The 72,089-nt window shown below is 37.6% G+C and overlaps 2 protein-coding genes and 1 pseudogene across 2 annotated transcripts; 2 read left to right on the forward strand and 1 right to left on the reverse strand.

Annotated features, from left to right (window-relative positions):
- The first annotated feature begins 25,379 nt into the window (after positions 1–25,379).
- Positions 25,380–27,278, forward strand: LOC122026285 (galactan beta-1,4-galactosyltransferase GALS1-like). The gene is made up of 2 exons (XM_042584952.1): positions 25,380–26,657; positions 26,733–27,278. The coding sequence occupies exons 1-2, from the start codon at positions 25,444–25,446 to the stop codon at positions 27,073–27,075; spliced, it is 1,557 nt and encodes a 518-aa protein (XP_042440886.1). The 5' UTR covers positions 25,380–25,443; the 3' UTR covers positions 27,076–27,278.
- A 3,455-nt stretch (positions 27,279–30,733) lies between these two features.
- LOC122027256 lies at positions 30,734–58,499 on the reverse strand. The gene is made up of 4 exons (XM_042586182.1): positions 58,026–58,499; positions 35,430–35,798; positions 30,869–35,320; positions 30,734–30,789 (listed from the first exon to the last, which is right to left on the reverse strand). Exons 1-3 carry the CDS (start codon positions 58,236–58,238, stop codon positions 30,911–30,913), a joined length of 4,992 nt encoding a protein of 1,663 aa, XP_042442116.1. The 5' UTR covers positions 58,239–58,499; the 3' UTR covers positions 30,734–30,789; positions 30,869–30,910.
- Positions 50,985–52,875, forward strand: LOC122027258 (annotated as a pseudogene).
- Positions 58,500–72,089: the final 13,590 nt, after the last annotated feature.

The raw sequence follows: 72,089 nt of genomic DNA on the forward strand, positions 1-72,089 counted from the left end.
AGAATGATAAGCAAATGAAAAAAAAATAGACTAGTCGAAATTTGATGTACACGTACCTATTCCCGTGTGAATGGGCATCTTTTTATGAGCACGGATTCTCTGGACTACAAAGTGTGGTCTAGAGGATGGACCAACTCATTTATAGATGGAGTTTTATGAACCCCATCTATTATATAGATGGGATCCATAAAATCTCACGAATCATCCTTAATTCAGAAACGGATCAGAGGTTGTGATCCAGAGGATCAGGACTGCCTTTTTATACTTAGGAGAGTGAAGGAAAATTCACATTGGGCACTCTGCGTACTTCTCACACGTCAGCCCACATCTTCAGATCGTGTCCACCTCACGTTTTGCATGTCTATCCATGTATTGAGACAGTGTCTACGCCACATCTTCTACTCGTCCGTCCATCTGGTCGAGTCCCCCATCGAACTCAACTCAAGTCAGACTACGATCACGTGGATCCACCTTTTGGTCTGTTGGCCAGACCGAGCTCATACTTGAATCGGATTGGTTAGTCTTGAGCTTGGTCGTGAGTCGGGCTGATTTGACTTAAGTTCGGCTGTGAGTCAGACTGATTTGACTTCATCTTGACTGTGTGTTAGGTTGACCTTGCGCTGTGTTGATCGAGTCCTAGGTCTGTCACGTGGCCCTTGTTGCCTCAGCCACATCAAACTTAAAATTGAATTGGTAAAGAAGAATCAATTTATTTGAACAAAGGTTTCAATCCAGAAAACACAATATTTTTTGAACCCATTAATATACATATACACATAAAAGAAATTAAAAATAATTAATAATTTTTAGATAAAATAAACTCCCCTCTAATTCAATATACTAGGGAAGATAATTAGTCATGATTGTGGCCAAAGTTATTACGCTCATTTTTGGCATTCCTCATAGTCCATCCTCCTATTATGCACTATAAAAAAAAATTGCTACAAATTTGACAACGAATTTTTAAAACAATCATCGGCGACGATTTCATTGCAGAAAACTCATCCCTAAATATTTGCAACAAAAAATGAATTTTATTACAAATTTTGCGACGAAAATAAAATTCATCACAAAATTCATTCCAAATATCGTAAAATTTAGAAACACGGATCTGTGATGAATGTTTTTTTCCGTCGTAGATTTTGCAACGAATTTTTATATTCGTTGCTGATTTTTTCATCAAAAAAAGAATTCGTCGCAAAATTTATGACGAATTATATTTTCCTCGCAAAGTTAGTTGGAAGATAACAAAAAAATTTAGAAACTCATATCTGCAATAAATTTTTATTTTTGTGATGAATTTTTAGATTATCGTGGAATTTGTCACATAACCTGCGACGAATATAAAAATTTATTACAAATTCTGTGACAACTTGCTAGATTCGTAGCAGAATCCGCGACGAATCTAGAAATTCATTGCAAAAATCTGTGACGAATCTGATAATTCATTGCAAATTCTGCAACGAATATCCAGATTTGTTGCAGATTTTGCGACAAATTATCGGATTTGTCACATATTTGTGATAAACTTTACCGAAAAATACTACTAGATTCTGCAATGAATTTTAAGATTAGTCACAGATTTTTGCAACGAATCTAGAAATTCATTGCAAAAATCTGTGACGAATCTTAAAATTCATTGCAGAATCTAGTAGTATTTTCAGTAAACTTTATCACAAATCTGTGGCGAATTTTAAAATTCATTGCAAAAATATGTGACGAATCTTAAAATTCATTGCAGAATCTAGTAGTATTTTCAGTAAACTTTATCACAAATCTGTGGCGAATTTTAAAATTCATTGTAGATTCTGCAACGAATCTAGAAATTCATTACAAAATCTGCGACGAATTTGAAACTTCATCGTGGAATCTAATAGTATTTTATCGGTACATTATGATAGTTTTGCGATGAAAATAATTTCATTGGAAATGTTATCGCAAATCAGCGATGAATTTTAAAATTTGTCGCTGATTCTGTGACAAATTTTCATATTCGTCGTAGAATCTACGATAAATTTTAAAATTCGTCGCAAAATCTAGTAGTATTTTTTCATTACATTATTATGGTTTTGTCACGAAAATAATTTTGTCACAAATTTTATCGCAAATCTGCGATAAATTTTCAGATTCATCACAGATTCTGCAATGAATTTGAATATTCGTCGTAGAATCTGCGACGAATATGAAAATTCATTGCAAAATCTAGCACTATTTTTTCAATACATTATGATAGATTTGCGATGAAAGTATTTTCGTAACAAAATTTGTTGTAAAAACGTAATAAAACTATCCAGAATTATATAATTTCTGTATTTAACCTGGTTAATACAAAAATACCTATCGAATTACACATCATTACGAGCAATAAAACTATATATAAAACAAATCACAATTTATACATCAAATCCAAACATCACAAAATATCCATAAAATCCAAACATTTTATACATCAAAATGTATAATTTAATATCCTTATAATCCAAACATTTCATACATCAAAATGCATCATTTAATATCCTTACAATCCAAACATATCATACCTCAAAATACAAACATCACAAAAGATCTAATATCCATACAATCCAAACATCATAAGAAGTTCTAAACCATTCATACATCAACAAATTTTCAAACATCACTAAATCTTCTCCATCTTCTTTCAATATCCTTATTTTCCTGCGTCAAAATAAAATTACAAACAATATCAATTATTACAAGAAAGAAATTACTATATATGAACCCAAAAAATAATTTTTACTTACTCTAACATTGATTTTCATTGCGTTGACCATTCATATTTTAAAAAAATTAACAGTATTAATCAAAAAAACATTTATAATCAAATAACTAATGTTCAAACATGCTAATTATGAGATAAATGCTAATTATGAGATAAATAAAATTCATACAAGAAGATCCATCACCACCATCGTCGTCATCATCTCCATCGCCACCAATATCACCAAAATCGGAAGGAACATAACTTAACTAAAGATGTGTCATAATTAAATCTTGATGTTAGCATATAGCTCTAATTTCTTCATCTCTAGCTCTTCTTTCTTCATCTCTTTCTAATAAATATTATGCCCTTTAAATGTGAAACCTCTTCAGTTAAGGAATTGGTTTGAGTCATGACTGTTGTTGGGGTGGAAAAGGATTTATGGGAAACTCTATGATTTTTGCTTAAAGAACTCATTCCCAATTTCCTTCCCCTTTTCTATCCCCCACTATCCTCCATCCATAAATCCTCACTAGCACATGAACTTCTATGTACTATTTCGAGCTCATCATATTTGTCCTGTATTGTAATGATAAAATTAAAATAAATTTATTTTAACAATAATTTAGAAACATATATTTTTAATTAATGCAAAACTTTATTGCTTTTGCTCTAGTCCCTCTCCAAGACTTGTCTTTTTTTTGTAAAAGTTTTGGTGAAAGTTTCTATGAATGAAGGTTCCTCCCCCATATCTTTGATCTAAAAAAACAGGATTAGAAATAATAAAATAGTCACGCATCAAAAAATTATTGAGAGAGTTAAAAAAATTATTAAGAGAGCTAAATATTTACCATTCTACATCTATGCTCATCGATATTAATTGAACCTCCCGCATATATCGCAGATGAGTCTCTAGAATTATAAGATTGATTTAATCTATTCTGTTGACTCCGTTGTTTACTTTCGTTGGTTGCCCAAAAATTATTGATCTTAGTCCAATTATCCTCTATGATACAAAGTGACTTTTTACCCTTTTGTTTAGCATGACTGAGAGTATGGCGAATGTGATCGCCACATTTTTTCTTGAAAATCTTCTTAACTTTCAATTCATAGACAAGGTCCCAATTATATGTCCGCTGAATAGAAAATAAAATAATTGAGTATATTTAATTTTATTTTAGATATAAAATGAATCATTTATACATTAAACTCGCTCCACCATAACCCTTTCATTGATAATGGAGTGCTTGAATAAGACATTGAATCCCCCATCCAATGATTATTCTCGATTAATTTCGTGAATAATACGTACCAAATTTTTGAACCTATGGTGAATGATGAATATTAAATACAATAATAACAAGAAAAGTCTAAAAATATAAGATAAGGGTAACCATATTTTTAAGATCTCTAAACTAGTAATTATAATTGACCATGTCTTGTAACTACCACAATCCAATCTAGTCCAATGGTTAAAATCCAATTATTTAATATATTAAACATATGAAGAGTATCATTGCTAATTAAAGATTGTTCAAAGTTTTTCATAAATGAGAGAATGAATAATGAGCATATACTAATCTAAAGGTCTAGTTGATAAAAAAAAAGGTACCACATCAAACCACTCTTAGAGTTTTTCATTATTGAGAATAAAGATGCCTAGTTGAAATTAAAGTAGCACATCAAAATATTTTCAGTGCCTATCATAAAATGAGAGGATGATTAAAGATAAAATAAAGTAATCTCATGATATAGTCGAAAATAAAGTAACTCAATTATACTATTAGAGCATGGAATAGAATGAAGTACTTAATTGATGCATATCAGGACTCAATTATTAAAATTAAATAAACTTGATAAAAGTTGACAATTGAAGTGATCAAATCAAGTTTTAATCCTACTTTACAATAATACATATAAAAAATAGGATAAAATATTAAAATATTAATTTTATACTTACAAATCTCCACAAGAGACTATAAATTCTCGAACATATTGGACCTTAGAAAATGAGTATCTAGTATGAACTCGATCTGCCAAATGATGCAGTGAAGGTACTGGAGAAGGCGAATGTGATGGTCCTGCATGTACTGGCGAAGGCGAATGTGATGGTCCTATCTGTACTGTCATAGAGGAATGTGATGATCCTACCTGTACTGGCGAAGGTGAATGTGATGGTCCTATAGCCTGATCAAGGATGGGCATAGGTACACTACTAGGTGTTGTCTGGCCATCACTACAAGAAAATATGCAATCAACAACAATTAAAAGACAACGGGTTTGATGGAAAACTGTTATTTTAGAGCCTTTAACAACGATTTTAACAAAAATCGTTGTCTTTTTTCGTTTTTTTTTAACAAAGACAACGGTTTTTGAAAAACCATTGTCTTTAAGAGTTGTTTAGAGGGGCTACGACAATAGATTTTTAAAACCATTGTGTTTAACTATTGTTACAAGGGTTATGACAATAGTTTTTCCAACCATTGTCTTTTTTCTCTTTTTTAGGTTTCAAGACAATAGATATTTTGGTTAAAAAAAACCCTCCCTTCCTTCATCAAAGACCCTCCTTCGTCAAAGACTCGCCTCCATCACCCCCGACGCTTCTCCGACAACTCAACGGTGAGGCGTTCGACTCCCGCAACTTGACAGTGAGGCGTTCGAACCTTCACTATGACTCCTCTCACGTTCTTCGACTTCTTGGCCCCGGCACTGACGAAACTCCTCTCATGATTAGATTGATCTACCTTCACCTTCCTTCGCTTCACCCTAATGGTACTCCTCACTGTGGCGTGCTTTGCTCCTCTAACTCTAAGCCCCTCCGCATCTCCTCTCCCTTGTCGTCGATGCTCACCGTCTCCACCGAGAAAGCGATTACTCACCTCCGGCGAATTCTGCTGCCAGAAGATGTATGTTTCAGGTACCTCTGCATAAATCAATCTTTCGCGAGATTAATAATAATTCTAACTCAATATAACCTAATTAGCCTTTTGTATAATTTCTAAATCAAAAAATTTCAATAAAACTTTTGTGTTCAACTCTAATCATGCATCCATCCGAAGAGTATATGGAATGTTCAGAAATAGGAATGTCTTTCTTTTAAGCAGCTACTCTTGTAGGAATACAAATGTTTTTTAACGTTGATCAAGCGTGTAAATCTTAATGAAGCAACATATATTTTAGGAATTAATCCTTTCAATATTTTAACTGCAAAAAAAGTTGGAGCTTATTTAAATTGCTCCATGTTTTTCTAACTCCTACTTGATTACTTTTGTAGTGATTCTACTATTGCCAACACTCTAGTGGCTTAGAAAAGTCTACTCTCGAGAAATCCTAAAATCATTTATGGCCATTTAATTTCTTTTTAATGGCTCGATGATTTGAACAAGCTAAGTTTATGGATGGAAATAAGTTTTCTCAAGATGAATTGGAAAACATGAAGCTGATGATACAAAGTAATATTTACAAGTATTTTACTGGAAGGACGAGAATACTTTGAAGAGGAGGCTTTGGCTAGGATTGGAAAGACAGTATCTGATGAAGAACACTCTACTGAAGGTACCATGGATTTTTATTCCAGATTTTCTTTGGTAAATTATGTCTTCAAAATGCTTGCATTTTTAACTCATTATACATTCCTTCAAACAATGTGTACTCCACAAGTTCGCATTGATGCTTAAGATTATGTTGAACTTGCTCCTTGTTACTCTTTGATTTGTTGAGGTATGATGTGTATTTTTATTATTAATAATTGTTATTTATGGATACAAATGTTTGATTTACATTGCATTTCTTTTGATACTTTTGAATCACAACTAGTTGACTGTAATAATCATCTAGTTCCTTGTTCTAGGATATTTTCCAGTTGAGCTTGCTGGATTATGGATGCCTCATATTCTTGCCGTCTCTAGTTGTTGCATCAGTTGTCTTTGTTTCTAGATACACCATTGATGCAAAAAGTCATCCTTGGGTAAGAGAACTACTTGAGATAGATCTATGTCATAACTATATTGGGTCAAGAACTAAACTCTCTTTAATTTGTAAAGCAAGAAACTTACTGAGTGCACTGAGTATAATAGAGTTAACCTGAAGGATTGCATCTAACCTCACGGGTGTGACTGGTAAGTACTTCGACAATTGCAACGAGGAGGATACGTGTCACATCTCGAGGATATACTTTTCCACCAAATCGGGTGGTACCCCTTAGTGACAATTCATGAAATAATCGATATCAAATCAATTCACGCCAACATAAAATATCAATATAAAATAATAGCACCAAGTCACAAATGACAATGCGGTATGCATGCATGTACATGCGAAACACCCTAAAATCTAGAATAGAAAGAACTATTACTATTAGCAACGGAAATAATAAAACGAAGCAACTCAACATAAATTCAACTCGAGTGGAACTGGCAGGCAAGACCTCTGAGCGACACACATCCTCTATCTGCTCACCTGAATGATCAAAGAAAACAACGGATAGTAAGTATAAAATACTTAGTGGGTAGAAGAAAATAGTATATGAATAATTACTATCAAGAGATCAAAGGATGCAGTCTCAGGTGAAGTACTTACTATAACAGTAAGAGAGTCAATATGATCAACCACTAGTAGAGCATAAGTAACTATATACTCATCTCTAACCTGTCCAACCAAGTGTGCCCAATAAATCGGGAGTACATATGGTACATCCCAACCTGCATGAACAAATACATGACCAACATATAGCAAGTATATAATGAGCATTGATTACAGGAGAACGCTCTACCACAAATAATCCCATGGGCAATTAAGGTAAACAAGTAGTCACTGTCTACAGGCGAACTCGCTACCACGAATGATCTCGTGGGGAGACAGGATGAGTAAATAGTCACTATTTACGGGCGAACTCGCTACCACGAATAGTCTCGTGGGCAGATAGGGTATATATGTAGTTATCTAGCTATGGACTATACACGAACTCACTACCATGAATGACCTCATGGGCAGTCATATATATCATGATCACTGACGACTCTCTCAACCACGAATGGGAGACAATAGTTGACAGGATATACTAACTAAGGGTCTAGTAGGATACTCAAAACACTACCCTGTGGTATTATCTTACTGATGTATAGGCATGAGCCTATATAGAAAGTAAGTATCTACTAGAATATTCAGTATCCTACATTACGGTATATCCTATTAATATGTGGGCAGAAAATAGACAATCTAGTCCTCAAATTTACTAGTCATCTAGTGTTAATATCACAACTAATTCCATGAAATCACCCCACGTATAATAAACAATGGAGTCAAGATCAAGTAATCCTAGGGGTTGATCCAAAGGGAAAAGTCTAGTGAACTACACTACGCCACTGCTGGGGAGTGATTTTCCATCAAGTATAGGTCAATATAATCTCACTAACATATATGCTCTCGCACTATATATATGCTCTCGCCTCAGCTGGCAGCTTGTATGGCCGGTCGTAAGCAGAAGGAAAGACAACTTGATAAGAAGAGGGAAATTGGTATGTGGATTTTAGCTTTTCTATGTCCTCCCCATCAAACCTAGACTTGGTGGAAGTATACCAAAGTCCAGGGATGGGCACCGAAGGCTGCGAGGAACTAGCCATCGAAAGTGAGGAAATCGGAAAGAATTAACGAACGGATTCGACGAAGGAAAAGAAGAAGGAGCTTACTGAGAATGGTCACCGGAGAAGAAGAGGAGAAGAAACGTCGCAGACGCCACTCGAAGACGAAAAAGCAAGGAATAAAGACGACAGTAAAGCGAAGTAATTTTATAAACCTCGCAGTTGATCGCCTTGAGCCGTCCAATCATGGGTTGTGAAAAACTAGGAGAAGATCCAGCCATAGCATTTGAAAAGGCCCCTGTCACATCACCAACGGTTATCCGCCTGTCACATCAAGCGTGCAGCGGTAGAAAGTAGGACACATGTCGGCAGGTTATAGCGAGGCATTAATGAGGCTTAATTAAAAGGCATGGACGGCGTGCTCAGCCATAATGATCAGAGATTTGCACGGTCTTCTAGAAATTGAGATGACATCAGCCCTTATCGTTGAACACCCAGCCAAGAAAGCACTAAGTATTGGTGTCAACCACCCCGATCGGCACAGATATTCAATTACGGTATAGCCAAACGACCAATCCAACACCAAACTTATGAGGTATCATCCAAGCGGCAGCTACACATCCCCAACAAAGGAATGGCCGGTTTGGCCTCTGACCAGTTACCAGGCCATAGATAGTGTCCAATCGGAGGAGGTCACCCGATACTCTACTTATCCAGTCAGTCAGATTTGTCGCTTTCTACGACTAGACTTGAGGGAAAAGCTTGTAATGCGATGATAAAGGGGGCCCACCAAGTGTGAGTCAAAGGAAGAAGATAGCAGTCGATGTGGAGGTCAAAATCAAGGATGTCAACGCCAGAGAACCAACAGGCTCACTAAATGGTAGCTGAGCGGAGCCCTACATCAAGGGTCGATCGGGCATGAGTAGCCCGACCAGCAATGGGATGAGCCAAGCGAAGGTGCGTGTAGATGACTGGATCGCTATTCCGATCGGCCATGAGTCGCCCGACCGACAATGGGATAAGTCAAGTGAAGGCTTGTGTAGATGACTGAATCGCTATTTCAGTCGGGCGTGAACATACTATCTAGACTCATTGTTGCAGGGAAGAGCAGCCGAACAGAGGAATACTCGACCGAGCAGAGGAGTACTCTACCGAGCAACTATCCTGCTCACCTGATATGCGGGAACGTTAACGTGTATTTGGATATACTTTTGGGAGATAGCGTCACCGACACGTGGCATGGTCTACAGACGGATTGTACAACGAACAAATCGAAGGGCATGCCCATGACCAATTGGAGAACGTGTCCATGACCACGTGTCCAGGACCAATTGGGGAGTGTGTCCGCAACCAATGGGAGAATGTACCCATGCCTCGAAAAGCGCACACGTCACCCACCAGGGCATTATATAAAGGGGGTTTTATACCGGTGGAGGTACACGTAATTCACTTTTTGTGCTTGTGTTACTGTTATTCCATCTTCTTCTTCATACCAGTCATTGACTTGAGCATTAAAGGGCCAACGTCAAGGACCCCTTCCCTGGCCCGACACTGACATTTCTCATGCTTGTATATCGGAGCGGGTCTACATCTAGTCAATGTAGCAGCTGCATCCCCGGCTTTTCATCTCCACGATTTTCGGATAGGATCAGATATGAAACCAGTTCTTATGATTTCCTTTAAATCCTCTGATTTTATAAATCTCCTTGACTATTAATTTTATCCAGCGGTGATTTTTTTACCATAAATGTTTTCAAAAAATGTTAATCACTTTTATAAAATCAATTATCTCAATATATTGGCTAAAATTAATATTTAAGGGTATCTATATGATCAGGAAATTTATAGGAACCCATAGGAATTAGTTTATCTCATTCCGACCTCTATGTACCTCAACTGTCTTTAGATATTTCAAAATAAGTGTGACATATTAAATTACAACTTCTTATAGAAATTTAACTAAGTTTTACGTGCACATAATTGATTTAGCAATTTAAGAAAAAATATAGTTGGTCAAATTATTTTTTAAGGGTATTTTTAAGGTCAGTGGGTTTATAGGTGTTGGTGCGGGTATCACTAATGGTCTAACTCAAGTTTTGATGAATGACAAAGTAGGTTAAGTTAGTTTCATTGTAATCTAACACTATGACCGAGTGTGCAGAAGAAGCCCAACTAGGTCAACGGGCCGACCGAAAAGCTGGCACGAAGCTCAGCTAGGTTGACAGGCCGACCGGATAGTTGGCATGAAGTCCAGACAGGTCGAAGAGCTGACCGGATGTCTGGCACGAAGTCCAGCTATGACGATGGGCTGACCTGATAGCTGGCACGAAGTCCAGACGGGTCGAAGGGCTGACTGAACGTCTGACAGATAAGTTAAGGTAAGTCACTAGAGGGGAGTGACTGTGAGGACGCCTTCCCAGGAAGGGAACATTAGGCGTCGATCCAACTTAAATCTATTTTAGAAATCTAAGTTGAGATCGTGATTAGATTTTGCTCTCGAGGAGACAGAATCTAATTATTGCTTTTATTACTATTATAACTGTACTATACTAACACTTTTTTTTGCAGGGTAGTTTTGCATTTTTCTCGGACTAATGTTTTTTGTAGGTTGCTGGAAAACAAAGGTCCAGGTGCCCGGAAGGGATCCGGGTGCCCGGAATGCAAATTTTATCCTCGTCGGCGCTTCACCACATGGAGTTTCATGGTTGGCTGGGCTACGTCACACTCCAAGCGCCTGGAAGGGATCCGGGCACCCGGAGCCTCATATATAAGGAGGATGCACCCTGGAGCAAGGATAATCTGACAACAAAGCCTTCCAAAGCTTGCTCTGTCATGCTGTGCTCCTGTGACGCTGAAGCTTCTCTGACACCGCGTTATTTTCTTTCGTTCTTAATTATTGCCGGTATTTAATCTTCTTAAGCATTCCTGTACTTTCAATTTGTAAAAACTTATTCGAATTGCTAGTGGATTGCCCAACGAAAGCACTTGACGAGTGCAGGCCTTGGGGTAGGAGTCGACCAAGGCTTTGAACCAAGTAAAAAATTACTTGTGGTAGCATTGTTCCAATTTCGAGTTTTCCGCTGCGTACTTGATCTTCTTTTCGAATATTTAAATTGATATTCACCCCCCCCTCCTCTATCGACTTTCATGATCCAACAAGTGATATCAGAGCAGGTATCGCTCTGATTTGGTGCAACCACCAGTCAGACAGGGGGTGAATTTTTTTTATTTTTTCTGGTTTTTCAGTTTTACGTTGAAAATCCAAACTAGTATCATTACCTTTTTGGATTTTTTTTTTCTCGTAGTAATTAAGCTGAATTGATGCAACACTAATTCAGTTTTAGATTCTTTTTAAGTTTATTCCGCACTGCTAATCCATGACCAAGTCTTGGGATTCCTCGTTTCTTTATCTATTTGTGTTCAGGATAAAAATGAATCAAGTCGAAGGCTTCAGCACAGTGCGTCCCCCCTATTCACGGGGATGACTTCCCCTAATGGAAGAAGCGAATGGAGGTCTACATGAAGACCAACTTCGACCAGTGGTTCAGCGTCACCAGAGGATACAAGGTGCCGATCGACAACTCCGAAAATCCACTAGACCTGGAACAGTGGACTCCGGACATGAGAAAGAAATCCTCGACGGACTACAAAGCTCTCAACACGCTGTAATGTGGGCTAACAAAAGAAGAGCTGAACCGAGTGTGACCGCACCAAAATGCGAAAGAGTTATGGGACAAGTTGATTGAACTACACGAAAGAACAAGTGACGCCAAGGTAACTAAGTGCGACCTTTTGTTAAATAAATTATTTAGTATTAAAATGCAGGAAGGAGAAACAACGAGTCAACTTCATGCGAGGGTCAAAGACATCCTCAACGGACTCCACGCGATAGGCCATCAAATGGAAAATCATGATTTAATCATGTACGCATTAAATGCTTTTCCACGAAATTCATTGTGGGCACCTATCATGGATGTCTACAAATTTCAAAAAAATTATCTAAATTAAAACTAGACAAATTATTCTACGAACTTGAATTACACGAGTAAACTAACGCCGGAACTGAGAAAGGTATTGCCTTGTTTGCAGGTTCCTCCAAGGAAAGGACAAAGACTAAGCCTGAACCTGAAGATGAGTCCGATCAAGATTCTGAAGACGAAGAGTACCTGGTGAACTTGATAAGAAAGATATTCACTAGAAGGAAGAAGAGCTTCAGCAAAAAGGACCTGCAAAATATCAACTCCCCGACTGAACCAAGGAACGTGACCTGCTTCGGGTGCAATAAGAAAGGCCACTATAAGAACGAGTGTCCCAGATTGAAGAGCGACAAGTTAAAGACATCCAAGAAGAAAGGTCTCAAAGCGACCTGAGATGACTCATCCTCAGAAGAATCGGAGGCCGAAGACCAGAAGCACCAGAGTCACCTCGCGTTGATGGCCCGCGAAGCAGAATCGGAGGACGAATTGGAAGACTGGTCCGAATCTGAATCGAGCCACGAGTCCGTACTCGTTTTCGAAGGTCCCGAAAAGGTAAATTTTAATTTGAATAAGAAATTTTTTAAAATAATTGCTTGTTTAAATAAAAAATTAACTATAATAGAAAATGAAAATAAATTGCTCCTTGAGGAAAACCAAAACCTCAAGGAACAAATCACAAATTCTAATCCAACTCAAGACTTAACACTTGAGGAGGAAAATTTAACACTAAAAATAGAAAATAATAAATTAAAAAGTATGTTAGAAAAACTTACAACAAGATCTAAAAATTTAGATCTTATTTTAAATAGTCAAAAAGCAATCTACAATAAAACTGGACTTGGCTACAAGTCAAGTTCAAATAAAACATTTAAATTATTAATAACCCAACATAAACAACAAAATAAAGCTTGGGTTCCGAAAGTGTGCTTAACCACGTAAGTAGGAATTAACCAATATTACATACCCAAAAACAAAATATACCATGTAAAATATGATAAATCAAATAAAAAATCGAAACACAAACCTAGACCAACAAAATCAAAATTGAAAAATTTTAGAACCCATCAAAAATCAGATTATCATCAAGTTAAATATAATTATAAAAGTAACAGAACCTAGAACTAAAACTTAAAAATACAGATCTATAATTCAGAGGGAGGCTCCAGAATAGCTGGCACCTCCAAAATTAATCTACCCGATAGGGTAACCAAAATTAACCTACCCGACAGGTAATTAGGATTAGAGTAAAAAGGGATAAAATTTAACTTGATCTACGGTATGAGTGGAGTTTTGGATGATAGTAGGTTAGGGAAGCTTAGTCTATGCATGTCTAAAAAGATATAACTTCGACCTGGTGCATTTGGCTAAGTGGAACTAACTGAAGCTACCCCTTACGGATCCTAACCAGTTAGACCAAAGTTTTGTATTAAGTTCAGTGGATAGAACTATTTGGAAAACCTCAAAAGCATGGTTACTTTAATGATATCCAAGTGACTCACCATAGCCCAGAAGTTTATCTAAAGAATGTCTATCTGTTGAGCTCAAGGCTAAACCTGAATCTGACACAAAGTTAAAACAACCCTAAAATTGAACTCAACTTCATCTCACAAAAATTATAGGTTTCCCTGATTGAAAACATAAATCGGGTGAAATGACTAAGGACTTCAAACCGAATCGAACCAAATCGATTAAAAATAAAATAAAATAAAATAAAAATAAAAATAAATTAAATTAGATTAAAAATTAAATTAAATTAAATTAAATTAAAAATTAAATTAAATTAAAATAAAAATTAAATTAAATTAGATTAAAAATTAAATTAAATTAGATTAAAAATTAAATTAAATTAGATTAAAAATTAAATTAAATTAAAAACTTATCTTAATTTTTTTTAAAAATCTTTTTAACTTAAACAAAAATTTAAACTTTTTTTTAACTTAAAAATCTTTTTAACTTAAGAAAATTTATCTTAAATTTTTTTAAACTTAAAATTTTTTTTTACTTAAAAATTTTATTTTAAAAAAAATCTTTTTAACTTAATGATTCGGCGGTAAGAACAGGGGACCCCATTTTGAGGAGTCAACTCCACGTGGAAGTCAAAGGGCCAGGTGGTCCATCGGAAAAGGAGGGACCGACCGGACGCTCGAGAGAAGGTCGGGCCGATCGGCCGATCGGCCGACCGGAGAAGGGTGGCTGACCGACCGGATGGCCGACCGGTGTTAACTGACGGCCAAAAGGCGCCCCGATGGGAGTCGGGGTTCTGGCGCACGATTGAACAGGAACGAAGGGCCTAGCGGAAGTCACGCTCGGCCGAAGACATAAGGTAGCATACTACTAACAGTATTCACAAAGCACATGACCGAGAATCTCCCAAGTAAACCACTATATATGTCCGGCCGGACGTAAGGTGGAGGCTGTCCGGCCGGACGCCCCGACATAGAGTAGGGAGAGAAGGACAAGGAACATCTTCTGACAGCTATCATGCTCTATGACTAGACCATACTCCAAATCTGGTGACAAGGTGTTCTGCTGTCCCATCGAAGACGTGCCTAGATTGTAGCAATATGGTATCAGGTAAGCTTTCTGACAAACACATATCGAGGTATGGGCTGAGGACACGTATTTGCCTCGGTAGGTGTGCATGAGCTCCTTCACCGCTCTATATAAGGAGTCTTATACTTCGCCGGAGGTACGCATTCTGGGAGACTGGGAGCCACTTTCTTGTTGTCGAGCATTGCCTGACTTGAGCGTCGGAGGGTCGTCGCCGGGAACCCCTTCCCAGCCCGACTTCTGTGCAGGTTCGCCAGAGGATCATACGACTAGTCGGAGATCCACATCAGTGACTCGGAGAGCGCCACGTGCCCAGCATCCGTTGATTCAGCTTTCGGACAGGATCACTTAATAAAATTTATCTTAAAATTTGTTTAACTTAAAAAATTTGTGTTAAAAAATTTTTTACTTAAAAAATTTATTTTAAAAAAAAAGTATCTTAAATTTTTTTCAACTTAAAATTTATTTTAAAAATCTTTTCATCTTAAAATTTGTGGCAATTTACCAAATCACGCACCTAGACATCTTAATTCACCAAAAGGCGTATGTTACTTTAGTATTTACCAAAGGACGCACTTTTTCAAGTGCACTTTCCTTTTTATCCTTCTGACAAATTAAACTTTTTTTTTGTCGTTTTTCTTTTCTCCCTCTTCTCTTTCCTCTCTCCTCTTTCATCAACGACATTTAATATTTAGTTAATTTTTTGATAACATTTTAATACATTTAGAGAAGCTAAAATAAACTATGAATAGTAAATTTGAACTCCTTGTAATCTTAGAAATCCACAGGAATTGAAATAAGTGCAATCAGAGCTCTTTAGGTCCATCAGTGGGTTTCAGTCAAAACCCACTGATGGACATAGAGAGCTCCAATTGCACCCATTTCAGTTTCTATGGATTCCTGGTGTTGCAAGAAGTTCAAATATGCTATCCATTATTTATTTTAACTTTTAGAATGTGTTAAAATATAAGAAGAAAGAATCAACAAAAAAATTTCATATCAGACCCACGTTGGGCCTGATATGATTCATATCAGGCCTAACGTGGAGCCTTTTTGCTGATTCTTTCTTCTTATATTTTAACATCTTCTAAAATTCAAAATAAATAATGGATAGAATATTTGAACTCCTTGCAACATCAGGAATCCACAGAAATTGAAATGGGTGTAATCGGAGCTCTCTAGGTCCATCAGTGGGTTTTGACCGAAACCCACTAATGGACCTAGAGACCTCATATTACACCCATTTCTTTTCCTGTGGATTTCTGATGTTGCAAGGAGTTCAAATATGTTATCCATTGTTTATTTTGACTTTTAGAATGTGTTAAAATATAAGAATAAAGAATTAGCAAAAAGGCTCCACGTTAGACCTGATATAAATCATTTCAGGCCCACGTTGGGCCTGATATGATTCCATATCAGGCCTAATGTGGGTCTCACTCTATTAGGAATGCTCAACTGTTTTAGAAACTCTTCATTTCATAATTGATGTGTCTATGATTGCTCTAACATTGTGTGGATAGCAAAAATTAGAGAACAAGAAGCAGAATATGTTGAGAAAATGAAAAACAAAATTACTATGGTTCACAAAGCAGCCAAAGAGAAGAGAGCAATGACTGAGGCTATGTGCCATGAAGAGCTATTGAAGTCAGAAGAAAGTGCGGCCAAATATCACGCCACAGGGCAGATGCCAAAGCAAGGTTGTAGCTGCTTCAATTCATGAGAAATGGAGATAGTAACAAGATGTTATCTCATGCATTCTTTCTAGCTTATGATGTGTTACTGCGGACTTCAGCTTGTATCATTGTAAGAAAATAAGAGGGATTTAATTTACAAGTCCAATTCTTCTTGTCTTTGTAATTCTTCATAAATACTGTATTTTGTCTCTGTAATTCATTATGAGTTTTATGTTTGGGTCAGTAGTACATTCTTTCACTTGTATAATTACTGCAAGCTAAACATAAGAATGCACTACAAAAAAATCATATCAGGTCTAACATAGCCCTGATATGATTCATATCAGGCCTAACGTGGAGGTTTTTTGCTGATTCTTTCTTCTTATATTTTAACATCTTATAAAAGTTAAAATAAACAATTGATAGCATATTTGAACTCCTTGCAATATCAGGAATCCATAGGAACTGAAATAGGTGAAATCGGAGCTTTCTAAGTCCATCAGTGGGTTTCGGTCAAAATCTACTGATGGACCTAGAGAGCTCCGATTGCACCCATTTAAGTTTCTGTGGATTCCTAGTGTTGCAAGGAGTTCAAATATGCTATCCATTGTTTATTTTGACTTTTAGAAGGTATTAAAATATAAGAAGAAAGAATCAGCAAAAAAATTTCATATCAGGCCCAACGTGGGCCTAATATGATTCATATCAGGCCTAACGTGGAGCCTTTTTGCTGATTCTTTCTTCTTATATTTTAACACCTTCAAAAGTTAAAATAAATAATGGATAGCATATTTGAACTCCTTGCAACATCAGGAATCCACATAAACTGAAATGAGTATAATCGGAGCTCTCTAGGTCCATTAGTGGGTTTTGACCGAAACCCACTGATGAACCTAGAGACCTCATATTACACCCATTTCAGTTCCTGTGGATTCCTGATGTTGCAAGGAGTTCAAATATGCTATCCATTGTTTATTTTGACTTTTAGAAGGTGTTAAAATATAAGAATAAAGAATCAGTAAAAAGGCTCCACGTTAGGCCTGATATAAATCATATCAGGCCCACGTTGGGCCTGATATGATTCTATATCAGGCCCAATGTGGATCTCACTCTATTAGGAATGCTCAACTGTTCTAGGAACTCTTCATTTCCAATGTAGCATTTTATTTTGACTTAAATCTCAGTTCATGATGTATGTCTTTGTTGGGGGTTTGAAAATTTATGCACATTGGAAAAGCCTTAACTGCTGAATACCTCTTCAAATATACTGGATTGGATATTGAAAAGTAAGGATTTTTGCAATTCCTCTGCCTTTTGCTTGGTATCTTTTTCCCATTTAAATAATTGACACACTTTTCTTTCAACCTTCAGAATTTGGAGTGGTGTCTCTTTGTCCTTTTCCCTTATTTCTCGTAAGTGATCTCATTTTCTGGATTAATTTTATTTTACAAAGAAAAAAGAAATAAGTGAGTCATGACTTATTTGGAGTTACATGTTAGTAGAAGAATTAGGTCTATCTGGTATTGTGTCAATTCTGTTTATTGGAATTATACGTATCTTCTCTTTTTTCAATAACTATACTATGACTATTTGTTCTTAGTGTTTGCATTTGTATTTCTTACAGGTAATGAAGCATTATACATTCTCCAATTTGTCAGAGAACTCTCAACGTTTTGCTACTACCTTTTTTCACTTGATTTCATCACTAGCTGAAACATTTATATAGGAGGATATGCATTGATGCCCTTATCTATTTTTCCACTTAGAGAAATCATAAACACATCCATTATGAAATGAAGAGTTTCTAAAACAGTTGAACATTCCTAATAGAGTGAGACCCACATTAGGCCTGATAGGAAATCATATTAGGCCCAACGTGGGCATGATATGATTCATATCAGGCCTAACATGGAGCCTTTTTGTTGATTCTTTCTTCTTCTATTTTAACACCTTCTAAAAGTCAAAATAAACAATGGATAGCATATTTAATGTAACGACCCACCTTCTACTAACTAAGCTGTAAGGCCGGAACGTCACATTATGCTGTGCTAAGCTATATCCATGATCATCATTAAGTCTAGACGCGGAAGCTGTACTAATTAAAACTTGGCTAAGCTGTTATCATTTCTTTATTCTATATGTGCTAAGGGGTGTAATCAAACTATTCATGTCATATATTACATTCCCCATGGTCAAGGAACTGGAATAAGGGGTTTCCCACTGCTATCAGGCTTCCCAATCGATCGGTGGATCGATTGGAATGGTCTAATCGACCCAGCATGCTACTGTATACGAAACTTAGGTTGGATCGATCCAGTGATCGATTCAGCACGCTACTGTGCTCGGGGCAATATTCTGGATCGATCGGTTGATCGATCCAGACTGGCCAATCGATCCAGTGATCGATCCCAGGGCTTTCTGTTCGCGACAGAAGGCATCCGGATCGATCGGCTGATCGATCCAGGAGCTTACTGTTCGCGGTACGAACTTCTCAATCGATCGGCTGATCGATTGAGAAGCCTCCAATCAATCGGCCGATCGATTGGGGTTTCTGATTTCGTACCACCAGTCTGATTTCAGCACTGTTTCGTGCCAAACTCACACACACAAGTTCTAACATGACCATAAACATCCCAATAACACTAACTAACATTCTAAGCAGGAATACAAACAATATAACCAGGTCTTTCATGATTCATAGCATTAAAATAACTGAAATAAGGAAAGTAACAACTTAATAAAATGCTAAAGTTTCAGATTTATTTCTAGTTTCTCCAAGGTCTTTATTCCAAGTTCCATCCACACACATCTTCATCGCATTGCCCTCCAGCCTCTGCTAGTCCATCTTTCCTTTACCTTTATCTGCAGTATAAGGAAAGAGTATCTGTAAGCTTTATGCTTAGTAAGAAACCATCTACCTCACAAAACATGCATACGATGCAATTTATGCTTTGAAAACATGCTATTGAAATATATGTATACTGAATATGCTAAGCATGGCATGGCATACAACACATAGAAATCGAACTAATCATGGCAATAAAGCTAATCATAACTATCACATTGTATCAATAGGAAAACTAATCTGATACAGAAAGCTGAGCTAAGCTAATGCTAGACTAATGCTGAGGCTATACTGCATTCACATAACAATATTGTGAGAGTTTGAAAACTATATATAATAAGTGAAAATACATAATCATGCTGCTATTTGGGCCCGACAACTGTACTTACTGTGCGGGCATCCCTAACTAAACTCGGGGTTGCAAATTCCGAATCTAGTAGGGTTTACTAGGTTAGCTGAACCTAGGGACAACTATGGGAGCCCAACCCAATGGATATCTAATCCAGTACAGTGCCACTGAGAAAATAAAATACTGAACATAAGCTAATAATTCTTGTCTTGCTTTTACTAGGTTGTCTAAACCCAGAACTAGGTTATCTAAACCTAGAGGCGACTGTAGGAGCTCACCCATTGGACATCTAGTCTTGTAAAAGTTGAAGCAAGACTAAATAAGCTGTAAAAAATGCTTCTATTGCATTTCTCTAAGCTAATAAAATGCCTAAGTTGCATTTTAACCGGGCTAGCAATTTAATCGAACACTTGGTATGCGCTGATTCGCATCCCTGGTGCCAAAAATCTACATACTACTAAACTGAAGCATAAAATTCATACGGAAGCTACTTATACTGCAGGTGAGGGGTTTCTTACCTCTTGCGCTAGTTTTCTTACGAATCTAGTCGCTAGTTTTCCGGTGGAGACGATCTTCTCGACGATTCTCTTACGTCTACGTGTTCCTCTCGCGGAGAGAAGCGTCCTCGTGTCGGAGTCGTCGCCGGAAGGTGCTCCTAGAGCCCTTAGGGCTTGGTGCGCCGAGAGAGGAAGAGGAGGGAGGGGCAGCGTGATGTTAGGGTGAGGAGGAGAAAAGTCACGAATAAAATCTAATAACTCCTCTTTTAATTTCCTATTTATATTAAGTGGTTAAATTAACCCAACTCCAATATAAATATAATTGTTTCCCTTCCCTTTCAGCACGGCCCTGCTGGGTTCACTTGGTTACTAGAGTCCGTTATAAGTCGTAGGATCCAATAGGTCTCGGGTTCAAAACCCGCGTTGGCCATTTACGACTCCATTTATTTTTGCTACTTCCGCTACTCTAAAAATTCCCTAAAAATATTCTAAAATTCCAGAAAAATCATAGAATATTTCTAAAAATCATTTTGAGAATTTTCGGGCGTTACATTTAAACTCCTTGCAACATCAGGAATTCACAGGAACTGAAATGGGTGTAATCTGAGGTCTCTAGGTCCATCAGTGGATTTCGGTTAAAACCCACTAATGGACCTAGAGAGCTCTGATTACACTCATTTCAATTTCTGTGGATTCCTGATGTTGCAAGGAGTTCAAATATGCTATCCATTATTTATTTTGACTTTTAGAATGTGTTAAAATATAATAAGAAAGAATCAACAAAAAGGCTCCACGTTAGGCTTGATATGAATCATATCAGGCCCACGTTGGGCTTGATATGATTCCATACCAGGCCCAATGTGGGCCTGATATGAAATTTTTTTGCTGATTCTTTCTTCTTATATTTTAACATATTCTAAAAGTCAAAATAAACAATGGATAACATATTTGAACTCCTTGCAACACCAGGAATCCATAGAAACTGAAATGGGTGCAATCGGAGCTCTCTAGGTCCATCAGTGGATTTTGACCAAAATCCACTGATGGACCTAGAGAGCTCCAATTGCACTTATTTCAATTCCTGTGGATTTTTGAGATTACAAGGAGTTCAAATTTGTTATTCATAGTTTATTTTAGCGTCTCTAAATGTATTAAAATGTTATCAAAAAATTAACTAAATCTTAAATGTCGTTGATGAAAGAGGAGATAGGAAAGAAAAGAGGGAGAAAAGAAAAACGACAAAAAAAAGAGTTTGATTTGTCAGAAGAATAAAAAGGGAAGTGCACTTGAAAAAGTGCGTCCTTTGGTAAATACCAAAGTAACATACGTCTTTTGAAAAATATTTTTCTTAAAAAATATTTTAAATCTTAAAAAAAAACTAAGTTTTTTTAAAATGGAATCTTATTAGCTTTGAAAATTGAAGTTTAACTTGGTTTTTAAAATTAGGATTTGAAAATTGGATTTTACAAACTTTTAGAAATTGAATTTTCCAAAGTTAATTTTGAAAATTGGATTTTACTTAGTTTTGAAAATTGAATTTTACGAACTTAAGTTTGAAAATTGAGTTTATCCACTTAGTGTTGAAATTTGGATTTTATAAACTTGACCTTGACAATCTTACTTTTTATAAAATCAGTATACTTGAAAATTAGTCTTTATGTTCGAAAAGTGTTTTAAATTTACAAGCCAGAAAATAAGGTTAATTTTGCAAAGTTTATATTCAAAAATTACTCTAAAGTTTACAAAGTCATCTTTCTAAATTATCTTTCTAAACTTAACTATTTTGAAAAAGAATTTTTAAAACAAAATTTTCAAAACTTTTCTATATTAGACTCCCCCAAGTCGATCTGACCTTAATTCAAATTTTTTATTGCACTGTCTTTTACTTCTTTAATCACTTATTTTTATATATGTTCTGTGTTATTTTTATGAATGTCAAAGGGGGAGGGTTAGGTGGTTTAAGTTAGTTAAACAACAAAATACCACAAATAAAACAAGAGTAACTTAAAAAAACCTTATAATTGCTTGTTTTAATTGCATATTTTTTTTCACTAACTTAACTCAGGTTGTCATTACATCAAAAAGGGAGAGATTGTTAGTGCGGGTAGTACTAACGGACTAACTCAAGTTTCGATGAATGATAAAGTAGGTTAAGTTAGTTTCATTGTAATCTAACACTATGACCGAGTGTGCAGAAGAAGCCCAGCTAGGTCGACGGGCCGACTGGAAAGCTGGCACGAAGCTCAGCTAGGTCGACTGGTCGACCGGATAGCTGGCACGAAGTCCAGACAGGTCGACGGACTGACTGGATGTCTGGCACGAAGTCCAGCTAGGTCGATGAGCTAACCTGATAGCTGGCTCGAAGTCCAGACGGGTCGAAGGGCTGACCGGACATCTGGCAAGTAAGTTAAGGTAAGTCACTGGAGGGGAGTGACTATGAGGACGCGTTCCCGGGAAGGGAACATTAGGCGTCGATCCAACTAGATCCATTTCGAAAATCTAAGTTGAGATCGTGACTAGATTTTGGTCTCGAGGAGACAGAATCTAATTACTGTTTTTTTTACTATTATAAATGTACAATGCTAACACTTTGTTTTGCAGGATAGTTTTGCATTTTGCCTCGGACTAATATTTTTTGCAGGTTGTTGGAAAACAAAGGTTCGGGCACCCGAAAGGGATCCAGGCGCCCGGAATGCAAAGTTTATCCTCGTCGTCGCTTCGCCACGTGGAGCTTCATGGTTGGCTGGGCTACGTCACACTCCAAGTGTCCAGAAGGGATCCGGGCGCCCGGGGCCTCCTATATAAGGAGGATGCACCCTGGAGCAAGGATAATCTGACAACAAAGCCTTCTAAAGCTTGTTCTGTCGTGCTGTGCTCCTGCGACGCTGAAGCTTCTCCAATACCGTGCTATTTTCTTTCATTCTTAATTATTGTCAGTATTTAATCTTCTTAAGCATTCCTGTACTTTCAATTTGTAAAAACTTATTTGAATTCCTAGTGGATTGTCCAACGAAAGCACTCGACGAGTGCGGGCCTTGGAGTAGGAGTCGACCAAGGCTCCGAACCAAGTAAAAAATTACTTGTATTAGCATTGTTCTAATTTCGATTTTTTTGCTGCGTACTTGATCTTCTTTTCGAATTTTTCCCCCCTCAATCGACTTTTACGATCCAACAATAGGAACTCATACAAACTTATTTCATGTCATTCCGAGCCCTCTAGGTACGTCAATTGGCTTCAGAAAGTTTATTTTTATAAAAAAAAATTGATTTTTGCGATGAATCCTAAATTTGTCGCAAAATTTGCGACGAATCCATTATTAGTCGCAGAATTTGTGTCAAATCCATTTTTCGTCGCAAAAATGAATTTTGTGACGAATAATATTTTGTTGGTAATTTACAACGAAAATATTTTTGTCACAAAATTTATTGCTAAACTACGATAATTTAGTTTTTTGTCGTAAATTTACGATGAATATTTTTTGTCGCAAATATTTGTCGCTAAATTATAATTTTTTTTGTAGGGATATGAATGGAAGTAAATCAGGGTATCAACTAAATTGACTAAGGGGTGAGAAGGATTTTTTTTTTTTTTTTTTTTTTTTTTTTTTTGATGATTAGTCATGCTATACATAAAAAAAAGTGCATACTCTGCCTCTAGAATGTATAATTTGTATTATATATTAAGAGGGGTAGTAGTTTATGTAAAATGTGCATTTTCTCAAGAAACGTACACTAATCTTGAAATGAATCTGAGTCAACTCGGGATGTTAATGGCCACCACCATTGGCAAAATGATTTTGGCATCACATCTTCATCGACATCATCGCTATCATCATCATCACCACGAAACGAAGAAAGAAAAAAAGGAAAACCCTATCATGGATCAATTTCTAGTTGCGTTGCATAATTTTCTCCAATGGAAAGATCATCCTGGAAGTAGATCAATTTTGTTTTTCATCTTCGAACACTAACTTTCTAACGAATTCTGGTAACTACCAACGATGAGATTGCGATCCTCACCTCCTTAACGAACTCCCATCAACTCTGGTAACTAACTCTCTCAGCAAAATTCACTCATTGGTGGAGGCCGCGACCTGCAGTAACAGAGGCCATGAGCTTGCGACAGCTGCCATGACCAAAATTCCACTGTTTTTTTTTCCCTCCTGCTTCTTTCTTTTCCTCCACGGTCCGCGTTTTTTCTTGCTGGTTTTCATAAATTAATTGTCTTTTCAGGAGGTTTAATGTGGTCCATTGTCAAAGGTCTCCCTAACTATGAAATGGATACAATTTGAATCAAATTTCATATTTTACCTCTCCACCCCTGTTTATTATATTTATTTTTATCTCTATCCTCATCCCTATTCCATTCCCATCAAATTTTCAATTTTCATCTTTTAGGAGATCGAATATTTATTCTCATACTCATATTCGTATTAAAGGTTAAAATATTCTCTATATTAATAATTTTTTTATTTCATCTCATTATTATCCTTTAATAAAAATATATTAAAATTAATATCATATTATATATATATATATATATATGAGTAAATCTTGCTGGCCAGAATCTGGCCAGCTAGAAATCCCTATCTCCCAATTAAAATGCATGCATGGACATGCATATAATTAATGTGACCATATGAAATTACTAAAATACCCATGCATATGCATGCATGCATATATTCTAGCTGGCCAGATTCTGGCCGTTTAGCAATACCCTATATATATATATAGGGTAATGCTAAATAACCAGAATCTGACCAGCTAGAATCAATACATGTAAGTGTACACATGTATATTTTAGTAATATCATCTGTGTACATTAATTACATGCATGTACATGCTTGCATTCTAATTGAAGGATAAAAAATTCTAACTGGTCAGATTCTGACCAACAAGAATTATCGAAATATATATATATATATATATATACAGAAATGATATGCTGCGGACCAAAGTCGAACGGACTGCTGCGGACATGCTTCCTGATCGGTCACCAGACCGATCAGGAGGTTCCCTGATCGGTCTGGTGACCGATCAGGAAGGTAAGTCCGCAGCGGTTCGCATGATTTTGATCCGCAGCATATTATTTCTGTATATATATATATATATATATATATATATAATTTAATTATATTCAATATCGTATATATATATATATAATTTAATTATATTCAATATCGCAGGGTCACAGGCACTTCCGCTTTAGGCAGTAAAACTGCTGAAGGAAGAAGCAGCAGCCGGAGAGCGAACGATGAAAGCAAATGCCAGGAAGGACGGAAATGGAGGAGCAGGAAACGGCGGAGCTTCACCGCCGGTTACTCTCCTCCCCTGCTTCGATGTGAAGGCCTTCGTCGCCGTTCTCGTCGTCCTTACCCTCGTAATGGCCATGTGGCAGCTGCATCCCTACGAATCTCTGCTCAGCTCTCGCTCCGTCGCCTGCCCTCTCCCGGCCGCCGCCGCCGCGGCCACCGCCCGCCTCCACAAATCGGCGATCTCCTTGCCTCTCGATTCCTCTTCCAACTCCACCGCCTTCGCGGGTCCGCCCCCAAAATCCAATCTTTTGGATCTGCCTCTGCGAGCTCCGCCGAGGGATCCCGACAAGCGCGTTTTCCAGGCGTACGGCAGCGCCGCCGCCCTCTTCGTCCTCATGGGCGCTTACCGCGGCGGTCCCACCACCTTCGCCGTCGTCGGCCTGGCCTCTAAGCCCACCCATGTCTACGACACCCCCTGGTTCAAATGCGAGTGGGTGCCCAACGCGAACGCCTCCGCCGCCGCCTCCTCGCCGCGGCCCATCCGCGCGAAGGCATACAAAATGCTCCCCGATTGGGGCTACGGCCGCGTCTACACCGTCGTCGTCGTCAACTGCACCTTCCCCTTCAACCCCAACTCCGACAACGCCGGCGGAAAGCTCCTCCTCCACGCCTACTACTCCGCAAAGTCCCGGCGGTACGAGAAGCTGGTGGCTTTGGAGGAGTCGCCGGGCTCCTACGATGAGGCCTTCTTCCGGCCACCGTTCAAGTACGAGTACCTCTACTGCGGCTCCTCCCTCTACGGCAACCTGAGCGCCAGCCGCATCAGGGAGTGGATGGCCTACCACACCCACTTCTTCGGCCCCAGCTCCCACTTCGTCTTCCACGACGCCGGTGGCGTCTCCCCGGAGGTGCGTGCGGTGCTGCAACCGTGGGTGACAGCCGGCCGTGCGACGATTCAGGACATCCGTGCGCAGGCGGAGTACGACGGCTACTACTACAACCAGTTCCTGGTGGTGAACGATTGCTTGCACCGGTACCGGCACGCCGCCAATTGGACCTTCTTCTTCGACGTGGACGAGTACATTCACCTGCCGGACGGAAGGCCGCTCGAAGCCGTGCTGCACAACCTCTCCGACTACACTCAGTTCACCATCGAACAGAATCCCATGTCGAGCAAGCTCTGTGTGCTCGACCAAAGTAAAAACTACTCCCAGTGAGTCCTCCAAACTTCATCTTATCGATTCATTTGTCAAGAGAAGTAGGATTTTTATCATTTTGTGGCATTCAGGGAGTGGGGATTCGAGAAGCTAGTCTTCCGGAACTCGATCACCGGAATCAGGAGAGACCGGAAATACGCCATTCGAGCGAAGAATGCATATGCCACCGGCGTCCACATGTCGGAGAATGTCATCGGCAAGACCACCCACGACACAGAGGACATGATCCGGTACTACCACTACCACAATTCCATCAACACAATAGGCGAACCATGTCGGGAATTTGTTCCGATGCCACCGCCGGGGAACGTGACATGGTTCGAGAAGATCCCGTATGTTTACGACGACAACATGAAGCGTCTCGCCGGGACCATCAAGGACTTTGAGAAGCAAACCATTAATGCAACCATTTGACAGTATAACCATGTACAGGACATGCCATTCTTTGGGGGTATCAGTATCACAATCTTCTTCTTTAAGCTTCTTCTTCCATCATGGAAGTGTGATCTTTTCCTCCCCCTCACATCATCTTTCTTTCAGTTAAATCTTTGGTCAGATTGATAAGTTCTTTCTTATGTCAATTGTTAAGTTGGTACTCAGATGGTAGAATTGTATTACGAGAGCAAAGTTCAAATCTCTTGAAATTCATTTTATTAGAGAATAAGTTCATCCTACTTAGAAGACAAGGTCTTGGGGTGGGGCATTTGGGATGAGCTTTATCAACTTTTGCATCACTAGAATAAAGAGTTGCCTGTTTTGACCACTTTGGCAAAGAGGTGACGAACAGCAAAGCGAAACCCTAAGCCCGACAAACGAATCCTGTGCTCTGGTGCTAAATCGTTGGTATTTTTCATTCTCAGGTTGGTTTGGGGTGGCATGTGAGCACGGTGGCTGCAATGATTGGAGACAAATGATGAACAATTGGGACCATCCAATTCAAAAAAAAAAAAAAAAAAAAAAAAAAAAAAAAATGATAATCCCAATTAACTTCATTGACTATATAGAATGACCAGTCCGGTTCCATGGAAATTTCTCACCGATCACGTGGATAAATTAGGAAGCGCACGCGGCAGCCAACCCAGATGCCCAGCATTCTTTGATTGCGCTCCTTATTTGAAGGAAAATTCCTACAAATACATCGTAGTTGGGGATCGAACCATGGGTACCTGGGTGATAATCTGTATGTCCTATTGCGGCACCATGTCCCGGGGACGGGACCATCCAATTCAAGAATCCCTTGATGGAGGTTTCTTAATCATAAATTCTAAAATAAGTTCTAGCAATTTATGAATTAGAAAAGAAAAATATGTACATGATCTAGTTAACATCAAAATTTTACAACATAAATTAAAACAAATAATAAGACAACAGATCCGAATGCAGCGGATTTGCCACCATCTCAACGTTCCCCATGAAATTCTAATCCTGAGAAGAAGAAAAAACAAAAGGCAGATCTTCCGTAGCTATTGAGATGAGAGCGTCGTACTCTCCTCATCAATAGAAAGCAGAGAGATCTCAAATTACCTAATTCTACGATGGTCATACCCTATATATATATCGTAGGTGTGATTCTATTATTAGTTCGGGTCAAATGAGTTCTACACATAAATCCATTCCAATAACACTTAATTTACACATAAAATTAACATCAATTAAATCACTTAATGAGTTTGTCCGTAATGATATAAATGCATGTGTTACAAATAACATCTAAATCCACCGAATAACAAGATTAAATCGAATATCTCCACCAACTTTTTTTTTTTTTTTTTTTTTTTGACATGGAATTATATTACCAAAGAATTGAATGAGATGATTAGTTTTAGGGAACAAAATATAATAAACTTATAAGAAGGTTTTGAGTAATGATTAGTGAAATGAGGACAAAAAAATACAAATTGCAGTATTTGAGATCAAAGGAAATAGTTAGTCTAGTTTCACGACAATTTGATAAAGAGTTCTTTAAGTTTATGAAAAGATATAAAACATGGATATGTTTAGCTCATCGTATAGTCCATACAAGTTTCATTAACAAAAAAGGATAACATTGATTCAGACTCTTAACTATGAGAAGTAAACACAAAGCTCTGAAAACATACAGTTAGTTTTTCTCAATATACCTTTCGCATATAGGCATAGCATATGTAGCGGGGAAAGCTAGTCGAGCTGGAGAAGAAGAGCACGCGTTGTTGCCGCTGCCATTTCATCGGCACAAACACGTGCCCTGCTTCTCCAGCTCGGCAGCAGCTTGCCCGGTCCCCTTCGTTCCCTTTCGATAAGATTATGTTGCAGGGTGACACTGCATTTATATGATCAAAACATTGAGTCTGAATTTATAGGCTACCTAAAAGGATATGGTCGACAAGAATAGCAATGGAGCATGGATATCTACCTTACTAACCACCTCCACTGACTGTTTGATCAATGGCAGACCACCCACCATGGTTTGCTACAAATGTCAGATTAAGGAAAATCCTTTCTAATTCAATCACTAACTATAAGATTTGTCGAATAATTATTTACAAAAGCTAATGACAAGAGATCGTGGATAGTCAGTTAAGAACTGACCGAACAAAATCTAAGGCAAAGGTATCATATCTCTTTTTTTTTTTCACCATGTGATCTGGCTTTTGTAAATGCCCATCAAGCATACTATCCTCTCTAAGAGCCCCGAAATGCCCTTTCGGTTCAAAATTTGGTCGTTCGATCGACCTCCTACTTGTGGCTCTTGTGTGATTTGAAATTGTGTTTCAAAGAGTATGTGATGTGAAAATTTATGATAGTTGTCGTTAGGATCTAATAAGCCACTCCTACAAAGGTTTCACTAAATCATACCTATCGCGCAAGAGGTAATGAGGTAAATCTTCTATCATATCATCTGAAATGCTTATCAGATGAAATTTCCTCTCCATGCGATAATGAAATTTATGCAAACTAAAGAATAGATACCAAAAGCTTGAGTTGAAGCATTCAACCTTATCCAAATCTATGAGATATTTGAACCTTACTAGCACAATAATAGAGGACTAAAAGAATATATATTCAAGAAACCTCTTGAGCTCAAAACTCTCCAAGAATGTATTCTAATCGATTGATCAAACAAAAGTAGTTTTTCACAACCAACACTAATTGAGCAATTGATTGTAATTCTCTCTAATCAATTAATTTTTTTTCTAGAAAACCAAACAATTTTTAAAATCAACAAGCTGAAAAAAAGTACTACGAATAAAAGACAGATTTGAAAGCAATTCTTATAATAGACTTTTGCAAAATAAAATAAAAGGAAAAAGCGCAAAAACCATCTAATTTTTTCCAAACAAGGATTGCAAAAGGGTTTTTTGTCCCAACTACGAATACATATTGGGAATTTGCTAAAATAAATAACAACAGAAGTTAATCGAGCACAGTTTAAGCAACCAGATTGCTATTAAGTTTGCACAAGTAACACAGATTCATCAAAAGTAAAAATAAGTTTTAACTTTGAAGTTTAAACTACTTCACGCACGTACAATAACACCAAACACAAATAGTTAGTTCTGAATCATGGAAACCTGGTTCAAAGATTCGTTTTGTAGGAAGATAACATGAAGACGACCATCTAAGTATCTGTACAGAGTCCAAATCTGGAAAATATTTACAAGTCATTTACCGGCTGCAAGCGAGCAGTGAGAAGCTCAAGAGGTGCTTAAGTAGGCACATAAAATATTACAATTTTCCAAGAAACAAGCAACAGGTTTCAAAGTCAATATGACCCACGATTACATAATGCACAATGTAGGAACAAACACAGACAAGATATGGAATATGTATTTTTCAAAATGGAACGTTTATAGAATATATTAACTTCTATAAGAAACATTGTATAAAAAACCTGAATTGTTTGATTTCCATCAGAAAAAACAGCAAACTTGCCTGAGATCCCTTAAAATGCTAAGAAAAGCCTGAGGACATGAACAATGTCAAGGAGTGAATAATATCTCAACATTAACAAGAACTATAGAACGAAATGAATCACCTCCCAAAGATTGTATGTCATGCTTGACGCAAACACTAGGATGTGAGCTTTTGTTTGTATGCATAGCCTAGTGAATAAGCAATACAAGTGAGAAATTCCAGATAAGATTGTGCCTGCAAAACAAGGCATATATGTTTTTTAATCATTCGACCATTTCAAAAACATAAAGAAAGAAATTGATTGGTAGTTCACCAGACTCAAGGTACAGATGAAATTGTTTCTTTGATCATTTCATTACTTCCACGAGACTTGCATGGCAGATCTGTCAGTGGTGCTTTCTGCATCCCAACTCCCTTCAGGCTCCTTTCTCTTTGAACCTACAGTCCAAAGATCATACATTCTGGCCTGATCCTCCATAAATGCCCGAGAAGTGGCAACTGAAAGCTGTCTTGATGCTGAAAGCAGTTTTTCATCTTTTCCTATCATATCTCCACACCCTGGACCAGTATTCAAATCAAAGTCTTGACTATTCACAGCACTAGTGCCGCCTTCTGGAAAGCTTATCATGTAGGAACTTGGATAATTAGATGAAACAGCGCCAGCAGGACCAGCAAGTAATGAAGAATAAGCAGGGAAGCAAGAACGACTTCCATAAGAAGCATCAACATAATGTGTTGAACCACCAGATAAAGACACTGGAGCTAGTGTAAAAGTGGGAGGAAAGGATGAGTTTGGATAAGGAAATGGTGTAGCTGGAGAAACCAGCATTGCTGGAGATGATGTACCACAATAAATATCACCGCGAAGGTTAACACCATTTAATGACCTCGGAATCATCAGAGATTCTGCAGTTGCAGCTACTGGATTTGATTTATCTCCTCTATCAGGCAGAAGAGATGGCACAGCAACAACTGGATAAGGGTTAGGACGGAACCAAGACAAAGTATAACCAGATTCGGAATTTGTTCTATGATCTGTAACAGGAGACAAATTTGGCACAACAGTTGAATTGTTTGCTTGTTGGTTCCTTGCTACTGCTTCTACACTAAGCCCATCAATGTCTGGTCTGTCATTCAGATCAAAGTTCCTCAGAACATTTGTTTTCTCAGCAGGGAGTCCTCCAGATGCAGGTTGCATGGGCAACAGTGGCACCTCTAATCTACTGCTGGTGCTAGCCAAGGACTGGCCATTTTCCAGACCCTCATCAACTCTATTTAAATGAAGATCAACTTCAGGAGCAGTCCTTGTGAGTGAATCATCATCAGTAGTAGTCCTCATCATTTGAATAGAACTCTGAGAAGCCATGCCTGCAAGAACTTCCTCATCAGGTATGTTAAGATCGATATCTAGCAGAGGACGGCTCTTCTTTCCAACACCATCAGATGGGACCATATCACGAATTTTAGATATTTTCTGTGGCTCTGCTGGTCGGAATGCGCTAGTAGCTGCTGAACCTTTCCATCCAGGTTCACCTTTGGTCATCAACAAAATTTGAGGAGGAACAAAATACCTTTTGGTTGGTGCAGCCACAGTAACTTTAGCAGGCAAATCAGTTGATATGTGACTTGTAAAGGGAGACAGAGTAGGCAAGTGAATTGCAGATGAACATATTGTAGAAGAGATATCTTTCTGGTCTTGATTCCCTTCAACTATAGGAATAACTTCATTCAAATCGAGCTCAAGTCTAATGGCAACAAGTGGTTCAGTAACAATACTCGACGAGGAGCAGTCTACTGATGATACAATATTATCCTCCCTAGCTTCTGCATCAAATCCAGATTCCTTAAAGGACTTTAAAGAGTTCTCAGTTTCCTTAATGTTAGAAGTAGATGGCACTTCAGCAGCAGCCAAAGAAATAACAGCTGATACTGCAGGTTCATCAGTGCTAGGAGGAGGCATACTGTTGTCCTCTTTTGCTTCATGGGGCAACTCCAAGAGGTTGATTTGTGTGTGATCAGAATGCAAAATCTTGGAGTCATCAAGTGCAACGGCAGAAGAAATATTATCAGCAGGAAATGAAACAATGGAATCAGTATTTACAGCTGCAGCATCTGGGGTTGAAGGTTTATGTAGGCTTTCAGTTGAGATAGAAGCACTTAATACTTCCTCCACCACGTAGCTTGACATATCATCCTGAACAAGAGGTGCTTCTAATTTCCTATCAGAATTAGTGGCATCTGTATCACACTTACCATCTACATTACCATCAGAAGTGCACCTAATGTCATCTTCCATCTTCTTATAATCATCACGAAAAGATATGTTTTCATCAATCAGTGTGCCCGTGAAGTTAGGTTTACTACATGTACAAATGTCAGAAAGTTGCACCTCAGTAGTTTGCTTATCATCAATTGAAGTTCCAACCTCATTGCCCTGCTCCACTTCTACTGGTACAGAAGCAGCTTTACCTACTCTTTCTTCCACAGGTTGTACCTCTACATTTGTAGAATTACACTTATCAAACAAACTCATACAGGTGATAGTATATTGTGTTGTTTGATGACCATTTAATTTGTTGTCCTGCAGTTGAGAAACATTAGCACTGTTAGTTGTAGGCCTGGTATCTTCAGTTTGTGATAGATCTTTCACAAATGTATTGCCAACTTTCTTCCCTTGCATCTCAGAATTGGCATTAACAGGTTCATCATATTGGATATTCTTCTGAACCATGTCATCATCACAAGATAAACTAAATGCATCATTGCTAGTGCATTGTTCCTCCACTGCAGGTGCAGTTCCAACTGAATTGATCTGTGACATTATGTCAAACTGGGAAATTTCCCCAGTATCCACACTAGCTAGTAGATTCATCCCGGTATCATCTCCAACTGCCAAAGGAGTGGTAGGTTCAGAATATTTGGCACAGCCTTCTTCCAAGGCATGCATAGAACTATAAGAATTTTTTGTCCCTGGTTCAGTTGAGCAGGCTCCATTTTCATTCCCAGATGTCAAATAGGCGCTTCTAGCAGGATCTGCAAAATTTACAGTTACCTCAATATTTCTTCTATGTTCTTCATCAGAACCCATTGGTGAGCTAACTTCTCCATTTCCAAATAATCCGTCTTTAACCTCATTGCCTTGACATAACACTGTATTATCATCCCTTATGATATGAGAGAAAGGAACATCACTCTTCCTTTTCATTCTACCATCATCCCGATCTTGTTTGTCTGGCATACCAGAAGGCAACTGGTTGCTTCCCATTACCAATGGATCCTCAACTGAGATTCCACTGTCATTCCTTCCCAGGCTTTGGCCAGGGTTTGGCAGCCTAACAACCAACCTATTGATATTTCCATGACCAATAGGGACATCAAGTGGCTTTTGACATGTCAGTCCACCTTGTAATGCATTTTCTGCTGCCACAACCTTGTTGGCCGACTCAAACCTACCAGAATGAGTTTCCTTTGGATCTCCAGATATGTTAGTTACAGGAAGCCCATTGCTTGACCTTTGATTATGGTTGATAGGGCTACCTAACTTGGTGGTATTCATCAATGCAGTGGCTGAACTCTTTGTTTCTTCCTTCTGTGAAGAAGACGTAAATTTTTCTTGATCACTAGAACAAGATCGATCATTGCTATGAGACTGATAGGAACCACTGTTGTTTTCCTCTTTAATTGCTACAGGTGGCAACACTAACCCCCCACTGCTTGCAACTGTTTTGCATTCTAGATCCTTTGAACTAACTACAACAGGTGCAGGTACAATTTTCTTAGTATAATCTAAGGTCCCAGGCTTACCAGTCAGAAGCTTACTTGCTGAGGACAGGGTGTTGGGCATTTTAGCAGTTCCATAAGTTGATTCAGTCCGCTTATGTCGTGTTTGACTGACATCAGAATGACCTGGCTTGTCTGGCAATGAAACTGGCTGGCTAAATCCAACAGATCTTCTGTCATTTACCTTTGACATCTCTGTGTCAACTCGTTTCTTCCAAGTATCAACAAGACCTCTAGCTCTCTTCTGGATCTCCAAGTTCTTATAACTGCGCAAATTGTTCACAGACTTGCCGATGTTACAACTTTGCAGAGTATTCAGACTTATAGGCAACTTTTCAAGCGCACGAAGTAGAGACAATAAAAAATCCTCAACTAAACTTTCACTTTCGCAAGGACTACTACCTTTATCATTCTTTCCTTTGTGAACCTCCTGGAGCCAATCATCCAGTACTGTCACTCCCTTGAGTTGCACAAACTTATGAAGGGAGTCAGATTTCTCCATGGCTGCAATGACATCAGCAAGCATTATCCGACCAGCCAAATCTATTTTTCTCTCTTTGTTACATACTTGCATTAAACTGACCAAATTCCCAACCCCTTCAATGCTTACAATCCCACCTTTGTCTGCCATTTTATTAATTTCTGCCTTAATGTTCTCAGACTTTATAGTGTCAATAAATCCTCCATCATTTAGTTTAGAAGAATGCTGTCGCTTAATTGGCTCAATTCCCTGCTTTTGCTTCACAGGTTCTATGCCTTTGCCACCTTTGATTGGCTCCATGCTTTGATCATTCCTCGATCTCTTCATTCCCTTGGACTGAGGAGTGGAGATGCCACTACTTTGTACACTATCTGAACCAGATTTTAACTGTTGGTTGCTTGTTGTATTGTTAAGAGATTTCGGTGAATGCCCACCTGATTGAACTGCTATATGCATTTCCAGCCGAGTCTTGTTCAAAAGTTGATCAACTTCTTCCTGATGTTCCTGAGGAAGAACAGTTAATGATCAATAAATGCATAGAGAATAATCAGGACAAGAAACTGGTGTCTTATTGTACCATAGAATATAGAGGCAGAATGGTGAAAAAACTCACATTGGTATAATCCTGATCAGTCAACCACCATAAATGTTTGTTAGCAATGTCATATACTCTCCTACACACGAATGCCGGTATTCCCAGTGGAAGTTCAACACTATTAGGTAAAAACGCAACTTTACACAGATGAAGCAACGAGGCAGCAGGAATCACATCCTTGTGGAAAGAGTAAAATACTTCATTTGGAGCAGCATCAAGCAAATTGCCTTTTGCAAGCTTAAGATCAGTTGGTCGATAAAGCCAGTTGACGCCCAACTTGGGAGAATCTTCTGTACATTTTATTAAACGTCGAATTATTCCAATGAAAGGTGGAGCATTTCTTGCCTGAAAAAGAGCACATTCACCAACATGTATTTTTCGTCCATCCTGTAGTTAAAAAAAAAAAAACAGGCTGATATAAGAAGATGGGGAGTACGATGGAAAACCAAACATCATACAAAAGCTTCAGATGTGCATTAAAGCAAGGTTGCAATTTGCAAAGGTTATCCTAAATATACAAGCCCCCAACATGGAGTTTGTATATGTTGATCTGAGGAAAAAATAGCTAGGTAAAGTCCCCTATAAATTTGTTTTCCAACAAATGGCCAGCTTTAAAACAGAATTGCCTCTCCCATTTGTTTAATACAGAGAAAAGACTACTGTGCCACAGACAGTCATTTAACAAGTAGAGGTCCAATTTGTTGTGAACCTACTACTTATTGCCAAAGGGTTTGTAATATATGAGGCCATGTGTTAGATCTTTGTAATTCTGAAGTGAAACTTCATAATTGGGATTTGTATAAAAGAAAATGGCAAATTTAGCTCAATCTTATCAGCAGGAATATTTCATGGTATCAACTAGCTAGTATTCCAGTTTTACACACAAAAAAAATGATGGTAGATGAACAAGAAGGCCTATGATGGTGATCAACTAAGGCATAGTAACAAGGTGAGGTAGGAATTGGACTCATCCTCTCTGATACCCGGTGAAGAACAATAAAAGATTTGATTCTGTATATAATCAGGCAAGGCTTTACTTTTCTTTAATCTCAATTTTGGTGGTGGTCTTTGTTCCATTTTGGAACAATAATGCAATATAGTCAACCATACCAACAGACAATATGCGGTGGGGCACCAATTTGCCCATGTCAGCCTACATTTTGTAGGAAACAATTTTTATACGTACATTCATAAACATAATTAATTGACTCTTCCATCAATCACATATTCAACTCTCTGAAAAAAAATTAATCTAATCAGAACTTGCATTTATATTTTATTTCAATAAGGCTATAACATTGACTTCTATGGACTCATATTCCTATTTACCCTACCAAATTATAACAACCATTCAGCAACTTATAATTTTGCCTACCTCACCCCACTTTCCATTCAAAACTATCTTGTCTAAGGTACATAGAGATTGCAAAAATGTATATTCGCTGGTTTTTTTATAGCTCAATGATGTGCATCTTCATTTACCTAGAAAACAAATATAAGAGAATTTAAGTTACAATTCAAGAGGAGGATTTGAAACTTGAAAATTGTGAGATTTCATATGTTTTCTTAGTCAACGCATCTCTGAAAGATATGCAAGTAAAATATGAAGTCAATTCTCAGATATTCAATATTGTTTCACTTATAATTTTGTTTAAAAACTTTGTTGGTTTTTCTATCTTTATTATGCAAGTTTAGGCATGACGATAGAACATGATTATTTTAGAAGTTCTGTTTTTTGTATTAAATTTTGTCTACATTCAACTATCTATTGCCTGTGTCGAGCAATGTCTTGCTCATATCATTCTTTGGATAGCCCATATCACCTTGTATGAAACAACATTAGAAAAACTTCAATTCTCAATATACTACAAACTTAGTACATTTGACCCTTATCACCTTCGTACAATTTGAGATTTAAATATATGCAATTAGCACAATTTACGTATATTTCTCATATAAAGATTATTGTGTCCCCTCGGGGCGGGGTGGTGCGGTGGTTAAGGCACGTGGTATTACCACATTAGGTCATGGCGTCAAAACTCAACACATCCGAGCATGTCTTCCCCCATGCCTTGGCCACTGCACTAATGGCTAATAGTCATCCGTAATTTACCTCCTCTATGTTGGCCAAGGGACGGGTTGGTGGGAGCGTTGGGCGCGAGTAAATCGCCTTTTACCACATCATATAAAGATTATTGTGACAAGTTTTACTCCTCAAAAAATGTTATCCAATTTAATAAAAAGGAAGCAAAATAAAATTATCAACATATATTCATTTTCAAGCTGTCTTTTTCCATGGTTGTCAAAATCTATATCAGGATAGATTGTCATAAAATGTAAATATCGACCATATCACACTAGTAGGACCTGTCAAATTGAAACTACTATGAAAAAATTAAAGAAATGATATAAAAAAAGACAAATGATGTTCAATCATAATAAGGATATATATCATGTCTCATGTTATAGCATTACTGATAACAAAATATAAATAATGAACAGTAATAAGTAATTAGATTAGTCATAATATCATATTAGTGTTATTATAGGTTAAGGATATCAGATTATTTTGTTATTAATTGATAAAATAATCTTCTAGAGATATTAAACAATATCATATTAATAATTTGTATATCTTTTTTAGATTCTTACTACATAATAAATCATATTTTAGTAACCAAAAAGTAAATAAATATTGCAAAACATTATTGAGAAAGTTATTAAATAATACAAGATACTAATAAATTATTTACTAAACTATATTATTAACTAATTCAATATTATTGGGTTTAGTTGAAAATGGGGTTTTGAATTAGTATTGATAGAGAGATGCACTATTTTCACTATTGATCAGTATTGGAGATGTTAAATTCTGAATTTTATCTATAATTTTTCACATCCTGGAAACAGCCTCTTGCAAAAAATAGGATAAGACTGCGTACAATAGATCCTTCCCCGGGACCCCGCATGGCGGGAGCTTCGTGCACCGGGCTGCCCCTTTTTTTTATCTATAATTTTTCACATCGTAAAATTTATTTATTTTTTAAATTTTTGAACCATAAAATAAATCAAATCAAACAGTTTAAAATAAATTTTGGATGTCGAGTTGAAATAAAATTAGGTTTGGATTAAAGCCATTGAGTAGACATGGTGATTAGAGTTATGTGGGTTCGAACTAGAATCAATTTAGTTTTGATTTGGCCATCTTATGGTCAAACCAAATTTTAAGTGGGCAAAACTAGTCACTCGGATTGGAATGAATTAGATAATTTTTTTGAAGAGATAGAAATAATTTTCACTCAACTCTCTTTCTCTCTCGTGATTTTTTCCTCCCACACGACTTTCTCTCTCACTACACACGATGAAGTTCTCTTCCATTCACTGGTCCATCCACCTGACACCACCTCTTCCTTCATCATCTTCTTCCTCCTCTTCTCCCAGCACCGGAGCTATCCACCTCCAGTCGCTCCTTCCCTCCACATGTCACCAGTAACATCCCTTCCTCTCCTCTCTCCCATTCCCTCCTCAAGCAATAATGGTCGTCATTGCTGCAATCACCTTAGTCGCAGCTCAAGAGAGGAGGCAATGCAGCCTCTCTCTTAGTTCCTGGGCCCACAGTTGGCTGATGTTGAGCCAAGGGAGAGAGCCACTGTTGAATGAGATTGTTGTTTGTACGCTAGCCAATTTAAAGGTAAGAATTGGTAAATAATTGTAAATTGATATTGGAAAATGATGCAATGGATAACTATCAGTTCCCTTGATTCGCGCATGAATACCGCAAGTAATCTTCTAAATCCTGTTGATTCCACATAATATCAGGAGATATATAATCAAACTCAACATTTGGGAAGAAACAGCGCAACCGCAAATTCTTATTGATCAAAAACTAAAACCTAAAACCAACTAAACAATGATTTAAATAGACTCAAGACCCTAACATTGCAAAGATGAAAATACCCTCAAAATCCTAACTCAACAAAATAATTAAAAAAAATTAAAATTGCTCTTCTGTTCCCGTATCATTCTCCCAAGATAGAGAAAATTCGCCCTCAAAGTGTTGGTCATATCAGCATCAGAAGAATCACCATGGAAAGTAATCAAATGTTTCACATTAAAAACACGAATATGACTAGGTCGCTTTAGATGATAAACATTAGGGTTTATCTTCTCATCAACCTCGATAGGATCAATCTTTTGGGCTAACAATTTGGTGTGCTCCTTAGCTTTGATCCAGTCTTGGTTGCTTCTAGGGCTCCAATGTACTCCCGGACTTTCTCCTTCCACGCTTTATATTCCAACTTCACATCTCTGTTGTCGAGATCAATTTCAAGTGCCTTGTTAATGTCAGACTCTGCAAAGTCCAAGTCGGCGAGTTGAATGTAAGCTTGTGCTCTTCTATATAGAGCCTTCACATTTCTTCTCTCGATCTCTAGCACCTTGGTGCAAAGCTTTACTACCTCTTTGTAGTCTTTGAGCTTCATCTTGCAAGCTATTGCATGCGTCCTTGAGTGCTTTAGATTGTTTTTGTTCCTCCTCTGATAAATTGTTGTCGTAATCTACGAACTTTAATGTCTTTTCATATCTCTTCGAAGCTCAAGCATCTTTCCCAAATTTGAATAGTGCATTTCCTTCCTCTTTCTTCTTCGCGATTGTGTTGTTTCTGTTGGATCGAGAAGCGCTAGAAGGGGGGGGGGGTGAATAGCGCTCGTGGCTTTTACTCGTTTCGGAATCGTAAAACTCGAGTAATAAACGCAGCGGAAATTGAAAGAGCAATCACACACAAAGACACGAGGAGTTACTTGGTTCAGAGCCTGTGACGACTCCTACTCCAAGGCCCACAATCGTTGATCGCTTCCGGTGGGCAACAACTATAAGCTCGAAAATTATTACAATCTAAGTACAGAGAGAACAATAATTAAATTAATACCGACAATAGAATACTGAAAAACTGACGCTCCGGGTTGTCGGGATGATGTTGCAGCACTTCGGGATCGTCTCGTTAGCAGCTTGTAGCGTAAGGATTGCTCAGAAGGTGTTGTACTGGGCTGCTGGTCAAGACTCCCTTATAAAGGGTGTCCAAGGCACCTCCATCAAGCTCCAAGGCGCCTTAGAACCTAAGTTTTATCCCGCTTCGATCGCTGTCGATCAAGCTTTGACTGCTGCTCATTATCCACCTGAAGGCGCCTTCAATGCTGATCCAAGGCGCCTTCGAGCAGTGATCCAAGGCGCCTTCAGTCCCATGAAGGCGCCTCCAGTTCCTCTGGACAACTGGCTTCGGCTTGCACCCGAGGCGCCTCCAAGCTCCATGGAGGCGCCTCGGACACTGTTCATCAGAGGTGAAAGTTGCTCCTTTGTTCCTATAAAATGTGTTAGTCCCAAACACATACCCTGCAAAACAAAGTTAGCACACAATAGATATGGTAAATAAAATATTGATAGTCTCCGGACTATCCTGGGTCTGACTTCGGATTTCCAACCGGAAACCCTAGGTTGACCCGACGCTTATTGTTCCCTCTGTGGGGAACGCGTCCTCACCTACTCCTCTCAAGAGAGTTACCTGTTGCCAGTGCGATCCTCCAGATCGACTGGACTTTTGCTCAGTGCTCGATGCTTCCGGACTTTCTACTGGACGCCCGCTCCCGGACTCGTCCAGTCTTCCACCTGGTTCGCGACACCAGGACTTTTCACCTAGGGTTACCACCCCTAGGACTTTTGCCTGAAGCCCTCGACCCACCGAGACTTTCCGCATAGGGTTACCACCCCTATGACCTAGGGTTACCACCCCTTAGGGTTTTCCACCTGCCTAATCTCAGTTAGGACTTTTGCCTAAGTACACTTAGGACTTTCCTGCAAGCTCATTCAAACTTGTTAGATCACAACATAACCTTAACTTTGAATCCTTTGCCATTATCAAAACACTAGTTCGATCGTCGGATGCTTCCCGCACCAACAATCTCCCCCTTTTTGATTATGACAACTTAAATTCAAAGTTAAGTAAAACAAGCATAATTAAACGAATGTATCAATGAACATAAGCAAGCTTTTTAAGTAAAAAGTTCAAGTAAGAACGTAAGCAAGCTAAATGTATAAGGCTCCCCCATAATAAGAGCTCTCTTTCTCTTATCCTTAATTTGAATTTTGATAATTTGAATTTTTTATCTTACTCTCCCCCTTTGCCATATATCAAAAAACTTTTGTACGAAGAACTATAGTATAAAGACAACATGAAAGGACTAAGAAATATATAGTATGGAGAACTTACATTTTCAGCTTAAAAAGTTATATATTTTTAAAACACTTAAAAAAAACTTGTCTTTGAAATAAACAAATTAAAGCCTAAGAAATATTTTAAGCAAAAAGTTGGTTTTAGGAAAACTGAGTTTAGTAACTAATTTAGCTAAAAAGATTTTTCTTTGAACCGGAACATAGCTAAATTAAGATCACTGTTTTGAATAACGCCTTTTTGAAATAATTAAAATAAATGATTTTTGAAAGACAAGTTTTGAAAGATAGTAAGCTTAAGTTTTACAATAATAAAAAAAATTGACTTAGCTAGTTTCTTAAGGCTTTGAAAAATATTTCGTTAAAAAGAATTTTTAAAGCCGTTTTTTAAAAAACATTACTTTTGCAAGCTTTTTCGAATAATTTTTAAAAGTTTAAAAAAAATAAACTGAGACTTTTTGTAAAATGATTGAACAGAACATTTTTGAAAATTGTTAGTTAAGTTGGAGGAAAAAAATCTTTTGATTTGACTTAGTTAAAAGATGACTATGGAAGTCATAAAAAAGAATTTTAAATTAACGGTAAAGGAAGAGCAATTAATTTAAGAACCTTAATGTCCAAGCATGAGTTAAGTTAAATGGATTTCAAATTAACCAATTTCTTATAGTGAGGTATCAGAGCTCTAAAGTGCAAGCATGAGTTAACTTGAAATTTTAATATCCTTAACCAACTGTCTAACCTTTAGTTACTGACTGAATACCTAGAGGGCACCAGTTTTCACTTAGTTAGTCAAGTTAAGTTAGTAATCTAGTTAGATTTGACTATGGCTGGATTATTTAACTTGATTAATGTAAAGTTAGTTTTAACGCCCAGACTCACTATAATGCACAGAAATAAGCATTCTGGAGTCCAGGTTGTACCCTATGCATCTCACGTCGTTCTAAGTTTTTTTCAAACACAAACAAGTTATGTCTAGTGTGTTTGTGAGATGCTATGGCTGAAACTAGGGGAACATGATTTCTAGGGGGAAGTTCCTAGCCTAAGTCCAGATTTTGAAAAACTAATAAGATTGGGATTTTGAAAACATTATTTTTCCTAGAATTTTAAAAGATAATTTTAAGGTTAAGCTATTTTGAAGATAAAAAAAAAATTTAAAATTAGATGTAGGAAATTTGTTTGAAAATCAAGATCTATTCTACCCAACACATTCCTACTTGTGCAGAATTAAAACATAAAAGACTGGTAATCAGAAGAAAGCAGCGTAACTGAATTCTACTAAACATAAGTTCAACTAGACTAGGAAATGAAAGTGTCTGTATCCAAAATCCAAGGTACAATGCATGAAAGAGATGGCATCAATGAGTGGGATCATCAGCTGGAGTGTCGTCAGTTGGAGGTGGTGCAATGGACTGCTCGGGTGCAGGGTGTCCCTGCCGACGTATCTCATCCCGGAGAGAGGCGAATCCGGCAGCTATCTCGGATCGGAGGGAGCGATGGCTATCTAGAACAGCCCGTCGCGTCTGAATGGACTGAACCTCGAGACGAGCGAGTCTGTCCTCGATGGAGAGTTGTGCCGAAGTCGAAGGCTCGGCTGAAGTGGAAGGCCCGACGGAAGTGGAAGGTAATGGATCTCCAAAAAAACTCCTCGGCTAAGAAGTCGGGTCACTCCTCTCCCTCGCCCGGGACAATGTCGGGCGATGCATCCTCGGCTTCTGGATCAATCGGAGCAGCAGCTGGCTGTGGTCGACCTCTCCAGGCTAGAATCCCCTCATCAGTGACGTGAACACGGGCTAACTTAAGATTGCGCTGACCAAACTCGTCATATAGGGTAAGAGGGATGACTGACCCTCTAGTAGTATCTATCCTAAGGGTCGAAAAGATGTAGGTCAAAACATGACAGTAGGGCATATGGACTACATGGGATGTGACGGTACTAGATGCATAAATAATGTGCTGGAACATATGTAATGCTATGTCTATGTCCAAACGGTGACTCAAAGCATACAAAAGGAATGAATGCCAGGGTCGCATCTTCAGGACGTCCCAAGATGAGATCGGCAAGACACAGGCTGTCAGGACTCTATACATAACATAGTCCTGAACCCTAAGAGAGATTGACTTGAACTCAGTCAAGCCAAGTGGTCTCTCCTCCCTGAAAAAGTACATATAGATGGTATTTAATGTAATATGGGAGTAGGGATTGCCAAATGGCAAATCCCTACTAGGGTAGCATAGAAAGGGACATGTAGATGCCCTAAGCTCTAAACTAGTGCGGATGAGTGAGGGGGTAAATTGAATGTCTGTCCCACCAACTCTGGTAGAATAGGTACTATCATCAACCTGCTCGAGGTTGTGGTAGAACTGTGCACATAAATATGATTTACTGCATTACTGCAGTAAACCAATCTACCTAGTTGGTAGTACTCTATCATCTGGACTGATGGGTGACAAAACTGATCAAAAAATGATCTTCTTAGATACCAAGGTTTAATGGTTTCAAATGTGTATCTAGCAAAGTTAATCCTATGCTGTTCTGAGGGGAATCTGGGATCCGTGGATGGGATTCTAGCTAGAGTAGGATCAACATTGCGACGTTTCCTATTTTTGACGACATATAACTAGGAAAAGGTGCATAAAAATAACATATAAGGACAATAGGATGGTTTAAGATATACCTAGGAGGCATTGTAGGATGATCGAAGGAGTGTAGACGGGGAGAATCCGCGTGAAGGCGCCTTGGATCGAAGAGGTTTGGAGAGAAAATGACACGGGAAACTCGTGGAGAACTCGGCAAGCGACGAACAGAAAGTTCTGTCTGTTCGTGGCAATATGAAGGATTGAAGGCGCCTTAAATATTGTTTTAAGGCGCCTTATAGGCACTGTTGGAGGCGCCTCGAAGATGATCCGAGGCGCCTTAGGTTAAGTCGGCGGGACTTTTCCCGCCGCTGGTTAGGGCGCCTCCCTTGTGTGGGAGGCACCTCCGAGATGCGCCACGTGTAAAATTTTTCTTTTATTATTATTATTTTTTAAAAAAATTTGTTTAATTAATTTTAAAAAAATATTAAGTTAATTAAGTTTTGAAAAATACTAGGTTAATTAAATTTAAAAAATATTAAGTTAATTATATTTGTGAAAAATATTTAAGTTATATTAAGTTAATAAAATTTGAAAAATATTTAGTTAATTAAGTTTTGAAAAATATTAGGTTAATTAAATTTGAAAAAGTATTAAGTTAAATTTTAAAAAATATTAAGTTAATTAAATTTGAAAAATATTAAGCTAATTAAGTTTTGAAAAATATTAGGTTAATTAAATTTGAAAAAGTATTAAGTTAAATTTTAAAAAATATTAAGTTAATTAAATTTTGAAAAATATTAGGTTAATTAAATTTGAAAAAGTATTAAGTTAAATTTTAAAAAATATTAAGTTAATTAAATTTTGAAAAATATTAAGCTAATTAAGTTTTGAAAAATATTAGGTTAATTAACTTTGAAAAAATATTAAGTTAATTATATTTGTGAAAAATATTTAAGTTAATTGATTAAATTTTGAAAAATATTAAGTTAATTAAATTTTTTAAAAATTATTAAGTTAAATTTTAAAAAATATTAAGTTAATTAGATTTTAAAGAAAAATATTTAGTTAATTAAATTTGAAAAATATTAAGTTAATTAAATTTTGAAAAATATTAATTTAATTATATTTGAGAAAAATATTTAAGTTAATTGATTAAATTTTGACAAATATTTAAGTTAATTAAATTTGAAAAATATTTAATTAAATTATAAAAAATATTAAGTTAATTAGATTTTTAAGAAAAATATTTAGTTAATTTAAATTTCGAAAAATATTAATTTAATTAAATTTTAAAAAATATTAAGTTAATTAAATTTGAAAAATATATATTAAGTTAATTCAATTTCAAAAATATATATTAAGTTAATTAAATTTTAAAAAAAATATTAAGTTAATTAAATTTGAAAAACATTAGCTTAATTAAATTTGTAAAATATTAAGTTAAATAAATTTTAAAAAAATATTAAGTTAATTAAATTTGAAAAATATTAGGTTAATTAAATTTGTAAAATATTAGGTTAATTAAATTTGTAAAATATTAAGTTAATTAAATTTTAAAAAAATATTAAGTTAATTAAATTTTAAAAAAATATTAAGTTAATTAAATTTAAAAAATATTAAGTTAATTCAATTTGAAAAATATTAAGTTAATTAAATTTTAAAAATATTAAGTTAATTCAATTTAAAAATATTAAGTTAATTAAATTTTAAAAATATTAAGTTAATTATATCTGTGAAAAATATTTAAGTTAATTGATTAAATTTTAAAAAAATATTTAAGTTAATTAAATTTGAAAAATATTTAATTAAATTTCATAAAATATTAAGTTTATTAGATTTTTAAGAAAAATATTTAGTTAATTAATTTTGAAAAATATTAAGTTAATTAAATTTTAAAAAAAATTAATTTAATTAAATTTTAAAAAATATTAAGATAATTAGATTTTTAAGAAAAATATTTAGTTAATTAAATTAGAAAAAAAATAAAGTTAATTAAATTTTGAAAAATATTAATTTAATTAAACTTGTGAAAAATATTTAAGTTAATTGATTAAATTTTGAAAAATATTTAAGTTAATTAAATATGAAAAATATTTAATAATTTTGTAAAAAATATTTAATTAAATTTTAAAAAATATTTAATTAAATTTTAAAAAATATTTAATTAAATTTTAAAAAATATTAAGTTAAATTATAAAAAATATTAAGTTAATTAAATTTTAAAAAAATATTAAGTTAATTAAATTTGAAAATTATTAAGTTAAATTTTTAAAAAATATTAAGTTAATTAAATTTTAAAAATATAAATTTTAAAAAATATTAAGTTAATTAAATTTTAAAAAATATTAAGTTAATTAATTAAATTTTGAAAAATATTTAAGTTAATTAAATTTGAAAAATATTTAATTAATTAAATTTAATTTTTATTTTTATTTTTATTTTTATTTTAATTTATCTTAATTTAATTTAAATTTTAATTTAATTTAATTTCAATTTTATTTAATTTAATTTCAATTTTATTTTATTTAATTTCAATTTTATTTCATTTAATTTAATTTTGATGTAATTTAATTTTAATTTTAATTTTCATTTTAATTTAATTTAATTTAATTTAATTTTAATTTAATTTAATTTAATTTAATTTTTATTTAATTTAATTTAATTTAATTTTTATTTAATTAAATTAAATTTAAATTTAATTTAATTTATTTTTGATTTAATTTTATTTAATTTTAATTTAATTTAAAATTTGTCCTTAGTCATCTCACCCGATCTAGATTTTTCAATCAGGGGATCTTATAATTTTGTGAGATGAATTTGATTTAATTATAGGGTTTTGGTTTAACTTTATGTTAGATTCAGGTTTAGCTTTGAACTCAACAAATAGGCATTCTTTGGATAAACTTCTGGGCTATGGTGAGTCACTTGGACATCATTAAAGTAATCATGCCTTCGAGGTTTTCCAAATAGTCTTATCCACTGAACTTAGTAAAAAACCTTGGTCTAACTAGTTTGGATCCATAAAGAGTAGTTTCGGTCAGTTCCACTTAGCCAAATGCACCAGGTCGAAGCCATATCTTCCTAGACATGCATAGACTAAGTTTCCCTAACGTACTATCATCCAATACTTCACCAGTACCGTGGGTCAAGTTAAACTTAGCCCTTTTATTCTAGCCCTAATTACCCTGCCAGGTAAGTTGCGCTTGGTTACCCAGTCGGGTAGATTCCTTTTGGAGGTGTCAGCTATTCTGGAGCCTCCATTATTGATTTTCCTTTTAACTTGTTTGTTAAGATAATTTTTAGTTATTTATTTGTTAAGATGAATTTAATTAATTATTTATTTGTTTAGATAAATTTTATTCATTTATTTATTAATTAAAATAATTTTTCTTTTTGCTCCCCCTGGATCATAGCCTCGATAAAGTTTATCGAGGTAATGTACTTGATCTTTGGGGACCCAATATTGACCAAGTCCAACTTGATTGACCAAGTTGGACTTGGGTACCCATGCTTGAACTAATTTACTATTTGGTTTGTTGACTAAGGATAGATAAGACCGATATTTCCTTCTGGATTTAAAACCTAGTCCAGTTCTATTGTAAACGGCTATTTGAGTCCCAAGAATTAGGTCAAGGTTCTTGGACCCCAAAGAAAACCGTTCTAGGGTCTTCTCCAAATCCTTGACCTGAAAAAGAATTTTCTTCCTCAAGCTTTTGGACTTGAGTTGAAGTTCCAGTCTGAGCTGAGTCAGGCAAGGTTTTGGAGTTAGTCACTTCTTTAAGGACTGCTACTTCCTTTAGAAGTGACTTGACCCGAATGTTTGATTTTGCTAATTTGCGTAATAAGTAATTCACTAAATTATTTAATCGAGGAATACTTACAGAGGGATCGGGTCCTTCGAAAACGGATACGGATCCATGGCTTCTTTCCGAGTTTGCTTTCAATTCGCTCTCGCTCTCGGACATGTTGATTTAGTCCCGGGCCATTAGTGCTAGGAGGCTCGTTTGTTCAAGCTCGTCGTCGGTGTCTTCTTCTGAGGATTCTTCAAAGGTCGCTTTCAGCACCTTCTTCTTCTTCTTCTTCTTTGCATCCTTCTGATTTGGGTAGTTGGCTTTGATGTGCCCCTTCTGGTTGCACCCGTAGCAGATTGTACTGCCTTCTTTAGGTCTCTCTTGTTGAAGCCCTTCTTCTTCTTGTAGAGCTTCTTCACAAGGTTCACGAGTTCGGTTGTCAGTTCGTCATCTTCTTCATCTGAGTCGAGTTCTTCTTCCGGCTCTGGTTTGGTTCTTTGCCGTGTTCTTGGTTCACGTGTTCTACTTGTACCTGCAATCAAAGCAATGCCTTTCTCGGTTGGCTGTGCATTAGTCTGCTCATGTAGTTCGAATTCAGAAAACAATTCATCTAGTCTAATGGAAGATAAGTCCTTGGAGACTTTTTAAGCATCTACCATTGATGCCCACAATGTACTCCTCGGAAATGCGTTGAGAGCGTACCTTATGATGTCTCTGTTCTCGACCTTTTGCCCGATCGCGTGGAGGGAGTTGAGAATGTCTTGAATCCGTGCGTGGAGTTGACTTGCTGTCTCTTCTTCCTGCATTTTTAGATTATATAATTTATTAAATAACATATCTCTTTTGCTTACCTTGGTGTCGGAGGTACCCTTGTGGAGTTCGATCAGCTTCTCCCATAGCTCTTTTGCGCTGGAGAACGGTCCAACTCTGTTGAGCTCCTCCTTGGTCAGACCACACTGGAGTACGCAGGTTGCCTTTGCGTTCGCCTCCACTTTCTTTATTAAGGATGCGTCATAGTTCTGGTATGATACTAATTTGCATGAGCCGTCAAGTGGGAGATCAAGGCCTGTCTTGGTGATCATCCAGACTTCGAACTGGGTTTGCAAGTACGCCTCCATCCGACCCTTCCAGTACCTGAAATCGTCTCCGGTGAAGAGCGGTGGTTGAGCGGTGCTATAACCTTCTTGAAGTGTCATTTTAAAACCTGCACACACAAATAAATCTGTTCCAAGACTGGGTCTTGGATTAGTAATGCGGGATGTATAACGAAAAAAAAACGAACTCGAGTGGTGTTGCACCAACTTCGAGCAAAACCGTTTCGAACGAGGAAAACTTGATCAGAAAATAGCAATTATGCTAATTCCGATCGACTCCGAGAAAACTGAAAATACCATGAAAGAAATGCGTGATTGGTGGTTGCACCAGATCAACGCTACCCCGCTCTGATACCAATTGTTAGATCGAGAAGCGCTAGGGGGAGGGAAGGGGGGGTGAATAGCGCTCGTGGATTTCACTCGATTCAGAATCGTAAAACTCGAGTAATAAATGCAGCGGAAATTAAAAGAGCAATCACACACAAAGACACAAGGAGTTACTTGGTTCGGAGCCTGTGACGACTCCTACTCCAAGGCCCACGATCGTTGATCGCTTCCGGTGGGCAACAACTATAAGCTCGAAAATTATTACAATCAGAAATAGTAATTAAATTAATACCGACAATAGAATACTGAAAAACTGACGCTCCGAGTTGTCGGGATGGTGTTGCAGCACTTCGGGATCATCTCGTTAGCAGCTTGTAGCGTAAGGATTGCTCAGAAGGTGTTGTACTGGGTTGCTGGTCGAGACTCCCTGATAAAGGGTGTCCAAGGCGCCTCCATCAAGCTCCAAGGCACCTTAGAACCTAAGTTTTATCCCGCTTCGATTGCTGTCGATCAAGCTTTGACCGCTGCTCATTATCCACCTGAAGGCACCTTCAATGCCGATCCAAGGCGCCTTCAGTCCCCATGAAGGCGCCTCCAGCTCCTCTGGACAGCTGGCTTCAGCTTGCACCCGAAGCGCCTCCAAGCTCCAAGGAGGCGCCTCGGACACTGTTCATCCGAGGTGAAAGTTGCTCCTTTATTCCTGCAAAATGTGTTAGTCCCAAACACATACCCTGCAAAATAAAGTTAGCACACAATAGATATGGTAAATAAAATATTGATACTCCGAACTATCCTGGGTCTGACTTCAGATTTCCAACCGGAAACTCTAGGTCGACCCGACGCCTAATGTTCCCTCTGTGGGGAACGTGTCCTCACCTACTCCTCTCAGGAGTTACCTGTTGCCGGTGCGATCCTCCAGATCGACTAGACTTTTGCTCAATGCTCGATGCTTCCGGACTTTCTGCTGGACGTCGGCTCCCTGACCCGTCCAGTCTTCCACGTGGTTCGCGACACCAGGACTTTTCACCTAGGGTTACCACCCCTAGGACTTTTGCCTGAAGCCCTCGACCCACCAAGACTTTCCGCATAGGGTTACCACCCCCTAGGGTTTTCCATCTGCCTAACCTCAGTTAGGACTTTTGCCTAAGTACACTTAGGACTTTCCTGCAAGCTCATTCAAACTTGTTAGATCACAACATAACCTTAACTTTGAATCCTTTGTCATTATCAAAACACTGGTTCGATCGTCGGATGCTTCCCGCACCAACAATTTCTTCCCAAATGTCGAATTTGGTTGTCTATCTCCTAGTATTCTACGAAATCAACAGGGTTTAAAAAATTGCTTCCGGTATTCGTACGTGAATTAATGGAACTGATAGTGATATGTTGCATCAATTGGTATCAGAGCTAAGTTGATCTTGAGGAATCATATCACTGAGAAGACAACAACGCGTCGACAACACTTTTGATCATGATATGGAGCAGCAGTTTCAAGAGATGATGACAATCAGTTTGACCAGGTTATGAAGAGGATGGCAGCAATGTTGAGAACCTTGAATAAGGGAAGTCTTGTCCAATGCAATAACAATCACCGAACAAACGTGGAGGAAGAAGGCGTTTTTGAAGAGGAGGCTCCCTATAGCCATCATAGAGCATCTAATAAATTTGCTCGCGACTTCGGTCTCCGACCGCAAGATAAGTCCATCCCTATGTCCGCTTGCAAGACAATCAATAGCTCAAGGAATGAGAATCGACGTAATAAAAAAATGGTCATCAAGGTGGGGTCTTGCGGACAAAGAGAAGAGAACCTAGACAGAGAAAAGGATGAATGTTGAGAAAGAAGATTTTTATAGTGAAAAACAATCATTTACTTCTTTCCTCTGTCTGTTATATGGTCAGCTTCTTGTGACGTTAATGAGGAGGACACCAAAGGTAGTGGCGAGAAGACGATGAATCCAATGATGAAGACTGAGAGGAGCAGCAAATTAGGGATTAGGGCTTTTGTAGGGCTCGATCCAACCCTCGACGAAGATGTGGAGGAGCATATCAACGTGCCCGGCAAGAATGACCTCAAGTTGTTCAAGATTGTTGTCAAGGTTCGGAAGAATGACCCTGAGATCCTCTGCAATGAAGCAAAGATCTATTCATCCGATGGGGAGGAGGATGAAGTCGACGACGATGAGAGAGCGAAGTGGAGGGCTGTCAAAACAACCTACGTACAGTCCCACAAATCGGCCATGGTTGGGGACTTCGACATACTAATGCCCTCCAACGAGGACATGATGGACGAAGGCATGATGGATCTCCTGTTGACGGCCCTATCCTCAAGGTCGGGGAGGAGAAGGAGATCGAGAAAGAGGGGCTTAAGAAGAAGCTTGTCAAGGAGGGGGAAGGCTGGGGCATGCCCGAGGTAGGAGACAAGGTTGAAGTGCACTACATTGGGACGTTGCTCGACGGGACTAAGTTTGATTCCAGCTGCGATCAGGATACACCCTTCAAATTGAAGCTCGGTCAAGGTCAAGTAATAAAGGGATGGGATCAAGGAATTAAGACCATGAAGAAGGGTGAAAATGCCATCTTCATCATCCCTCCTGATTTGGCCTATGGTGAATCTAGTTCTCCCCCGACTATCCCACCTAATGCTACTCTGCAATTTGATGTTGAGCTACTATCTTGGTCTAGCATTAAGGGCATTATTAAAGACAGAGGGATAATCAAGACAAACTTGAAGGAGTGAAATTTGAGAACCCAAAAGATTTAGATGAAGTCCTTGTGAACTATGAAGCAAGGCTTGAAGATGGAACTGTGGTTTCAAAGTCTGAAGAAGCTGAGTTCACAGTTAAAGACGGTTACTTCATTCCTTCATTTTCTAAAGCTGTGAAGACCATGAAGAAAGCTGAAAAACTTCTCCTCACGGTAAAACTGCAATATGCATTTGCTGAGAAGGGTAGGCCTGCTGCTGCCAATGAGGGTGCGGTGCCACCAAATGCCACCCTTCAGGTTGAGCTTGAATTAGTCTCGTGGAAGGCTGTTACCGAAATAGGAAATGATAAGAAGATACTGAGAAAGATTCTCAAAGAAGGAGAAGGTTATGAACGACCAAATGATGGAGCAGTAGTCAAAATGAAATTTTTCGGTAAGTTACAAGATGGGACAGTCTTTGTGAAGAAGGGGCATGACGACCAGGAACCTTTTGAGTTCAAGATTGATGAAGAACAAGTGATAAGGGTCTTGACCGAGCTGCAGCAACCATGAAGAAGGGAGAAGTTGCCCACCTGAATATGCATATGCGAGCTAACTGTACAGCTCTGTCTATTTTGAAGTGGAAATGGTGTCTTTCATCAAGGACAAGGAATCATGGGACCTCACCAACAATCAAGAGAAAATTGATGCAGCGTATAACTATTGGTTCCGTTGATTCGCGCATGAATACCAGAAGCAATCTTCTAAACCCTGTTGATTCCGCAAAATACCAAGAGATAAGCAACCAAACTCGACATTTGGAAAGAAACAACGCGGCCACAAATTCTTATTGATCAAAAACTAAAAACCTAAAACCAACTAAACAATGATTTATGTAGACTCAAGACTCTTAACATTGCAAAGATGAAAATACCCTCAAACCCCTAACTTGACAAAATAATAAAAAAAAAACTAAAATTGTTATTTTGTTCCCGCACTAGAAAAATATTTAGTTAATTCAATTAATATCAAGTTTTGGTAATTTACTGGAATAATACATTTCTACCATTTAAGCTCGGTGTGGTATGATATTTTAAACAATAGGTCATAGTCCAATTACAAAGTATCCAACTTCTCTAGCCTCGTTCTTGAACTTCTTGGGAAATTATTGTCTTTGATGATCCAAAAGATGCTTGGTTGGAGCTCACTAATCTAAATCAGCCAAGAGTAGTAGAGACTGTCTCCCTATATACATCTTAAATGAGGGATAGCTCAAGCCTCCCACTGCCCACTTGTTTCAGGGCAGCATGTTGTGAGCTTCAACCCTAACCACATCCGTAATAGTTAATTCTCATCCATACTAAGTGAGAGTCTAGGTGGATCCACTTTTCAAAGGAAAAAAACAATTGTTAAAGCAAAAGGGTCAAATTAAATATTTTTTAGAAAGAGGGACTATTATTAATCAAACAACTCATGACAACTTTTTATTGTAGAAGGTGCAAAATGCAGATTCTTAAAAGTGTATAAAACAAAAGGGGGTTATTCATGAAAAAAACATATTTGGAAAAAGAGATGAAAATAAAATTAGGAGCATTTAATTTCCCCAACTTCATGTCAACTTATTCTCTCCCCTCCCCTCTTCTTATGAGAGTTTGATGAATTGTTTAGATATATTGTCTCACCATCTCCCCTTTGTCATGTGATATTTGTGTATGGTTTAAGATGAGAATAGGTAACGTATATTGTTTCCCTACATTGCTCTTATCTTAGAAAGGATGTCTCTCTTGACATCCTCTCCTCTTAGCAAAAGACCAAAAATCACTTTCTTCCCAACTTTCTCCCCTCTCAGAAAATATGTTGACATTGATTCTGATTTCACAGATGTCTTATGCCTTCAACTCTATCAATCTCTACGGTGGTTGTAACTTCAGAAAAAAAATATACATTAGCCTTGTCTCTTTTCTAAGACTCCCAATCTTTCTATGGGTGGAAAATGATAGAATGCTACTCCATCTCCTCGCTGACATCTTCTCCTCACCTATTAAAGTTATACCAGACTTTCTTAGTCTCTCTCCTGATATTAAGTCGCTTCAAGAATCGATACTGAAAATGTGCTTTTAACTCTTTTTCTCCGCAACTCTTAATAAGTTTCCATTTCATCTTTGCAAACTGCAGAATCCTATAGCATATTCAGTTAAAGAGCAATATTATAGTGCTCGAGTGGAAACCAAATTAATTCATATTCTCATCAAGTGCAGCTGCCAACTCTTTTTAAGATCACTCTAGAGCACCACATCTTCATCAAGCAAAATGTAGATATTAATTAAACACAACATCTTCATCAAGCCTAAAGCCATCAAGTTTTGTTCTAGTAATTAACTTAATTGAGACTAATTACGATGTATTATTTAGGTTCGATTTGGTCAAGTGTTTCATACCAGCAAAATTCCTAGCGTGTTCTTCGAAAAAAATTGTAATGTATATATATACACACACATACACACTTATCACTTTAGGCTAGCATATCTAGTTTAGGATGAACAAAAAAGAGTATTGTTAGATTGTAATAGGTGTCTCATTTAGAAATTGAGGTTATATCAAAGGTTACAGGATCAAAAAATGATCCATGGACTTTGAATTTCAGTTAATATTTAGATTTTTATATTATTATAATTATTAGATATTTATTTTGGGTTTTATAAATTATTTTCATATTGTATTCGTAGAAACAAGTTCAAGTGGAGTACACTGATTTGCAAATACTCAGTTTTTTTGTTGTACATAGATGTGGTTAAAAATTATCATTTAACATGTAGATATTTTCTTGTCCATGTATAAATAAATAAAATGAATTGCATTCATGTGCTTATAATTGTTTATGAAAAAGGAGATTAAAATAATAATTAAAATAGTGAAATGGAATCTAAATGAAGTAAGTTATTGGGGGTTAAATAATTGATACTCTTTCATGATTATATGAAAATTTCAAATGGGATTAACACAGAAAGGGGTGTTTTAAAATTAAAATGGATGCTCTTATTTACTCAATTGATATTGTCATTATATTTGCTTTACCTTTCATTATACTTGTTTATATATATCCCTTGATCTTGCATACCTCATGCCTAGAGATCACATGCTAATATATAATAAAATAACATAACTTATAGAAAAGTTGATTTAAGTTAGTCCTTTAGATTATCTAATAAGATGTGAACCCTCAATAAAATAATTATGGTGTAAAGATTTAAAATGAAACAATTAAAAATTTAAATGTCGAAAAGAAATACAAAAAAGTGAAAACTTTCAACCTAGCCTTATACCAGAAACCCTAACTGCTCATAAAAGGAAGTGGTAGCGAGGGGTCACCCACAATTAGTATTTATTTACACGAGGACACTATGTTGTTATATACCAGTAAGAACTTCAACTCATACATCGCGTGATGTTATTACACTATAAAGACACTAGCTCCAATGGTTCACATTTTTGTCATTTATTATTTCAGAGATGATTATTGGTGACAGATTTATGGTGACTAAATGATGCTAATTAAAGTTATATTAATAGTGAAAAGGTGATAATTTAGAGCAACAATAGTGGCTCTAAATGTTGATGAATAATTGAAAGAAAAGAAATATATATATATATATATATATATATATATATCAACTAAAGAACTCAAAGGAGATTACAAAGTTGAAATATAAATTGTAGTTTAACTTATCTTCTTGACCTCTTGATTAATATTAAATTAATACACATCTTCCCCGAGTACCCACTTAGTAAATTTGTACTTATGTTTTTTTTTACTTCTAATTTTGTAAGCAAAGGTACCCTTTTTAATCATAACTGATTTACACTAGTAAATAAAGTTGCTCAAAGATCCCGAGCAAAGGTACACTTGCCAATATTTGTTGGGCTTTCCACATTCAAGTGTCTAGTAACCCTTAACTCACTTTAACTTCATTGGAAAGTATCTAATGACCTACTTGACACACCATTTAGACTTAACACATTGGCTTAACCACTTGAGTTAAACATACCTTTACACCTTTGACCAAGCATATAGCCAAATGTCAAAATGCCTTAGTTTAACTGGACCAAGTTGAAGCACAATTGCACCAACATTACTATATTATTTTGGTGAGTTTGACAAAGGGTTTAACTTAGTTTTGATGGTATGACTTATATGTATATGAAGCTTGCAAGAGCTTAATTGGCTTGATGGCTCAAGGTCTGCAAAAAGATCAGAAAGACGGTATGAGACATCAGAGAGATCGTAGGATGTAGAGCATCAAGGTGGCAGCGATGATGACAATCGGAAGGAGGTGAACTATGTAAAGGAGTGAAGGATGACAAATTATATGAGATGAGAACTCATTGCATCAGAGGGACTTAATAACCTAATAGGAGATGACTTAGATGGCAAAGCCAAACTACTAAGATAATCTCTTAAATGAATTATGAGAGTCGAATGATTGTACTTTGAGGTTTAAGTAGTGTCTTACTTAGGCGTAAGACTCGATAAAGAAATGGTGTGGGCTTCAGGGTTGTAGTCGATGCTTCGATCAACTGGAAATTGACTCCAATCGACTAATGTGCTAAGTCAGCAAGCAAGTTAACTAAGACTTAATTAGTTGCGAACAAAATCTAGGCAGTCAACTGATATGGTTTCAGTCAACTAGGCAATTGACTAATTTATTGTTAGAATTTAAAAAAAAGGTGGTTTAAAAGAAGAACTTATCCATAGGTGCCATTGATGAGGCTTTAATTCATGTGGGATGGATTTAAGATAGATAATCAGTCAATTGGAGACAGTGGCTGACAATTACGGTTTCTGTGATCCACATTTCAGTCAACTTAGATTCATTAGAAGAAGTTTATCCAAGCATGAATTGAAGATTGTAAATAAAGGTGGAAGAGGAGTTCAAAATAAGAAGAAAGTCCTGATTCTCGGACCATTCCACAGCTCCACAAAGCATTCTTTTATTTTCCCATTGTCATATATGCTTAGGACTGAAGGTTTGTACCTCAAAGTCCTAAATTTGTTTTTATATAGTCAGTCTCTTTGTCGTTGCTTATTTACTTCTTTTGTGAACATTTTGATATGAGATTTCTCCACCTCTGGTAAAAAGAAAATATAGTGGGCATTTTAAGGGGTGACTCACCTTAAGTGTTCATAGGGTGTGGCGTAGAAACTAGAGGTTTTGAATCATGTAAATTATTTGTTAGTGCTTGTATTTTTCTCTTGTTGTGTTTATCTTATTTATATCCGCTGCATTTATCATTGTATTTGGCTTTGCAAGAGAAAGGATTTCTTTGTTATGCCTAGTCATGAAACCTATAGAGAGAATGAGTGTTACTGAAAAGAACAAGTTTCTCGATTGCAAACTAGGAGACCAGACTCGAAACACAAATTATTCAGTTATATAAAACTAAGAAAACCAAACTTCCTTGACAATATATTAGCAGGAAGTACAAAGATCATTCATTCTGTAGCATAAAATGGAAATTTGCATAAAAGACGATGTGGATTTTACCTGAAACAAAACAATTTCAATTTGAAAGGCAATCTTCGTGGACAAAAGCTCCTGAAATATTCTTTCTGTAGACTTCCAGACAATAACAACAACAAGCTACGAGTCCCAACAATCTCGGATCAGCTATACGGAACTTATTTTAAAATTGGATTAATGTAGATTAAATTGCTAGCTTTGCATCGCATCTGGGTCATTTGAAGACTGTCAATTTCTCCTAGATTCTACGGGGCATGATAAATTATACTCGCTACAAACTTTGCTGGGCAAGACCAAACATCTTACGAGGAAGTACGAAAACGGCTGAGCAACACATAGTAACCAATTCCTAAAATAATCTAAATATACAGAAGCAAGTCCATAACCCGGGAAAGGAGGTACCTTCAGGAAAGAATCGGAGTGCGTCTCCGACGCCGACAACGATGTCCGAGGAGAAGGACCATGAGATGCTTCTTCTTCTTCTTCTTCTTCTTCTTCTAAACTACCAGGCGAGGAGACGGACTCTAATGAACCTCGATACTTTCTTCTCACCTTCCCGCCCATGCATAGCGTTGCATCTTGCCCGATTGGGTTCCCATCGATCCCACGAACCATCAATTTCCAATGACTTCCAAATTCCGAATGAACGAGAAGCGCAACGGGCGGAGTCGGCGGTGACCCCCTAGCTACGGCAACCGCGGCCCCGGTGGACGACGGCAAGCGAGAGAGGGATTGGATGGCAGCAAGCAGAGAGGGATCGGTAAGAGGAATGGTAAGTGGACCGAGAGAGGGATCTTCTTCGCTGCTCTTCGGCGAACGGAAGGAGAGGAGGGACTTTTGTACACTTCTAGGGACGCGTGGGCATGGGCTGGATATCAGTTATTTTTTCTTTTAATTGACCTCCGTTTACGCCGTTTAAGCCGACTAATACTGAGATTGATGCCCCAGGCGATACATCGGTCATCTCGAGTTTAATATTTAGGGGTGTTGGGTTCTTTCCTAAGAATAATAATCGGAATGAGAATTATTATATTGTGGAATGAGAATGGATATGAGTATGAATATCACTCTTAAAAGTAATGTTTGATTAGTTGCATATTTTCTATCGGAATCAATCAAAATTTCCTTTTTTACCCTTCAAGAAAAATAAGAAAAAAAAATTAGATGTGAGAAAAAGATAAATGTGAGAGAAAAATATGATGAAAGAGAATGATAAGAGAGAAAATATGATAAGAGAGAAAGTGTGATGAGAAAGAATAAAGAGAGAGAAAGTGTGATGAGAGAAAATGAGAAAAGAGAGTGTGATAAGAGAGAGCATGATGAGAGAAGATGAGAGAGAAAATATGATGTGAGAGAAAGTATGATGAGAGAGGATGAAGAGAGAAAATGTAATGAGAAAAACTAAGGAGAGAGAGTGTGATGAGAGAGATTGAGGAGAGAGAAGGTATAATGAGAGAGAAAGTGTGATAAGAAAAAAAAGAACAGTGAGTGTGTGATAGAAGAGATTGAAGAGAGAGAAAGTATGATGAGAGAGAAAGTGTGTTGAGGAAAAAAAGGAGGGAGTGTGACAAGAAAGATTGAGGAGAGAGAAAGTATGATGAGAAAAAAAGAAGGAAGAGAGTGTGATAGAAGAGATTGAGGAGAGAGAAAGTATGATGAGAGAGAAAGTGTAATGAGAAAAAAAAAAGAAAGAGAGTGTGATATGTGAGATTAAGGAGAGAGAAAGTGTGTGATAAAATGATGAGAGAGAAAATATGATGAGAGAGAACAAGGAGAGAGAAGTGATATAAAAGAAAAAATAAATAAATATATTTTGATATTTGATATTAAGGGAGAAGATTTTAATTTTAAGTCAAGGGTATTTTTTGGAATAAGAGAATATTTTGATTGATGAAAATAGGGTAATGGCTCATTGAAGGGGATGTATATGGGAATGAGTTATTACCCAATTTCAAATATTCATTCCCTTATTTGTATTCTTATTCCTATAATCCAAACATTAACAATGACAATCAATGATTCTCATTCTCATTCCTCACTCCTATTCCCCTAAATCAAACACCCCCTTAGTTGTGGTATAGGAAGGATTTTTTTTTCCCTCTGATAATGTTGATTGTCAGATTTTTATGTGTATTTTTTATCGACCATCTTAGTAAGACTTAAATATCTCATGTCAACTAAAAATAAGTTGAGGTTGATTGTTTTGATAATTTTCTATCGTTCAGGTATATATCAATACTAAGGGGGTGTTTGGTTGATGGGTTTGGGAATGAGGGAATGAAATGATAGTAAAAAATAATGTTTGGATTGTGGGTTTGGGAATCACATTTTGGGAATGATTACCAGATTTATGGGAATCAACCAAACCCATATAACTTGATGGGTTTCATTTCCATTCCTATTCCCATTCCACCCTACTATAAAACCCATACCCAAAGTCATTCCCATCATTTAACTAAACGTCCCCTTAGTGTTTATAGCGGAAATAGACTAAATTCTTACCCGCACGGAAAATAAATTAAAATAAAAGCTCCCTGCAACATTATTCTCCTTTAAAAATTTAATAATCTATTCTACACTAAGTTAGAAAAGGAAGATAAAGATTAGAATTTTGATATATACAATCATGTATGTATATGCATATCTAAGAAGTTGTGAAGAATCCTCTTTTATAGAAACCACATATCTTTTTCTTTTACGTGGTTATTATTTAATTTCTTAAATAAAATAAGATTTAGTCAAACCATCATCTTTGTTCTTAAAACGATTAAATTAATAGGTTCTTTCCTTCTGTTCCAATTTTTTGCTATTATTCCTTAAATAGCATAAGATTTAATTACACCATTGTCTTTTTCCTAATATAACAAGATCAAAAGACTTTCTTCCCGTTTTGATATTTCGTCCGATATTACTGAGAAAATGGGAAGTCCGAGAGGCTAATGAGCTAGGAGACCTAAAAAGATCAGGAGCCAGGAGTCCCGAGAGAATCTAGAGCCAAGAGTCCTGGTATGGTCAGGAGTCAAGAGTCCCGAGAATATCAGGAGCCGAGAGTCCTGCGACCTAGACCCTGGAGTCCCAAGAGGAACGGGAGCTAGGAGTCCCAAGAAGGTCAGGAGACAAAATTCTTGGAGTCGGGAGTCCCAAGAGGGTCAGGAGCTTGGAGTCCTAGAGCTAGTAGTCCCGAGAAGGTCAAGAGTCAGGAATCCTAGAGCATGGAGTCCCGAGGTCGGGAGCCAAGAGTCCTGAGAAGGTCAGGAGCCAGGAGTCATATAGCCTGGAGTCCTGAGAGGGTCAGGAGCCAAGAGTTCTGGAGCCGGAAGTCTTGAACGGGTCAGGAACCAGGAGTCCTAGAGCGGAGAGTCTCGAGGGCTTAGGAGCCAAAAGTCAAGCCTTGAACCTGTCTTTAGAATCACTTTGGCAAATTCACCATCCTTCCATCTATGTGGCATCCTACTAATCCTTACCTAGATCACAAGTCTCCTCTTCAAGCCTAGTCGAAGGAAGTAATAGTTTGATTAACTGGACAATTTTGGTAATCAAAATAATTCACATCAACTCTACTTTAGCCATGTAGCAGATCCCTTATACTTTTCTAATGGGATTATGCATTAAATGACGACGTGTCCATGTCATCATTCTCTTAAATGTCACCACTCCTTTTGAGCATGCCTTATGCATCATCTATCTTGATTCCAGAGTCTAGAATGCGCTAGTAATCCTCTAAGATTGCATCACATTAATGTGACTGATGTCATCGAAGTTCCTATGTCTTTTTTTATTAAGTAATGATTATCTTGGGATTTTTTTTCTCTTGTCCGCAAGATCAAATGGTCACAAATTTTTCCACCTTTTTACATAGCAGAGATCCAACACTCCTTTTGTACAAGCCAAGTTATATTAGGATGAATAAGAATAAATGAATAAGAATACTTTGTATTCTTATCGTTTTTCTTCACCGTCGCCTCTTCATCTTCTTTGTCTTCCTCCTTCGAGTTTCCTAAACCTAGTAAGTGACTTCAGCCTATTCTTACAATTCTTTTTCCTTCGGTCTATTAGTAGCATTCCTCCTTCGAGCCTGGAGTCCTGAGAGGTTCAGGAGCCAAGAGTCCCAACTGTTAGGACCAAAAGTAGCTAGGGGGGGTGAATAGCTCGCCGCGTGCCCGGTGTTCGGCGTTGCTTGTTTCTTCGAAGATGTGTAGCGGAAAATACAGAAACAAATCACACAACGCTAACACGGTTGGTTTACTTGGTATCCACCTCACAAGAGGTGACTAGTCCAAGGATCCACACCAACACACACACCTTCCACTAATGAAACTCTCCTTTATGGTAACTACCAAGGGCGGAGAAGCCCTACAAGACTCAATACAAGAAGAAGAAAGGGTAGTAAAGAAATACAAGCTTACAAGCTTACAATGAGTGCACAAACCCTAACCCTAGTTTCTTCTTCTTGCTTTGATCCACCTCTTGACTTGGAAGAGCCTCCAAGAACCTTCAAGAACTGGCGATCTCGAGCTTGAGAAGAGCTATGGAGGAGCTGGTGAAGATCTGAAATGAATCGGTGAAGAAGTGTCGAAGACAACGCTCGCCTGCGGCTCAAATACGACTCAACGGTCGGATCCCAATCGATTCGATTATTCCCAATCGATCGGGGAGGCTTTGGATCGATCCACGGATCGATCCAGATCGCCTCTGTGCTCTGGAAAAATGCCTGGATCGATCCACGGATCGATCCAGCGCTTATCGCGCGAAGCAGTACCGTCCCAATCGTTCCACTGATCGATTGAGACCTCTGGATCGATCCACTGATCGATCCAGAGGCTTTCTGTTCGCTGGGAAAGGTCTGGATCGATCCACTAATCGATCCAGAGCCTGGATCGATCCATCACTTGGTTTTTGCCCAAAACCAAGTCCCAAACCTCCCAAACCAACATCCGGTCAACCTTAACCTGTTGGTACGTCATGCCTAGCATCTAGTCACTCCCTTGACCTGCTAGGACTCCCTTACCAAGTGTCCGGTCAATCCCTTTGACCCACTTGGACTTTTCTTTCATGCCAAGTATCCGGTCACTCTCTTGACCTACTTGGACTTTCACCTAGCTTCACTCACTAGGGTTTTCAATCTGCCTAGCTTCACTCACTAGGACTTTCACCTGGCTTCACTCACCAGGATTTTCCTTCCGCCTGGCTTCACTCACCAGGACTTCCATACCGCCTAACTTCACTCACCAGGACTTCACAATCAAGTATCCGGTCAACCTTGACCTACTTGACTCTTCTGCAATCAACCTTTCATTGTCAAACATCAAAATCCAAACCAAGACTCAAACTTGGTCAACCAGGTCAACATTGACCTAAGGGATATTGCACCAACACCAACAAGGTCAGGAGTCCCGAGAAGGTCAAGAGCCAGGAGTCCTGGATCTTGGTGTAAGTATCCCGTGGTGGTTTTCATATGATCAACCAAGTCAAGTTAGGTCCTATGTATTTGATCCTTGTGTCTAAATGTGTAGGAGCATAGGAACACAAGAAGTCGAGCGGAAGATGCAGTTAGCGAGAAGGATGGTACGAGAAGGGAGTCAATAGAGTTGGTGTATTTGAGGGACAAGGTGTTGCGGAAAAGTATGCTGGCAGACAAGAAGGAAGCGCGCGACATTTTCAAAGGACGAGAAACAGGAGTCAAAGACTACTAGATGAGAGAAGGCTGAAGTTGGGTTCGGGTGAGCTCAACTCTAAAAGGCCAAAGGGTCACCTAAGCGACCGAAGAAGAAGACAGCGACCAGAGAAGGCATCAGACGGTTAGTAAGTGGCAGATCGATCCTAGCGCCCGGACTGTCCAGGTGCCCAGATAAGATGGTCCAGGTGCCCAGACTACTTTGGTGCCAAAAGGATGCCTCGACGCAATGGATCAACTTTGGGTCCACGTTAGCACCAGTCTGACCGCTTAGAGCTGGTCCGAGCGCTCGGGAGTGGATAAAAAGTTATCTTCGCACCGTTGCGAGGTCGTTGCGTGGAAATAGAATTTGTCATGCTGGGGATGCCCAAATAGGGTCTGAGCGCCCAGATTGTCCCACGTCAACAAATAGTCAAATTCGACTAGCAAACTATAAATAGAATCTTCATCTCAGTAGTTCATTACAACACTTTCTGTATTCAAGTTTTTTCACTCTGTTCTTCAAAGATCTATGCGTTCAAGGTTTTGTACGAGACTTTTCCGCCTCCGACTTATGTCAAAGAAGGAGTTGATTAGTTGAGGTTTATTTGTCTTGGATTAGCAACATCTCCGGTTGCAAACCAAGTAAATCATTTGTGTCTCGTAGTTATTTTATGCATTGTAATTTCTTTTATTAAAGTGTTTATTTTAATCAAAGCCATAAGTTTTGAGAATAGTATACTTGTCTTTTCAAGACAATTCACCCCCCTGCCTGTTAGGGTCAAAATGTAGCCAGAGGGGGAGAGAGGTGAATGGCTCGTCGCGCTCTTCGTGTTTGTCGTTGCTTGCTCCTTGATGATGATATGCGGCGAAAAATAAACAAGAAATAAAATACAACGCTAACACAAGAGATTTACTTGGTATCCACCTCAAGAAAAGGTGACTAATCCAAGAATTCACACACACGACACACTCCACTATGAAAAATACTCCTTTACGGTAACTATTGAAGGCGGAGAAGCCTTACAACACTCTCAATACAAGAAGAAAGAAAGAGAAGCAAATACAAGGAAAATCTTACAAGATTTACACCGAGAAACCCTAACCCTAATTTCTTCTTCTTGTTGTAGAAATGCCTCTTGACTTGAAAGTGCACCAGCACTTGCCTCCAAAAATCTTCAAGAACTGGCAGTGAGAGCTTGGGAGAAGTTGTTGTGTCTCGCTGTGGAGAAGAATGGAAGTTGTATCGAAGGAATCACACGCCAACGACTAAAACATGCGCCAACAGTCGAATCCCAATCGATTGGATTGCTCCCAATTGATTGGTGAGGCTTTTGGATCGATCGTACGATCAATCCAGAGTGTCTCTGTGCTCTGTAGAAATCGCCTGGATCGATTGCTGATAATGAGTATTTTTGTGTATTATTTTGTCTCTTATTACTTAGCATTTTTATCTTCTCACATTCTAATTTTGTGTTTATATTACATTTTGTGAGTTGAATCTATTTTTGGGCTTAATTATAAATTTCCTACAAATTGTGAAATTTAATTTCATATTTTTATGTGATTTTGTAGGAAATTCAAAGAGCCATGGATTAGGGTCGAGCCGGATCGAATTGGGCTTAATTTGGAGGTCAAATGGAGGAAATCAAGTTGAATTAATATGGACTATTGATCAAGATCCAGTGAGATTCTACCCCTTCAATTAGATCAAGTGATCCAGCCCTTTATCGTGATTTAAAGAGATCTAGACCATCCATAGAGATCATCCTCATCCAAGTCCAATTTATCTCCAATTTGGATCAAGAGAATAGCCCAATTTGAGCCAACAATTTAACTCCAAAAGCCTACTCTTCAAACCCAATCTTCAAACTCATTCTTCAAGCCCAATTCAGAAAGCCCAATTCCACTTCTATCTGGTTCTTCTCATTAACACAAACCCGAAAACCGAAATCCATTAAGAAACTTAGCCCTCTTTCTCACCTGCACAGCACAGTGTCGAATCCTTCTTCGGATCGCGCAATTTCTTCCCCACGGCATCTAGGGCACGCGATCTTCCACACCAGCACCTCCATCTCCTTCTTTCTTCTCTCCGGCCGGCGGCTTCTCCTTTTCTTTCGCTGTCGCCAGCCGGCCAACCACAGCCCATCACTCCATCTTCGTTTCCAGCGGCGACGGTAGTAGCACAGTGGCGGGAGCAGCAGGCGACGGCAGCAATTTCCGACCAACTCCACCTCACCGGGGGGGTTCTCCCGTGAGACCTTCACACTCCGGCACTTTTCCAAGGCTCTACCTACTAGGGTTCAAGCGGCAAAGCATAGGGAGGTCCGGCGGCGGTTCATTCCAGCACCTCCATCTTCATTTCCAGCCAACTTCCAGTAGAGGGGTTCTCCGTTGGAAGATTGGCTTCACCGTTGTCGAAGCTAGCAGCAACCAGCAGATTATGCATTGTCCATCAGTTTTGGGGGTTCCGAGCCGAGCCTTTCGTGTGACGGCGAAGGGTAGTCTTTGGTATCGGAAGAAGAAGTGTGGACTATGTTTGGTTTAGTTAGTTTAATTCTGCTTATTGCTCATGTTTGCTTGTTTGTGTTGAATTTTTATTGAATCCTTGTATTGAACTTGATTTCCATGTTTGAATTGCATGTAATTCGTTTAATTTGTTTCATGCATATCATGTGTTCGATGAAATGTTTCTTTAAGTAGTTAGGTTCAATTTGATGTATTTTATTTTGTTTAATTTCTATTTTTATCTTGTTCTTTCAATTTCATTAAGTTCTAGTTTTGATTGAATGCAATTTGGATAGATTAGTTTAGGCTTTCATTACATGCTTTAGGCTTCATTACATTCTTAGTTTCGTTAATGTTTTACTTCATGTTATGCCCATTGATAGATAATCTTGTATCGTAGTGTGACAATACGATGTAGAAAAATCTTCAATGGTTAGTTAGGGTAGACATAGTTTTCTTTACTTGCATTATCTTTCATTTACTAGATTAGGTTTCATTTAATGCTTTCTCATTCTATTTCTTAGTTTAATTGTGTTGATAGTTAATCCATAGCGTAGAGTGGCAATGCGTTGTGGATTAATGATGTAAGCCAAGAAGAGGCATTGAAGGGAATTGGGGGACCCATGACAAGGTTCAAGACTAAGAGAATGAAGCAAGCTTTGGAAGGCTTAATAATGAGGCTCAAGGAAAAGGAGGATCAATGCACAATGGAGGCAACAACTAAGTGGATCACATTCCTTCAATTTGAAAGTGAAATTGGACCAACATGAGGACCATTTTCGTGTGCATGCATGGGGGTTTCTAAAGTGACTTTTGATGTCCTTTGTGGGTTTTTAATGCATTTTTGAAAGTTCCTAAGCTAGTATAACAAATACCATGCATGCATGGTTGCATTAAGCTAGTATTAGGGATTAGTGGTTGCATTAGTGGATAATAAAACTCATGCATGCAAGTATGATATTTATTGCATAATTAGTGCATAGGGGATCTTAAGGGATGTTAAATAGGAGAACTCTTGTATGACAAATCATGTAAGTTTGAATGAAAATTTGAGTTTCTCTTTTGTGAGAGCTTCCTTCTTGTTCTTAGGCAAAGAACTAATTTCGATCTTATCAAGGCAACTTGTGGCGATCAAAACTCCATGACTTATCACTCACCTTCTCATCTTGCTTGAGTGTGGCGTTAATACCCTTCCCCAAGTTGAATTTCAAGGCGATCCATTTACAAGGTTTCTTTATCATTTGGTATCAGAGCCTTGGCTCCTTGATTTTCAGGCTTGTGTCTTGTTTTCATCTTTGTTCTTGTCCATCTTTGTTGATCTCTTCGTCCCTATCTATCATAAATTTCTATTCGCTATTTGGGTCCTCAACTCAAAAAAAAAAAAAAAAAGAAGGAAAATTCGAAAAAAAAAAAACAAAAAGAAAAAAAAAAGAATCATTAGAGTCATTGATTTCTGATTGAAAAAAAAAAAAAGAAAAAAAAGAGAGGAGGATTTGTGAATTGAAAGGACTCAATATTCTTTCTTTGTGAAATCTGAATTCAAAGATATATTTCTTCCATTGCTCTTGATCATTGTTGAATTTATCGTTTTATCCGTTTATTTCTCTTGTTCTACTCATATTTCTCTTGTTGGTTTCTTATTCACTTGATTGTCTACTTGTTGTCTTGAGAAAGATATTGATAAGGTTCTTTCCTTAAGAGCTTATAAAGGAAGCTGAGTGGATAAATTTGAGTGCAACCACGTGAGTAGAGTGGTGAGGTCCGTCTAACATTTCTTTTGTAATTTTCCTTGTCATCTTCTATTTTTTTTTTTACAAGCATGAGTGGGGAAAAATCACCTCATTCCCCTAGGCGAGATCTTAATAGGCTTCAAATGGAGGCACTTACTCAACAATTTGAGAGAATAATTCAAAGACAACTTGAAGAAATACACGAAAGGATGAACCGACTTGAAGGAGAAAAAGTTTTGAACCGTGGGGGCAATTCTAATCATGAAGAATTTCGTCAAAGTGAACCATTTTATGATTCACCAAGAGAAAGAAGGAGGCATGAAGGGGGAAGAAGACGTGAAAGAGGAGGTAGAGACCATAGACGAGAAGATGATCTAGGAGGTGTGAAAGTCCAGATACCTTCCTTCCAAGGGAGGAATGATCCTGAAACATATCTTGCATGGGAGATGAAAATAGAACAAATTTTCTCATGCCACAATTACAATGATGCAAAGAAAGTAAAGGTGGCTGCCCTTGAGTTCACCGATTATACCTTAATTTGGTGGGATCAATTGCAAAAGGAGAGAAGAAGGTATGGAGAGCATCCTATCAACACTTGGGACGAAATGAAGACTTTGATAAGAAGGAGATTTGTGCCTTCCCACTACCATAGGGAATTGCACAACAAATTGCAAAGACTCACCCAAGGGAGTAGGAGTGTGGATGATTACTACAAGGAGATGGAGGTGGCCTTGATTAGGGCCAATATTGTGGAGGATAGGGAAGCTACCATGGCTCAGTTTCTCCATGGCCTAAACCGAGACATTGGAGACATTGTGGAGTTACAACATTATGTGGAGCTTGACGACTTAGTGCATCAAGCAATGAAAATAGAGCAACAATTAAAGAGAAAGGGCGTTATGAAGAAATCATCTTCTCCAAACTACTCTTCAAGTTGGAAGGACAAGCCAAAGAAGGAGGGTTCTTCTTCAAATTCTAAGGAGGCAGCAAGCACTAAGAAGCCTATTCCTACTACCTCTTCTTCCACTTCTAAGAGTAGGGATATCAAGTGTTTTAGGTGTTGGGAAAATGTCATATTGCATCCAAATGCCCGAATAAGAAGACTATGGTGGTGAGAGATAATGGGAGTATCTCTAGTGAAGAAATTACTTCTCATTCCTCTTCCTCAAGCGATGAGGAAAATGATGGAGCAGCCTATGCGCAAGATGGAGATCTCTTGGTGGTTAGGAGATTATTGGGAAGCCAAGCCAAGGAGCATGAGGAGGACCAAAGAGAAAATATTTTTCATACCCGCTGCCTTATTCAAGGTAAAACATGCTCTATGATCATTGATGGTGGAAGTTGTACCAATGTGGCAAGTACTAGGATGGTCACCAAACTCAACCTCAAGACTAAACCACATGCAAGACCATATAAACTCCAATGGCTTAGTAATAGTGGTGAATTGGTAGTGAACCAGCAAGTGTTGATTAATTTCTCCATTGGCAAATATGAAGATCAAGTTCTATGTGATATTGTGCCTATGGAGGCAAGCCACATTCTTCTTGGAAGACCTTGGCAGTTTGATAGGCGAGCTCACCATGATGGATTCTCCAACAAGTTCTCTTTTGCTCACAATTCTCGCAAAGTCACACTTGTACCGTTATCACCAAGGGAGGTTTGTGAGGATCAAATAAAAATGAGAGAGAAAAGAGAAAAAGAAGAGCGAGAGCTTAAGAAAAAGAAAGAGTGTGTGAAAAAGAAAATACTTGATTTTGAAGACAAAATTCAAAAGAAAAGAAAGAATGAGGAAAAGAAAGAGAGAAAAATAGAAATTTGTTTACAAGAGGAAGTGAGGTGAAGAAAGCTTATTTGACAAGGCAGCCTATATTTCTTCTTTTGAGTAAGGAAATTTGCTTGGAATCTAACCCTAACTCCTTGCCTAGTGATGTTGTTGTTATTTTACAGTATTTTGAGGATGTGTTTCCCAAGGAAGTACCTCACAGTTTGCCACCAATGAAGGGGATTGAACACCAAATAGACCTTATTCCTGGCGCTTCTCTGCCCAATAGGCCAGCTTATAGGAGCAATCCTCAAGAAACAAAGGAGATACAAAATCAGGTGGAGGAGTTATTGCAAAAAGGATGGGTTAGAGAAAGTCTAAGTCCTTGTGCTGTACCCGTAATTTTGGTGCCTAAAAAGGATGGATCATGGAGGATGTGCACTGACTGTAGAGCAATCAACAACATCACAATTCGGTATAGACATCCTATCCCTAGACTTGATGATTTGCTTGATGAATTGCATGATGCTTGCTTCTTTTCTAAAATTGATTTGAAAAGTGGGTACCATCAAATTAGGATAAGGGAAGGGGATGAATGGAAAACAGCTTTCAAAATCAAATATGGATTGTATGAATGGTTGGTAATGCCTTTTGGGTTAACTAATGCACCAAGTACTTTTATGAGGCTTATGAACCATGTCTTACGAGAATTTCTTGGAAAATTTGTGGTAGTATACTTTGATGATATTTTGGTATATTCCAAAAGTTTTGTTGATCATCTTGCACATCTCCAATCAGTCTTGCATGTCCTTAGAAAGGAAAAACTATATGCTAACTTGGAAAAATGTTCTTTTTGCACTACTCATGTGGTTTTTCTTGGTTTTGTCATAAGTTCTAAAGGAGTGCAGGTTGATGAAGGGAAAGTTAAGGCCATTAGAGATTGGCCAACTCCTAAAACTGTGAGTGAGGTTAGGAGCTTCCATGGGTTGGCAAGTTTCTATAGGAGGTTTGTGAAGGACTTCAGCACAGTGGCAGCACCTCTAAATGAAATTGTTAAGAAAAACATGAGTTTTAGATGGAGAGAGAATCAAGAAAAGGCATTTCAAACACTTAAGGATAAACTCACACATGCACCCATTCTTGCTTTACCTGATTTTTCCAAATCTTTTGAAATTGAGTGTGATGCATCTCATGTGGGTATTGGGGTTGTTTTACTTCAAGATGGTCATCCCATTGCATATTTTAGTGAGAAACTAAGTGACGTCACTCTCAACTATTCCACTTATGATATAGAATTGTATGCACTTGTTAGAGCATTACAAACATGACAGCATTATCTTTTGTCTAAAGAATTTGTCATTCATAGTGATCATGAATCTTTGAAGTATTTTAAAGGTCAAGGGAAGCTCAACAAAAGGCATGCCAAATGGGTCGAATTTCTTGAACAATTTCCTTATGTGATTAAGCATAAGCAAGGAAAGGTAAACGTTGTAGCAGATGCACTTTCAAGAAGGTATAACTTGTTAGCTACACTTGAAACTAAATTGCTTGGCTTTGAACATATTAAGGAATTGTATATACATGATAATGAGTTTTCCCAATTATATGCTGCGTGTGAAAAGAAATCACAAAATGGATTTGCTAGGCATGACAACTACTTGTTTAAGAATAACAGACTTTGTGTGCCTAGAGGATCCATGCGTAAATTGCTAGTTAGGGAAGCACATGAGGGGGGTTTAATGGGACACTTTGGGGTTCAAAAGACCTTAGAAATGCTGCTTGAACATTTTTATTGGCCACACATGAAACACGATGTGCAGAAATTTTGTGCAAAGTGCATTGTGTGTAGAAAAGCAAAATCTAAGACATTACCTCATGGACTTTACACGCCTTTGCCTATTTCTAATTTTCTTTGGACTGACTTGTCTATGGATTTTGTTTTAGGGCTACCACGTACTCAAAAAGGTAAGGACTCCATTTTTGTGGTAGTTGATAGATTCTCCAAGATGACACACTTCATACCTTGCCACAAAGTGGATGATGCAACTCATGTGGCAGATTTGTTTTTCAAAGAGGTGGTAAGACTTCATGGCATGCCTAGGAGCATTATTTCAGATCGTGACACCAAATTTTTAAGCCATTTTTGGAGGACCTTATGAAACAAGCTGGGAACAAAGCTTCTTTTCTCCACCACATGCCACCCACAAACTGACGGCCAGACTGAGGTGGTAAATAGGACACTTTCTACTCTTCTTAGAGCAGTTATTAAGAAGAACATTAAGTCTTGGGAAGAATGTTTACCTCATGTTGAATTTGCTTATAATAGGGGCGGTCCATTCTACTACTCAATTTTCTCCTTTTGAGATTGTTTATGGGTTCAATCCACTAACACCTCTTGATCTGCTTCCTTTACCTAACACTTCTTCTTTAGTTCACAAGGATGGCAAAACAAAGGCAGAATATGTGAAGAAACTTCATGAGCAAGTTAAAGCTCAAATTGAGAAGAAAATGGAGCAATATGCAAATCGAGCCAATAAAGGAAGAAAAAGAGTGGTCCTTGAACCCGGTTGATCCTGTCTGAGAAGCTGACCGTGAAGGAGATCCGGAAGAAGGAAACCCACTGTAATGACGAAGACTAATGCCGGTGAAACCTCGACCCGAGAAACCCAAAGCGGATCGGAAGAAAACCAGAATCGCCGAAGGAAATCTGATAAGTAGGAAGAAATCCCCGTCCAAAATAGGAGAAAACCGAACTTTCAAGCTTCCGAAGCTCCCTACGCACAAGAGACCAACCAACACTATCGTCAGTGACC

This window comes from Zingiber officinale, chromosome 10A (genome assembly GCF_018446385.1).
Source record: "Zingiber officinale cultivar Zhangliang chromosome 10A, Zo_v1.1, whole genome shotgun sequence".
Taxonomy (NCBI): domain Eukaryota; kingdom Viridiplantae; phylum Streptophyta; class Magnoliopsida; order Zingiberales; family Zingiberaceae; genus Zingiber; species Zingiber officinale.

Coding starts and splice junctions, on each gene's coding strand:
- LOC122026285 (XM_042584952.1), top strand. CDS start 25,444: ATGAAAGCAAATGCCAGGAAGGACGGAAATGGAGGAGCAGGAAACGGC. Junction 26,658..26,732: donor CAAAGTAAAAACTACTCCCA/GTGAGTCCTCCA, acceptor TGTGGCATTCAG/GGAGTGGGGATTCGAGAAGC.
- LOC122027256 (XM_042586182.1), bottom strand. CDS start 58,238: ATGGTTCGTGGGATCGATGGGAACCCAATCGGGCAAGATGCAACGCTA. Junction 35,799..58,025: donor ACTCCGATTCTTTCCTGAAG/GTACCTCCTTTC, acceptor TTTTAACTACAG/GATGGACGAAAAATACATGT. Junction 35,321..35,429: donor CTGATCAGGATTATACCAAT/GTGAGTTTTTTC, acceptor GTTCTTCCTCAG/GAACATCAGGAAGAAGTTGA.